The sequence below is a fragment of the Strongylocentrotus purpuratus genome, unplaced genomic scaffold (genome assembly GCF_000002235.5).
Source record: "Strongylocentrotus purpuratus isolate Spur 01 unplaced genomic scaffold, Spur_5.0 spur5_scaffold_1, whole genome shotgun sequence".
In the NCBI taxonomy this organism is placed as follows: Eukaryota; Metazoa; Echinodermata; class Echinoidea; order Camarodonta; family Strongylocentrotidae; genus Strongylocentrotus; species Strongylocentrotus purpuratus.
In genome coordinates, this window is record NW_022145594.1 from 48,144,929 (window position 1) to 48,217,017 (window position 72,089).

Sequence of the window (72,089 nt, forward strand, 5' to 3'; positions counted from 1 at the left end):
GTGATGAATAACAAAATAGAAACATCATGATTTCTTGTACATGTTATGCGCAAGCAATTATTCAGCACCATTAAAACGTGAAAAAAGACAAGTGACATGTCACCACACTAATTTTCCCAAGCAATTTTGTTCACTTTTTACCAAAATATAAACAAAATCTTACTTTTCAAGCGCCTGCAATTCTTAACCATTTATAATCCTTCTAAATGATACCAATATTCCCACTTAAGATTCATGCATGAACATTATTGTATAATGACAAAGAGTTTTCTTACACACATAGTCCTTTACATATTATACGTTCCTCATTTGGTTAATACTGTACTGTTTTATGCTAAAGAGAGAAAAGGCCCAGAAATAATTATTCCAACTAACTCCAAAATCTCTATGGTATCATACAATAAACATTATATATTTATGATGCTTGATTCACCCTCTAAACATTGATAAACATATACTGATCACCATAAGCAATTCTCTTGGAGAGATTACTGTTATGTGTCATTGAAAATATCTCACTTGTTTGTCACATATACAATAACGTGACATCCGCACAGCAAGAATCAAGTCATGAATGGATTGAGAATCTTTAGCTTTCCTGATCATGATTTTGACTTGTTAATGCGAGATGTTGGAAAGATATCAATTATCAAATCTTATAGCGTACTACAATAAAACAAAGGTTTTTATCTTTGCCAACAAATGTATGTATCGATACTATAAAATTGCTTTTCTCTACTCAGAAAAACTGTTTCTCACAAGGTATATTTAGACAATTTATACACACACACCTAGTCCAAATGGAAAATATAAACATGTTCTCAGTAGAACTACCATTACATTCTATCTTTAAAAGACAAAGACATGTACAATCATAAATGCAAAATTAACATCTCACAAAAACCTCACAAATCAGTAAAGCTTAAGTTTTGTAACTGTTGAGTTCAAATTCCGTCTAAATATTCCATACATATATGAAAGACTGACGATCAAGTATAAAACTATGTATACAATATTTAAGCATAATTCTTCTACATACAGAATCCATCTTTCTGGGTTTTTCTTACAATAAGAGTACTTCAATATTCAAGTGACTTTAATGATGCAGTGTAATACATGATAAGTATTTAAATAACAGGGGGGGGGGGGTGGTTGGATATTTAATCTGATGAGGAAAAAAAAACGGCTTTAAGAGCAGAATAAACAAAGGAGGTTAATAAAATAAAGATTTACAATACATACCCCATCAATTGCATGGATCATGTGTGCTACAGGTATGCTTATACAACTTTACAGATACAGATCCTTTGTGAATTTTAGTCTTATACATACCCTTATTAATTATGATGCTAAATACAATCATTATAAAATATTGTACTGAGTTTACATTCATTTATTTGTTAACGCCTAATAATTTGATTGTACATAAGCATATTGTTATCCATATATTTATGTAACAGACTACCGGTATACAGTTTCTTTGACTTTGAGTACATTGTTTCTACCATTGTTATCTATCTGTTTTTGTTTTTTATTTGTATTTTAAATCCAACCTCAAGTTTTGGTTACAATACATAAATATAATAACAATACATGTACAGTCAAACCTGCTTTAGTGACCGCCTGTCTACAAAGACCACCTGTCTACAACAAGCACATTTGTTGTTTCCCTTGAAAATGGTTTCTCATTGAAACATGTACTAAAGGAACCTGTCTACAAAGACCACTTTTTTTGTTTCCCTTGGGTGGTCGCTGTAGACAGGTTTGACTGTATATGAGTTTTTTACACAAATCACATTCACACATTCATGGCAAAGTGAGAAGCAATTTTCAACATCAAGTGTATTTCATCATAGATATCATAACGCTAACAGTTCTGAAATACCCCATGAACTACAGGAATGAGGATAAGATTTTACTTTGACGTCATACATACATGGTATCATAGACAGCTGCTGATGAAGGTAATAACAACATTAAGAAACACAGTTAAAATCTATTGGTATCTCTTATGAGTGCCTTGGGCCTATGAGTATGGCACCCAGTACATGATACAGAATTTCCAAATAACATTGCACTTGTTTTTTTTAGAAGTTCTTTTCTTACTTCATTTTAAAAGAGTGAAATGAATACATGGGAGTATTATCAAGCCTGCCGATTCTGAGAATACAATAACATTGAGTTACCAAGCTTTATCACCCAAAATAAAATCATTTGACAAATATTTCTGTGGAAGGAGGGTCATCATAGTAAAAACAGTCAGTACATGCTGACTTCAATAATTGATGATGACGATGATGACGACGACGACAACGATGATGATGATGATGATTCTGGCCTGCCGTACAAAATAATTACAAACCCTCAGTCCAGAGTGTGTACTATGATAAAACCTAGAGCATTGGTTCAATATCATCGTCATTGTTAATCTGTTGTACTTCACCTAAGTCTGCCTTGTCGTCAAAGCGTATCGTCCCTTCAGCTTTGTGCAGCTCAAAAACTGCGATCTGGATAAAGAAATTGGAGGGCAAAAAGAAAAGAAACATGGATGAGTGTCTATGATGTTATTCAATAATACAAATTTAGAAATAACTAGATTTATATCGGGCGCATATCAATCCCAGATGCTCACAAAGTAATATCATGGAATAAACTCCTACCAGGTACCCATTTACTACACCTGGGTGGAGATCAGCAGGCCTCTAACCACAAATCATGTGATCCATAGTGAATTGACGTATCCACTAGACCATGACACCTCAATGCTTTATAAATTTGTTTTAGAAGCAATGTAAAAGACACAATTATCTTTTGCCTTCCAATAATTATGAACCGTGTGATCTTTCAAGTATTTTCACTATGCAAGCAGTGGTATATTTTTAGCCAGTTCCATTTTGGGAATGGGAGACAGATGTACAACCAGGATCCTGTTGCATAAAAGATTTGTCTCACAGAGCGCTCACCTCATTCTTTCCTTGTTTCAGCAGAGGTCCAGGTAGGTAGTAGTTCTGCTGAGGTCCAACGTTCCAGTAGCGACCGAGATTGAACCCGTTGATGAAGATCACTCCTTTCTCCCAACCCTGGAGGAATAAAACAACATGTGAAGCCATTTAATACATTAGGGCCCCCGTCTTTAACTCTTATCCTGCCACAGGGCTAATCCCCATTGTGCCAAGCCACAAATCCCCCCAGTGCCAAGTTTATTTTGAGATCATCGGATTAACGCGAGATACTATCAATAGCGTGTGCGAAACACTAGGTACAGTACAATGGGCATGAACAATAACTGCTATTACGAATGCTTGCAAACATGCAAGAAGCAGAGAAGCAGTAGCTTGCTCGCTTGTACAAAGCACTATAAACGGTAGCGTGCATGCAGCCTTATGGCAGGATATGAGTTAATACAAAAAGTTACTCTTGATCCAAATCAATCGTAAGTCCTCCAACCGATCGCAAGTTTCCAGTCTCCTATCTCTTATGTACATAGTTGCGATTCATATCAACTCTTGTATCCATCCAACATCAATATGTCCTAATAGATGATCCAACATTTCCTCCAGCAATGGCCCGTCCTATAAAGAACTGCAATTAATCGCAACTTATTTGCATTTGATATGAATCGCAACTATGTACATAAGAGATAGGAGACTGCAAACTTGCGCTTGATTCGGATCAATCTCAACTCTTTGTAATACGGGGCCTGTATAGAGGTAGGGTTCCGGTTGGTTTTTAGGTTAGGTTTAGGGTTGGGTTAAGGGTTGAAAGTAGGAATTCTGTTAGTGTGTCACAGGAACATGTGTGGCACAACCGGTCTAAACATCAGTTTGTTAAATTCTCCAATTCTCCAAGACCAGTATTCACAAATGCATCCTAACTGAAGCCCAGGTTATAGTGGATGAGTTAGTCCACTGACCAATTGTCCTCCTTATCCCATACCAATGACTATATTTCTGCAACTAAATTAGCAAATAAAAACATGACATTTCTCTTTTAAAGATGCAATGTATATAGGGGTATATACATGTAAGTAGTGTAATTGGTCAATTTCATATCAATATTTTGATCAGCTGCCATATTTTACATTCATCTATCCACCATGCATTACAAGTAGATTAATTGTGTGTGTCCAATAACTGTGTCATCATTACAGTTATTACCATCATCATCATATAGACGATTCCACGGGGGCGTTTCACAAAACTTGTCATCAGTGAAAAATGACAGTTTTTGTTATAAGCTACTGAAATCCTTGCTTCTGATTAGTTATCAGCAGATTTGTCACTGATTTTTGTCATTTGTCATTGAAAAAAGGCATTGTGAAACGGGACCACATGTCACTGGACTTTTCCCAACGACTATTTAGAGGAAAAATGTCTGAAATGTTCTGTTCTTCTAATAGTTGTTCAGGGATAGATAAATTTATAAACTGGGCTTAACTTTAGAATACCCCACCGATACTAATAGGGTTAATGTATATAAACGTCAAAGACCTACGGTTAGGGTTAGGGCTAGGATTAGGTTTAGTGTTACTTAGAAAGCTCAAGGTCTTGAGATTTAGCTTTATTGGTGAAGCATTTGGTACCCTAGGAACGTTTGGTCAATTTTTGTGGTGGGGTATTCTAAAGTTGTTCCATAAACTGTTTACTGACCTTCATAACCACAAAAGTGTCTTTAGGCTGGCTATCCTGGATGTCTAACGTTGCCCTATAAAGGGCGGGCTGCTTCTCATGTCCGTCAAACGCAGTCCACTTCTTAGAAGATGAAACACTGTCAAAATGAGATGACACCAAAGAAATGATTTTATGAATATCAAGCTTACATCATAGTGCTGTCAAGAATGGAACCTATGGAAAATGAAAATATCGAGTCATCCATTATTGCAGTAAATACAAATAAAAGTTTAAATCACTTTTAATTGGTGCTGTGACGTTCTGCTAAAAAATGCACATGAGTAAAAAATAAACACATACATAAATAATAGGGCAACATGTACATGAAGACAATATCAAGAATAAATAGCCCTATTAGTTTGCTGACACCAAGCTAACGGATGACTGTTATTAGAACATCGCAAGTTCCCCCCTCCCCCCTCCCTGGCTTATATGCTTGCGAATGTATACCTTTTTTTCTTCAAATGTCATATTAACGCAAACATACTGCCATTTCTACTACCGTAACTGATGCAGCATGTGCATGCAAAGAAGTAGCAGTGTACTTACGCTTCCATGAAATGAGTTTTAAACTCTAGGGGATACATCTCCCATTTCTCTTGTTTCTTGTCATTGATCTTTACATCTCCAAGAATACCTAGATATAAAAAAAAACATGTAACCTCTTTAATTGGGCATACATTGTATATTTAAAGATAAAGGTGAGTTCTGGTAAAAAAAAGAAAATCAATTCTCACAGAATCAAACGAAAATGACACTGAATTTTCAAGATTACAAATAAATGTCATTTGCCGAACAATTTTGGTAGAAAATGTATACTGGCTGAGTAACGAGCATAGAAAGATTAGGAAATCAAGGTTAGTAGCCCCGACACCATTTGTGTAGTCCCATATACATCTTTCTGTGTACAGTGCTTGTTACTTGTTATTGGCTGTGAGCAGATTTGTCATAGATATGTGGCAGTTGTCATTGATATTAAGTTTTATGAAACAGGGTCAGGGTCATGCAACAGCATTGTGAAAGAAACTCAGGAACAACTGGGAATGGTGGATTATGTTGTACGTAAGAATTGATGTATACTGTAAGGACTCGTAATTATAAAAATGATAAGAAAAGGACTCCATCTTCTTGAAATGATTTTCTGAAAACACAAACAAAAATGGGTGTATGAGCCCACTCAAAAGATTAGTTCAATCTCTTCAGCTACTGGTACATGTCTTTTTCGCAATATTTTGAATATGAGAGTATTTGCAATGGACATTCCTTTCATATACAATATTTTCCTTAACTGACACAATAGGGAAAGAAGGAAGGAGAGATGGAGGGAGGTGGGGAGGTGGGGGGGGGGGGGGGAAGGAAGGGAGAGAGATATACAGTGCGTCCCAGAAAAAACGAAACCGAGAACTATCGATGTTTTATCGATAATTCTCGGTTTCGTTTTTTCTGGGACGCACTGTATATGTATAGAGAGAGTGACTGGAGATATGCATGTGATATCAAAAATATTATTTTGATATGGGTTTTCACCGGATTACTGACCTTTTTTCTCATGCTGGAGATGCTTGTCATAGTTGACTCTGCCGAGGTTCTCAACAAGTATGTCCAGTACATTGTCTGTATCCTTCCCAGTCTGTATGGGGGCACAGTAAGGTAATATTTCAGCATGGATTTACACTATGATTACGATTTCAATATCTTAGGATTAATCAAGAAACTCATTTTATTAAATAATTTACCTTACACTAAGTACATATTGTTGCGTATTGTTCAATTTCAATGTTCTTTTTATACAATACATGCAAAGCGAATAATCACACTGTGCCACATTGTATGTACCATGGCACCATGAAGTTGTGTGATCTAATGTTAGTTAAGTTAACATTTAATATTTCATTAATCTTAAGTATGTTGAATATTAATTTAAATTATTTGTATGCGCCTTGAGCATCTCTAGAGATGGATATGTTGCGCTTCATGAATATTGTTATTATTATTATTATTATTACAGCATTCTGTCACTGTTAACATTCAGCATATTCATAACTTGCTTTATGCAATAGACCAGTTTACTAACATATTAACATTTATGGATGTTTCTCTCTTCGGGACCTAGCAACGAGTCATTTCATTCACCTGTAATTAATAAATGAACTACAATACTTGGAATCCAGTCTGCATACATTACTTGTTGCTATGTTGGACAAGCCTCTGGCAAGATTTTGGGTTGTCAAGAACAACCTTTTGTTTAACAATATTTATGCATAATATTTGAATGTGTTAGCAAACCGGTCTATTGGAATAAATTGATGAAATAGACACCAAAGAAGCAACAAGGGGAATGGGAAAAAAGGGCCTAAACTTTGTATCTTCAGGAAAAAGCATTTCAAAATTCAAAATGTCATGATTATCATGACTGGTTATCCTAAAAAATATTTGAAATTAAATGAAATTAGAAAATGATAGTAAATCATTAAAATACCAGCATTTAAAACAAAAATTATCAAAATGATTTTGTAAGGCTGTCTCTTGTATTCTCTTATAGGCTGACATCAAATTCAGGTCAATTCATTCAAGCAAGTTCTACTGTATATTACAAACAAAATTTATTTAAAAATAGTTTGTGGAGATAATTGTTGCCAAGGTAACTTACTGTGATCTTTAAACCCCAGTCTTCCTCTTCAGTCTTTCTCATCAATACACCAACCTCATCACCATTCAAAAGAACCTGCAAATAAATATACAAACCATGTGAATTTATATTGGCTATTTAAAACACCAACCTCATATCCATTCAGAAGAACCTGCAAACAAAAATAAAAACCTAATGAATTTATATTGGCTATTTAAAACACCAACCTCATATCCATTCAGAAGAACCTGCAAACAAAAATGCAAACCTAATGAATTTATATTGGCTATTTAAAACACCAACCTCATCACCATTAAGAAGTACCTGCCATGAAAATGCACAACAATCAGTGATGAAATTCCATGCTCATGCATTAAGATTTCCTAAGATCCTTTATCCCGACACCATTCATCTGTTCAATTCTATTAAAAGCAAGACGTGTTTGATTACTATGAACTTACCATGTCAATGTATTAATATAAATGTCATATATATACATTTCAAACATATGCCATGGATGTTGCATCAAACTATCAATTACCGATTGAGCCAGTAATATGAAATCAATAAAGTTAACAATAATATTGATGTCGGTAATAATTACCGGTATATAACTGAAAATGGTAATCAATAATAATGATAATAATAATACAAAATAATAAAAATAATAATTTTGTGTATTTATTATCATTTTAAGATTTACTCATTTACTCATAATGTGCATCAATTTAAAAAGGAACTTCAAAGGGTCACCAGTCACTAAACTATGTTTATCTTTAGAACTTTGAGCATATCTCAAACGAATCATACATGGCGATCGGATTAACCGCACCTTTTTGCCGCCGAAAAAAATTCAAAGTCGGGGGTGCGGTTTATACACGGTACACCAAAAAAAAAGGCGCTATGCCTGGCAATGTCTCCCAGTTCAGTAATCGGTGTGTTGACTCACCAATCGGAAACTAAAACAACACTCAAATTTGTCTTGGTTTGAAAGTAATCTTTCTGATAGATTTCAATATGTAGTTTATAATAATAATTCCTCCAATTTTTCTTCTATTACACGGCGTACCACAAGGTTCTATCCTAGGTCCTCTACTGTTTTTTAAGTCGGCGAGAAAGAAGGGCGGTTTATACAACGTTAATTACGGTAATCAGTTCATTGGCTCTGCAAGATACATACATGACTCAAGTTTGGCAGGAATCCATTAAATGGGTTCTTGAGATAACGCGATCACAAGAACGGCACGTACGGATGGACGGACAGACAACCCGAAAACATAATGCCTCCGGCTACTCTGTAGCGGAGGCATAACAAAAGAGCGGCCCTAATACAAGTTTTTAGATTTTCACTGTTTTAATGTTCTGGGACCCGTTTCTCAAAGCCTTTTTTCAATGACAAATGACAAATATCAGTGACAAATCTGCTGATAACCAATCAGAAGCAAGGATTTCAGTAGCTTATAACAACAACTCACATTTGTCACTGATGACAAGTTTTGTGAAACACTCCCCAGTACTATACCTGAGCTCTGTCTCTGGGTGATCTTGAGAGGGCAAGTTTGGTTGGTTTGGTATTAACCCTGGTCCTGTACAGCAGGAATCCATAACCCTGACCACCCCCGTTGTTGATTGGAAGCTTCTCCATGGGAAGTATGTCATCATTGTAAATGGGCTTCTGCATTGTTGAAAAAGGGGGGAAAAAAACAGGAGGGATTGAAAACATACTAATATGACTTGTCTAGATCTGAGTAATACCGTATATCTCTGTGTATAAGACGCACTTTTTTACGTCGTCGGAGGTGCGTCTTATAGACAGGTACAGGATATTTTGAGTCCTCAACATGCTACTTTTTAGTGGTTTTTGACCATCTCTGGGTCTCAATATAAATAAAATAATGCTAATAAAGAATAGGATCTACTATTTAAAGATAACCTACATTCCTAATTTGAAGGGAAGAGAGTTTTTAATGCAACTTGCCGGCCGACGCATACCCGTGCCCGGAAGAGCACCGGCATGGTCCCAGCTTACTCACACTGGATGTCCACTCACCATTCAAACTATAGCCTATGTCCGAATTTCTGTATGGACTCGGAGGAAAATTTTTCTGTCATCTTTAGTTTTTGTATTGTCTTCATGTACATGATGCTCTATTAGGCCTTAACTAAAAAGATGTTGTATTGCCCTTTAGGTGCCAAAACATGGGACGGTTGGTCAAGAGTCTTTTTTTTTCCCTCTTTGGGCTGATATTTCTCAGTTTTAAATGCTTAAATATTTTTTTTCTCTAAAAAACATTAAATTTTTTTTTTTTTAAAGCCGACCGTAGATTTCATGATTTTTGGGTCGGTCGCAAAGGGCAATACAACATCTTTTTTTTTAGGCTTTATTTATGCGATTTTTAAATATTTCTATACATGTAGATTTTTAGCAGAATGTCAAAAATTAAACTTGAAATCCTATAGAGTGGTAAAGTGTGACGTCATAAAAATTCTATTTTTAAAATTTCTCAATTTTTTCTTCATTTTCTGGCTCCTAACCATTAGGAGCCGGAGTATATAACACTGAATTCCTATAGGAAATATATTCATTCAGATGGTTATATATCAGCCAATACTTAACATATTCAATCGGTTTTCAACATTTGGACATTATTTTTGATGCTCTTTCGGAAAATGAAGACAAAATTGAGTCATTCTAAAAATAGATTTTGATGACGTCACAGCTTCCGTACTCTATACTGACTTACCCCACTGATCTCTAGTAAAGCAGCCAATGACATCGTCTCGTGAACTTTAACCTCTGTGTAAGCCACTTTACCAATAGCAACAGGAAGCTCTGGCAAGCTACTGGGAACTGAACCAAAACAACAAAAATCACTAAATTGATCGCATGCTCTCCTTCTCATAAAAAGTTTATTATTTACAATTTCATAACTTAAGACTCAATTTCAACCGCGACAACGATCACTGAATATTGTAGGATGGCATACTGTAATTAATGGTGTATTAACCGCACCTTTTTGCCGCTGAAAAAAATTAAAAGTTGGGAGTTCGGTTTATACATGGTACACCCAACAAAATTAAGTTTCAATTTATGGCGCTATGCCTTGCAATGTCTCCCAGCTCAGTAATCGCTGTTGACTCACCACTCGGAAACTAAAACAACACTCAAATTTGTCTGTCATCTTGGTTTGAAATTAATCTTTCTGATTGATCTCAATATGTAGTTTACAATAATAATTCCTCCAATTTTTCTTCTATTACATGGTGTACCACAAGGTCCTATCCATGTCCTCTACTGTTTTTTTAATTTACATTAATGATCTTACACATTCAGCTGGACCTCGCAGTTAAATGAAAGGCCTTCCTGCGTGGGTTTTTTAACACGGACCCGGCAAAAAAAGTCGGCAAAAAAAATAAAAAAATTATAGGGCGAAAAAGAGGGGTACGGTTAATACACAAGGGCGGTTTATACACCTTTAATTACGGTATGCTTCCTATATGTTCATTTGAACCAAATTCATGACCCCATACCAAAACTTTGTATTACCTTTAATGTCTCTGAGAACAATATACATGGGCGGGAACGTTGCTGAAAAATTGATTTTAAAAATCTCAATGTGTTGCCAATTTAAGGATTGTAAAGCTTATTTTCCATTTTAAAATTCCTGGTATCAAACACAAGATAGTCATGAAACAAAAATGGATGCAGTATGTGCAGAAACTTTTGCCCTTTCTACTCATGCATTTGGCATATTTTGTAGGGCTCTGAAGCAAAAGTTATTGAACCAAAGCACAAAATGTGGAATGGCTGTCGCGAAAGGGTTATCCCTGCATGGGTTATTTGAGTAGTTATAATTATATTTGCTTATATGGCGCCTAACACTTACTTTATCAGAAGTCTCTAAGCGTTCTACAATAATACAGCATAATTACCCTGGCTTTAGCAGTGCAGCTGTTACGCGCGCTGCGTTTCAAGGAATAAATTCCTACCAGGTACCCATTTACTTCACCTGGGTGGAGTGTGGCAATTGTAGATCAATGTCTTGACAAAGGACATTTGTGCGGCGACGGGATTCGAACCGCGGACCTTGTGATCGACAGTCCGGCGACGTATCCACTCGACCACAACACCTCTAGTTATACATCTATTGACCTACCTCTTCCTTTAGGCGCATGTTTCTGGATCATTTCTTTGATCTGGAAGAACTTCTCTGTCGGCTCGCCAGACTCTGAGAGAGGAGCATCGTAATCTGAGGGAGGCATATTCAAAACTCTGATTGAATCTACGATCCGCAGCACTGCTTGTTTTTCTTCATGTTGCCCAATAACTTTTCTTCCTGTTGCCCAATAACTTATCATCATCCTATAGTACCCTCATTTTCTTGATTTTCTTAGTAGTACTGGGGATTGTTTCAAAAAGACTAAGATCGGATTTAAGTTGGACTAAACTATGGCAGGCCATTTATGCCGCTGGTTGCTCTCACCATTATGGTCTTTAGATAAGATTTTTTCCTTCAATAATGAACTATCAACAAAACTAAATTCTGTAGATTTGTGACCTTGATTTGTAAGTCTCTTGAGAGACCAATGCCAGTTAATGGTGAAAGAAAACAGTGGCATGAACGGCCTGCCATAGTTAAGTCCAACTTGAAGTCAATCTTAATCTTTGTGAGACGCTCCCCTGGTATTCAATGGGTTAAAATTTCATACAAATACAATATTTTAAAACGAATGTAAGAGATAAAGCTAAGTACACTTTCCAGAAAAACTTTTAAATCGTTTTTTTCTCGATAAGAATATATCAATGAATGTACATGGAAGGGTGGATTCCAACCCATTCCCCCCCCCCTTTCCTCCCAACTATCCCTAATGGATTATTACATTTGACCATGCTACATCTTTTAATGACATTATTACAGTCATGTTGAAGTATCATTTTTCATAATTGTGATCATTTTGTTAATACCCAGGGAAGCCTTATCAGTGCTGTTCTTCCTGAGAGCCCTGCAATTATTATTACCCCAGCAATTGTCAGGTGACCATTTACACCTGGGTGGAGAGCAGCAAATGTGGAGTAATGTGTTGCCAAAGAACCCTTGACCTTTTGATTAAGAGTCAAGTGGATGAACCGCTAAACGACGATTCCTCCACATGATATTATGTACAAATGAGCAGATATAAAACAGGAATAAAATACTATTTTAGAGCATACCATAGCTTGTTATAGTGGGCTTATAGATGCCCTTGTCCACATTCCCTCCGTTCATAAATCCAAAGTTAGTTCCACCGTGGTACATGTAGAAGTTTACAGAGCCTCCGCTGACCAGTATGGCCTTGGTCAATTCAGCAATGCCATCCGCCTTGTAGATGTGATGGTTCTCACCCCAGTGGTCAAACCAGCCTGACCAGAACTCCATGCTCATTAAGGGAAGATTATCACCCTGGATAGAATAAGAGAGAGAGAGGAGGGGCAGGCAGGGAGATAAAGATAGAGAGGTGGAGAGAGGAAGAAAGAAGAGGACGAGGAGGAGAACGAGGAGGGGGAGAACGAGGAGGGGGAGGAGAACGAGGAGGGGAAGGAGAACGAGGAGAAAAGAAGGAGGAAGAGGAGGAGGAGGAGGAGGAAGAAGAGAAAGAAGAAGAAGAAGAAGAAGAAGAAGAAGAAGAAGAAGAAGAAGAAGAAGAAGAAGAAGAAGAAGAAGTAGTAGTACAAGAAAACAAAAAGAAGAAGAAGAAGAAGAAAGGGGTGGGAGAAAGAGTTTACCAGAGAGGGGACAAAGAGAGAAAGTTGGAGGGGAAAAATATGGTTCAATATAAGGTTGAGAAAGATTGATTTATTAAGGCATGAGATATTTATTATTGCTGTCGTTCCGATGCAGGATCCTGCAATGCGCGCTCCAGAACGATCGGCGCAATGATCAGTGACAGGAGTACAAATATTATACAACACTGCGCCAGAACGCGTCGGCGTGATAATCGTCCGACTGCAGTAGGATTAATTGATTTAATAAATATACGCGCAGCGCTGGCAAGCCGGTACACTGTACATGCGCACGACACAAAATTATGTAGCGAGTGTCCCGACATTGACATTTCTATATTATAAACAAGTCGGAGTTAAAATAACTTCTACCACAGCTGTGCGTGTGTTTATAAACATGACATTTACTAATAATTTCTACGTACAATCGTGCGTTTGTTAATAAACATGACGGAGTTAAAATAATTTCTACTACAACTGTTTGGTTGTTTTTAAACATGACGGAGTTTAAAATAATTTCTTCTAAGACCGTGTGTTTGTTTATATTACATGACGGAGTTTAAATAACTTCTACTACAAATTATGTGCGTTTGTTTATGAGCATCACGGAGTTAATATAATTTCTACCACAATTGCATGTGTGTAATTTGTTTATAAACATTACATTTAAAAATGATTTCTACTACAAATATGCGTTTGTTTATAAACATGATTAATCATGGAGTTAAAATAATTTCTACTACAACTACCGGTATTTGGTTGTTTTTAAACATGACAGAGTTTAAACGTATTTGTTCTAATTAAGACCGTGTGTTTGTTTATAAACATGACGGAGTTTAATAACTTCTACTACAAATTCTGCGTTTTTTTATAAGCATGACAGAGTTTAAGTAATTTCTACTGCTACAAGTACAACTGTGCGTAATTTGTTTATAAAAATGACAGAGTGAAATAAATTGTACTACAACCAAGAAGACTGCTACAATTACCAGGGTATGTGAGTTTCTAAGGGTGCGTTTAATCGACACTTTTTCACCCTAGAATCACGGTTTCTAAAGACGTTTAGTTTAAAACGCAATGCGTTCAAGCGATTTTTTCGTCGGTCGTAAAAATAAACGTGTTTGAAAACACAAACATGAAACGCTGAAAAAGATGCGTTTTGTATCATGATTCTGCAGAATCACGGTCGCTAAAATTCGATTGAACGGACGGAGTTCTCAATCATGATTGTATGACGGAGCCTGTTCCGGTTTGGGCAAAAACCGCGCGCCTGCTTTTCATGCAATTTGCGTTTACTATACCATGCTCTTTATCATGGCCTGTTCCGTTATGTTATACCTTGTTTTCCTCTTTTTCTCTTTCTGTCTTTCCTTATGTTATTCTTTGTTTCTTCCTTCTATTCTTATGTTATTGTTTGTTTTTTTCCTTCTATCACCTTCTCTTATGTTATTCTTTATTTTTTATAATTCTATCACTTTCTCTTTCTGTCTTTCCTTATGCTATTCTTTGTTTCTTCCTTCTATTCTTATGTTAATCTTTGTTCTTTTCCTTCTATCACAGTTTCTTATGTTATTCTTTGTTTTAATCATTCTATCACTTTCTCTTTCTGTCTTTCCTTATGTTATTCTTTGTTTCTTCCTTCTATCACCTTCTTTTATGTTATTCTTTGTTTTTTACCTTCACTCACAGTCTCTTATGTTATTCTTTGTTTTAATCATTCTATCACTTTCTCTTTCTGTCTTTCCTTATGTTATTCTTTGTTTCTTCCTTCTATCACCTTCTCTTATGTTATTCTTTGTTTTTATAATTCTATCACTTTCTCTTTTGTTATTCTTTGTTTCTTCCTTCTATTCTTATGTTAATCTTTGTTTTTTTCCTTCTATCAGCTTTTTTAATGTAATTCTTTGTTTTAAGCATTCTATCACTTTCTCTTTCTGTCTTTCCTTATGTTATTCTTTGTTTCTTCCTTCTATTCTTATGTTATTCTTTGTTTTTTCCTTCTATCACCTTCTCTTATGTTATTCTTTATTTTTATAATTCTATCACTTTCTCTTTCTGTCTTTCCTTATGTTATTCTTTGTTTCTTCCTTCTATTCTTATGTTGATCTTTGTTCCTTTCCTTCTATCACAGTTTCTTATGTAATTATTCTTTGTTTTAATCATTCTATCACTTTCTCTTTCTGTCTTTCCTTATGTTATTTTTTTGTTTCTTCCTTCCATCATCTTCTCATTCTTTGTTTTATTATTGCGATCTATGCTCAAAACAGCAGTCGACAGTCGGCCGTAAACAATTCCAAAAAGCGCGCGCCGAAGTTGACCTATACTTCCTGGGTCAAACTGCGAGTGTGATCCGCAGTGGCTGGGCTCGAAATGAACTAGAATCAGCGTTGATGAAAAATCGCTTGAACGCTAACCGCAGTGACCTTGTTTTTTGTAACGGCGTTTTGATTTGTGATTCATGTTTGTGATTCTAGCTTCGAAAATTCGATTGAACGCACACCTCCCTGCTACAACTGTGCGTTGGTTATAAACGCGACAAAATAATTTCTACTAGATCTAAATCTACATCCGAACACACATGACGGAGTTATGATAGAATTTCTAGGTCATCACAACTGAACCCAACGCTATATCCACACACACACAAAAAAACATGTGCTCAGATAATGTCCAACACACTGCTTGGGCGTACGTTGGTGGGCGGTGTTAATTGCAAGCCTGTGCCAATCGATAATCAGCTTTGAGACTAATTTCTTTAAAAGTTTATCGGAGTGCTACTGTATATCCAAATCATAATGAAACTGTCTTCTACTCGAAAAGGGTCTTCTCATTGGCTAAATAATAATTTGCAAGTTTATTTTTTGAAAGCAAATGTTTGCTTGTTTTCAGTTGTCATTTATTCTCCTGAGGTATTCCAAGTGGTATGAAGTCTGAATTGGCAGACTATACAAGCCCTGTAACTTCTTGGTTTCAGCTGGCTGGGGCGTGTCATATATCTTAGATAAGAACTGTCAAAACATGTCTGGGAAATGTAATCACGTACTGTAACCATGGAGATCTCTTCTTATATCTCCATGCTGTAACCCCTCTTACTTTTATGACAATGAGATTGCCATCCAGGGGGGGGGGGGGGGGGGGGGGAGGATTTTGATGTGAAATATTTTCAATCAAAAGTCGCCACCATATTATGTTCTACCTCATTTTCTTTTTCTTTCGCAATTTTGGAATCCTTTCATATAAATATATATTTTAAGTCATGACCTTTTTATACAGGTATGCGAATTTTATATTTTTGACGTAACCTCAAAGGGGCGAGTTAAAAGCACACAGCTATGATGACAATTTGGCAAATCCAAATTCATAATTACTATCGTTTTGTCTACAACTAGTTCATCTAATAAACAAGGAATTACACCCAAGAGTCTGTTGGCCATTGGATAGGCCATGAATTCTTGTCGAACATGGAGACTTTTTGCGATCGGGGGCGGGGGAACTGAATTCAGACAAGGATTATTTTTTAATTTTTTTTGAATTTGTTTTTTATTGGGTGCTCAAACATAACATGAAAGCCAACTTGCTGTTTACAATCATGTACAGGAATGTGAAATGACAAAAACATCATATAGTCCACTACAACTCAAATATAAACTTTTTAAAATGGAGGCTTAACTTGCCATATTTGGCTGCAATTACATATTCAGATTTAGACTTAATTTTTATCCTAAATATAAGACCATGAAAATTTGGTTTCTCTTTCTTAAATTTGCAGCAGTGAATGTATACACAGAAGAAAGAAATTTATATATATTGAATTTTGATAGTCCTTGGGACAACCAAACATTCTTTCAAAGCTTCCGCGCGGGGGAGGGGGGGGGGGGGGTACTAAATTCAGACAAGTATTAAGAGTCGATAAATGTAAACGAATCCTCTTCTTTCTCTAATAATGTAATGAAATGTCAGAGCTTCCACGCTTCGCGCTGGAGTGGGGGGGGGGGACTGCATTCAGACAAGCATTAATAGTCGAGAACGGTACAACGAATCAACTTCTTACTCTAATAATTTAATGAAATGTCAGAGCTTCCACGCTTCGCACTGGAGGGGGGGGGGGGAACTGAATTCAGACAAGGATTAATAATCGAGAACGTTACAACGAATCGTCTGCTTTCTCTAGTAATTTATTGATGTCAAAGCTTCCGCACGGGACGGGGGGGGGGGGGACTAAATTCAAACAAGGATTAAGAGTCAAGAACGGTACAATGAATCGACTTCTTTCTCTTTTAATTTAAGGAAATGTCAAAGCTTCCGCACGGGACTGGGGGGGGGGGGCTGAATTCATACAAGGATTAAGAGTCAAGAACGGTACAACGAATCGTCTTCTTTCTCTAGTAATTTAATGACATGTCAAAGCTTCCACGCTTCGCACTGGAGGGGGGGGGGGGGGGGGGGGAACTGAATTCAGACAAGGATTAATAATCGAGAACGGTACAACGAATCGTCTGCTTTCTCTAGTAATTTAAGGAAGTGTCAAAGCTTCCACGCTTCGCACTGGAGGGGGGGGGGGGGGAACTGAATTCAGACAAGGATTAATAATCGAGAACGGTACAACGAATCGTCTGCTTTCTCTAGTAATTTATTGATGTCAAAGTTTCCGCACGGGACGGGGGGGGGGGGGGGACTAAATTCAAACAAGGATTAAGAGTCAAGAACGGTACAATGAATCGACTTCTTTCTCTAGTAATTTAAGGAAATGTCAAAGCTTCCGCATGGGACGGGGGGGGGGGGGTGGGGGCTGAATTCAGACAAGGATTAAGAGTCAAGAACGGTACAACGAATCGACTTCTTTCTCTAATAATTTAATGACATGTCAAAGCTTCCACGCTTCGCACTGGAAGGGGGGGGGAACTGAATTCAGACAAGGATTAATAATCGAGAACGGTACAACGAATCGTCTGCTTTCTCTAGTAATTTATTGATGTCAAAGTTTCCGCACGGGACGGGGGGGGGGGGGACTAAATTCAAACAAGGATTAAGAGTCAAGAACGGTACAATGAATCGACTTCTTTCTCTTTTAATTTAAGGAAATGTCAAAGCTTCCGCACGGGACTGGGGGGGGGGGGCTGAATTCATACAAGGATTAAGAGTCAAGAACGGTACAACGAATCGTTTTCTTTCTCTAGTAATTTAAGGAAATGTCAAAGCTTCCGCATGGGACGGGGGGGGGGGGGGGGTGGGGGCGGAATTCAGACAAGGATTAAGAGTCAAGAACGGTACAACGAATCGACTTCTTTCTCTAATAATTTAATGACATGTCAAAGCTTCCACGCTTCGCACTGGAGGGGGGGGGGGAACTGAATTCAGACAAGGATTAATAATCGAGAACGGTACAACGAATCGTCTGCTTTCTCTAGTAATTTATTGATGTCAAAGCTTCCGCACGGGACGGGGGGGGGGGGGACTAAATTCAAACAAGGATTAAGAGTCAAGAACGGTACAACGAATCGACTTCTTTCTTTAATAATTTAATGACATGTCAAAGCTTCCACGCTTCGCACTGGAGGGGGGGGGGGGACTGAATTCAGACAAGGATTAATAATCGAGAACGGTTACTACGAATCGTCTTCTTTCTCTAGTAATTTAATGAAATGTCAAAGCTTCCACGCTTCGCGCTGGAGGGGAGTGGGGGACTGAATTTAGATAAGCATTAATAGTCGAGAACGGTACACAAATCGTCTTCTTTCTCTAATAATTTCCGAAATGTCATATTTCCGCCTTGGATGGGGGGGGGGGGGGGGGGGACTGAATTTAGATAAGCATTAATAGTCGAGAAATCGTCTTCTTTCTCTAGTAATTTAATGATTATGTCAAAGCTTCCGCACGGGACGAGAGGGGGGGGGGACTGAATTTAGATAAGCATTAATAGTCGAGAAATCGTCTTCTTTCTCTAATATTGAAGGAAATGTCATATCTTCCGCGCGGGACGGGGGGGGGGGGGGGGGGTGGACTGAATTCAGACAAGGATTAAGAGTCAAGATCGGTACAACGAATCGTCTTCTTCCTCTAATAATTTAAGGAAGTGTCAAAGCTTCCACGCTTCGCACTGGAGGGGGGGGGGGAACTGAATTCAGACAAGGATTAATAATCGAGAACGGTACAACGAATCGTCTGCTTTCTCTAGTAATTTATTGATGTCAAAGCTTCCGCACGGGACGGGGGGGGGGGGGGCTAAATTTAAACAAGGATTAAGAGTCAAGAACGGTACAACGAATCGTCTTCTTTCTCTAGTAATTTAATGAAATGTCAAAGCTTCCACGCTTCGCGCTGGAGGGGAGTGGGGGACTGAATTTAGATAAGCATTAATAGTCGAGAACGGTACACAAATCGTCTTCTTTCTCTAATAATTTCCGAAATGTCATATTTCCGCCTTGGATGGGGGGGGGGGGGGGGGGGACTGAATTTAGATAAGCATTAATAGTCGAGAAATCGTCTTCTTTCTCTAGTAATTTAATGATTATGTCAAAGCTTCCGCACGGGACGAGAGGGGGGGGGGGGGGACTGAATTTAGATAAGCATTAATAGTCGAGAAATCGTCTTCTTTCTCTAATATTGAAGGAAATGTCATCTTCCGCGCGGGACGGGGGGGGGGGGGATGGACTGAATTCAGACAAGGATTAAGAGTCAAGATCGGTACAACGAATCGTCTTCTTTCTCTAATAATTTCATGAAATGTCAAAGCTTCCGCACGGGACGGGGGGGGGGGGGGGGGGTGGGGCTGAATTGATACAAGGATTAATAATCGAGAACGGTATACAACGCCAATCGTCTTCTTTCTCTAGTAATTTAATGTAACGTCAAAGCTTCGCGCAGGAGGAGGGGGGGGGGCTGAATTCAGACAAGGATTAAGAGTCAAGAACGGTGCTACGAATCGTCTTCTTTCTCTAAAAATTTCATGAAACCGCAAAGCTTCCGCACGGGACGGGGGGGGGGGGGGTGGGGCTGAATTCAGACAAGGATTAAGAGTCAAGAACTGTACTACGAATCGTCTTCCTTCTTTAAAAATGTAATGAAATGTCAAAGCTTCCGCACGGGACGGGGGGGGGGGGGGGGGGACTGAATTCAGACAAGGATTAAGAGTCAAGAACGGTACAACGAATCGAGTTCTTTCTCTAATAATTTAATGATATAAAGCTTCCACGCTTCGCACTGGAGGGGGGGGGGGAAACTGAAATCAGACAAGGATTAATAATCGAGAACGGTACAACGAATCGTCTTCTTTCTCTAGTAATTTAATGAAATGTCAAAGCTCCCACGCTGCGGCTGGAGGGGAGGAGGGGGGCCGGGGGGGGGGGGGGTGGACATTAATAGTCGAGAACGGTACAACGAATCGTTTTCTTTGTGTAATAATTTAATGAATATTTATTGTCACTAAACAGAGATCCATATTTGACTATTCATTAAAATACTGCAGAAAAGGGATTTAATTCTAAAATCACCACTGAGATAATTCGCTATCATGAGTCATGACTGGTATCGTGATCTTAGCATTGCGAACTTAAGACTCCTCAATCATATCGATCGTAACAATTTTTAATAAAATTGCTGAATTTTATAATCAAAATTTTGTATCATTGCTTCAATTTTCGAAAAAAATAACCGACATGACATGACAAGTAGGGCCTAATTCAAACAGGCACATCACAACCACACAAACACACAAACAAGCAACAAAATAGGCCTACACCGCGAATAGATCGAGGAGCTCAAAATGACTGTCTAAATAATAGGAACACTAGACAAGATTAGTTTCGCATTATTACGATTAGAATTTTATAAAAAGAATCATGGGTATTAAATAAATAACTTGATACTTTATCGTCTTTATTAACAATTGATTTTCACATCTATCCCGATTTTGACTCTCGTAGACTTAATTTCCCCATCAATCTATTCTCTCGCTCTTTCCCTCCCTCCATCTTCCAAGTGTACCCCTTCCTCTCCCTCTCTCTTGTCTCCATCTTTTCTCATGTTTGTTTATCAACACCCAAGGAATTGCGCGCAGGGCCTTTGTTCAAACAAAGTTCAAGGGTTCAAATGGGCGGCATTTGTCTCCTCGCATTCAAATCTCAAAATAGAACTCCATTCCAGTTCAGAATTGCGCAATATACCTCTCAGCCAAACATAGACAAAGGTTTAGATTTTAATGGGTCAAGATTTACGTGTCGATACGTCTTTTTTACACGAGGTCGTGGACAGAATTGAGGTTAGATTTATCATGGAATGTGTTGATAAAACCCAAGCAATTTATATTTTGCATACTTAGATCTATAGCTTGAAATTAAATTGTTAGCAAACAAACTTCACTATTGTAAAACCCATCGATCTATAGCTTGTAATAAAAACTAATCGCTCTAGCTCGCTCACTCCATTTGGCTTGCGCCTATGCATGCGCGGAGATAGCCAACGTGGCTAGCTAGGCTGAGAGTACGTAGCGGCCGCGCTGTGTCTTCAGCTAGCGCATCCTTATGATTGCTGTGCATGTGCGCACTGAAATTCGTCCTCCTGCGTCGCGATGATTTCAAACTAATAATTAAATTTGGAGACTGCAGTCAGGCAAAGTGCGCGTACCAAATTCGTCCTCTTGCGTCGCGACGATTTCAATTTGATAATTAAATTTGGAGACTGCAGTCAGGCAAAGTGCGCGTACCAAATCGGCGCCGATCGTTCCATGCAGGATCCTGCATCGGAACGACAGCAATAATAAATATCTCATGCCTAAAAATTCATATAATTAAATGGAAACAAAAATGAATACAAAAGGAAGCCCCTAATAAATATACAAAGAGAGAATTAAATAACTTTGTATTACACAAAAAGAAAATTACATATTTTCATTATATATATATATATATATATATATATAATTGCCTCAAACACAGTGGCCCGAACTAGAGGAGCAAAATAGTGACAGAACTATTTGAAATTCTAAAAAAACAAGTGTGAAAGATGAACATAAAGAACAGATAGATAGAATGGTTTATTTAAATCTAGATAGCTCACCTGTAAATCCTTTAAGTCTTTGAAATGTCTGGCCGCATGGTCTTGAAAGTTTGCCGTCATCAAAACTGAAGAAAAAAAGCACAACATAAAATTTTACATGAACACGCCGTTAGAGGAGTTTCCATAGAACATCTACTTGAAGCCAGGAGGGTATTCATAAGTAAATACAAGGGGTGTTTCACAAAGACTAAGATCGAATTTAAGTTGGACTTAACTATGGCAGGCCATTCATGCCACTGGTTGCTATCACCATTGGTCTCTCAATTATGATCTTTAGATAATATTTTTTCCTTCAATAATGAACTATCAAAAAATGTAAATTCTATAGATTTGTGACCATGATTTGTAAGTCCTTGAGAGTTGAGAGACCAATGCCAGTAAATGGTGAGAGCAAACAGTGACATGAATGGCCTGCCATAGTTAAGTCCAACTTAAAGGCAATCTTATTCTTTGTGAAACACTCCCCTGAAGCTGCAGTGTTTAAAGAGGTTTATTACAAACCTCCAACCAAAATCAAATGGGAACTGGAAAAGAATACCTGTATTTATTTTCTATACAAGAAAAATATTTGTATGTAATTCAAAATTAATTTGAACGTTATCTTTCCATTTGAGAATACCCCCTGCAGGGATATGAAAACGAAGCTAGTAGACATTTCTTACAAAGAAGTTTCAGAACATACAGTATGACTTTAAAATTTCACACACGATAAAAAACCACCACTGTATCTTTAGCCATACATTATCACTGCACTAGTTGTAGCGACTTGCGCCCTCTAAATAGTATTACAATGCCTAAGCGTTACCTGTTGAACCATGATCCCCCTTTTTCTTATGTTAATTGAGAGCTGATTTGACGAGATAACCTCCTACCAGTGACCTTGCAGGGAGGTCTAATCCCTCCCGGCCCAACAAGTGCAGGTAGGCTAATAACAGAGTAGGCATGTTAGGAAAGAATAATGCACGGTCACATGGTGTCATTTGACCAATTGAAGTGCCTACTTTCTAGAAGCAGTTTTATAGAATGACTTACAGGGGGGAAAATACACGGGGGCTCTGGGCAAATTAGCCCTGAAATGCCAAAAAGACCCCCTGAAAGTCATAAAAGAGCCCCAAAAATTTGCATAGAGTTCAATGCAAAACAAATTAAAGAGTGTTATTTTCATGCAAGCAAGCTTGAAAAGTAGCCCCCGAAATTGTTAAAGTATTTTTTTCCCCTGATGACTTACCCCCAGGTAGTCTGCCTCTCTCCATAGATTTCTTGGAATTATCAGATGTGACTAGCAGCTCCGTGACACCTCTCGCTACCATTGCCTGTAACAAGCAACAAGCATCAAAATCACAAACGTTAAAGATAAAGACCAGTTATGGTCATGCGATTGCATTGTGAAAGAAACGTTGTGGAATCGATCAGAAAAGGTTGATCATCTAGCATATAAGTATTGGTGTGCACTGCTAGGTTCTGGAATTATCAAAATGATAAGAAATTTGGCCCAGTCTAAAAAGTTACAAGCACTGTACACATAAAGATGTATATGGGACTATGCAACATGTGCATGACACGTGCGTTATATCTATCAGGTCCAAATAGATATAATATTGTACCAAATATATCAATTAGTAGGTGGTTTCTTAGCAAAATTTGTATCATTACGTATTAGTCAAGACATATTCTTTCACAGGATTGGTAATAAAAGCTTCCATTTCATTTTTTGAGAGGGGGGTGTTTTTACCTTTAAGACTGTAAAGGTTTATCGTCGTTCTGCAGCACGGCAAGTGAAAGCTTAACAAAACTTTTTTGACTGTGAATTATTAGACACAGAACACCATTCGTGTTAGGTCGATGAAAACTGCATCAAAAATACATTTAGGTGCTCCAAAATTATTGATCATTTTATAATGAATAAAAGTTACATTTCTATTGGTATACAAATGAAATTCACATTTCTACATAACATTCATTGATATTTTAGAGAAACATTTGAATAATACTGCATCCCGAAACAAACTTCATAAATGACACCCCTCCCCCCCTTCCTCCCAGCAAATTACGGTAATAAGGAATAGTCTCCAAACAACAGTTGAATTAATAAATTCAACTTAATTCAATATTAATATCAAATTCCATTCATTATTCAACATCCAATTCATTATTCAATATCCAATTTCATTCCATATATTTAATATCCAATTTGATTCAATCCAATTTAATCAATAAATACAAATAAAGTGCCCCCTCCTTTCAATAAACCTATGTTTAGCTCATAATTTGTACTTTGGACATACCTGTCACACAAAAAAGTATATGCAAAGATGTTCTTAATCAACATAAAATCAACATAAAATTAAACAAAATCTGTTTTTCATTTATTTTGTTGAAAATATACAATAATGCTGATGTACACATTTACATATTAACTTAACTTTAAAGGGGCAGTGTTATTAATTTGAACATAATATCTAATCTGACATTAATCATTTTATGACAGAACATAACACATCACAAGACACAACATGAGAATGAAAACCGATATTTCTTTCAAATCTTTGAACCAAAAAATTATTTTACATTACAAAACACAGATTTTACAATTATGCTGAAGTAAGTGTGATTTGTACTAATTAAAGAATGCCCAATTCAGACAATGTCTGAGAAGCCTCGTTTGAATAAGAAACAGCTGTTTCCTTTGTTTGCCAATAGAAGGCGATATTTGACTACACGTTCATTAAATGGGTTCTAGAACAATTACCCCCTGGTCAATCAGCCCCCCCCCCCAAGGACAATTACAATTATATAAGGACGAACTATTATTATTATTCCATATTATCTTGGAAATTTTTCAATAAAGCTTTATTAATAGGCAACCTAATGCCAGCTCATAACGGATTATTGCCATTACTGGTTCAGTGCCAATTTGGCTAGACAAATTGGCGTATCCCTTTTATCTCATTTTAGGGATTATCTACAGCAAGCAACCTTTACTATAGATGGGAGGGGGCACTGGAAATATTTGGCTGATGACATGCAAGAGATCAAGGGCATAGAGTAAGGGGTTGTGAGGGGGGTCAAATTAAATTCTCTAATCACTTTTATCAGTGCTTTTACCCCTCTTCCTTTCCCTATCCTCAATTATCTTTTTGTCAATTTGATCTGGAAAGCAACTGGTCCATGATCCTCATATGGCCTTATAAAGGGTAATCCAAACTTGTGTAATAAGTTCATTGGTATAAAAGCAGAAAAAAAAGATGAACAGATAAGGCAAAAAGTTGGAAATAAATTGGTCCAATAATAGGAAGTTATGAATGTTTGAAATATGAGATCACTAAATCTATATGCGAATCAGGAATTGAAGATTCCATACCTAAAGTGATTACAACTTACAAAATTCATAACTTTCTCAATTTTTGTCCAATTTCATTCAAAGTTACCAGTATAATTCTCTGATATTTCTGCTTTCCTCTAGAGTACTTTGCTATTAGGGTTGGATTTCTCTTTAAATGTGTTTAATAAAAGCTATACCGGGCATGGTGGCTCAGTGGTTAGAGCGCCCGCCTCATGAGTCATACCAAAGACTTATAACAATGGGACCTTCTGCCTTCTAGCTAGGTGCTCATCATATTAGATTGGAGAAGGGTAACATATTATGTTATGCAGGGCCCGCTGGAAGAGCAGTTTCATAACTGAATTGGCTACCCTGGGTAAATAAAACGTTATTATTATTATCATTATTATTATTATACAACAACTGAAGAGATTTCCACTCACCTCCTTAACGAACTCCATGTATGCAGTGCTGTCTCCAAACGATCCATACTCGTTCTCGACTTGGAATGATATGATAGGTCCTCCACGGTTGTACTGAGGGATCAAATAATAAGAACAATTAAGAACCAGACTTGTGTTTTCCACTAACCTATCTTCCACTCATACTGCTGCAATGTAAAGTGTAATACTTTCACCAAATCAGTTTTATTACCTTTCAGCATTATTATAGGTAGGTAAATGTAGGTATATAGACATAAATAAAATTCTATTTCTTACTTTCCCTTTTCTCAAATTTGTCCCAATTTTTCTTTTTAACATTTTTATTATTTTTTTTCTCTTTATCTTTCTCTATAGCTCCCTCTCTGTCTATCCCTCTCTCCTCTGTCTCTTCCAATTTCTTATTTCTCTCTCTCTCTCTCTCTCTCTCTCTCTCTCTCTCTTATCCATATCTTTCTTGATTTCTGTCCTTTGCTTCATCTCTCCCTCTTTCACTCTGTTCTCTCCTTTGCCCGTTTTCTCTCTCCCTCTCAATTTCTACACAAATCTATTCCTTGCGCATCTGCATTCCTCGGTCTATCTGTTCATCATATTTTCTCTCTCTCTCTCTCTCTCTCTCTCTCTCTTTATCTCTCTCCATCTTTTCCTTACTACCGGTACTTCTCTCTCTCTCTCTCTCTCTCTGTCCCTCTCTCTCTCTCTCTCTCTCTAACCCGATATCCTGGGTAGTTTTAAACTACATGTAGCTTTAATACACTGTAATTAATGCTTCCACTCTCCACATTGTACAGTGTATTACCTGGAGAGGAACAACCTTTGGAATGAGTTGCTCAAAGAACTTGGTGACAGCTTCAGTAAACAGAGGATAGGTACTTCTTACTTTCATCTCATCATCGGACAGTAGCCAGCTGTGTCAAAGGTCAAACATCATAGCATGGGTGTAAGGTTAAACCAGTTCAAAAATCATGATTTACATACATGTACATACTCTTCTACCTCAATATAAATCACTACAAATCTTCTTCTTTTTTTCTTTTAAAGAAAGAAGAAGAAGAAAAAAAAACAGAAGACAAAAAAATGAGAAAGAAATAAACAGAAAAAAAAGAAAGAAAATGAAGAAGAGATAAAAGGAAGAAGAAAGAAATGATAGAAAAAGAAACAAAAAGGAAGAAATTAAAAAAGAAAGAAAAAGAAAGGAAAAGAAGGAAAAAAAATTAAGAAATATAAATAGAAAGAAAAAGAGAGAAAAAAAGAATAGGAAATTGGATGACATAGCTTACCTTGGTAGTCCGCCCATCTCCCATTCAGCACAGATGTATGGTCCTGGTCTAAAGATGACGTATAGACCAACTTTCTGGGCTACCTTCAAGAACTCTCTGAAAGTTAATAATATTTAAAAAATACCATAAAACACTCTAGTATTAATGACTGTGAGATAAATCCTATCAGTACTAAAACATTAAACAAGATGAAGATGATAAAGATTTTATATCTATGTACACCTTTTAAAAAAAGCTACCATATTAAAGATAAACTTGAGTTAGACTGGTAAAATAGGAAAATGAATTCTCACAGAATCAAACGAAACTTACACTGAATGTTCAAGATTACAAATAAATGTCATTTGCCAAACAATTTTGGTTGAAAATGTATACTGGCTGAGTAATGAGCATAGAAAGATAAGGAAAGCAAGGTAAGTAACCCGACTTTTTTTCGTGTAGTAAGTCCTAATACATCTTTTTGTGTACAGTGCTTGTTACTTTACCAAGACTGGGCCAAATTTATTATGATTTTGATGACTCCAGAACCTTGCAGTACACACCTTTTCTTTCACCATGCAATCGCATGACTAGAACTCAACTTAATCTTTAATTTCCAGGAATAAATAAAGGAACAAAAGTTATATCAGAATGATATAATTTTTCATATTTTCACTTTTTATTAATTCTGATTTTCATTTCCTTTATTCATTTTGTCACAAAATCAACTTTAAACTGTCATTAGTTTGTACTAGGAGCTTTTCCCCCATTATAATTACTTGTTGACAAGTGTCGTGCCTCCTCAATTTCCAGTATTTCCAGAGTGGAAGCCAACAATCAAATCCATAGGGCACAGTATAAGGTGAACAAAATCTATTTACATGTACATATATACAGACCTCCTTTTTTTTAAGGGACATCATTCAAATTGTTGATGATTTTAATAAGATTCTCTGCCAAAAAATAAGAACAAATATACATCTAATTGACGATTCATAAATAAAGCGAGGCTAAAAGTGGTCAATATTTATGGGGGAGGGGGACTTTGCATTGTGTTTTATAATTTGTATTTGATATATTATAAATAAGACCTAATATACATCTAATTGTTGATTCATAAATAAAGCAAGGCTAACAGTGGTCAGTACAAGGTACCTAAGGGGGAAATTTAGCATTGTGTTTTCTAAATTCTATATATATTCTTTTTGCATTTTAAATGAAAATTGGGTTAATTGAAACTCTTTTTTCATTGTTTGCCTGGCAGTAATTGCATGTTTCTGGAGTGAATAGCATTTGGGAACATTGGTTACCCCCCCCCCCCTCCCCCTGCCCCTAACTCATTCTTGCTATCATGACTTTTCCACACAACATACATGTACATGTACATTTCACATACTGTACATACAGTGTACACCATTCTAGTTGCCATTCCTGTGTGCATTTTTTTCCTTCTCTTTCACAAAACTCAATTTTCAATTGTATTGTGGTGAATAATACAAACTTGTTCTTTTGAAAGAACGCAAGCAAGCAACCAATTACAAAGCAGTGTACAATGTAACAACATGCATACTGTACAAATGCCATATCAATCTTCTGCTTCCTCTTCCAGTTAAGTACAGGCCCCTTAGAGGGTGTGGATGCGTAACTGTCCTTCTAATATTTAATAAGTAAAGTGTGGTGGTGCAAGTAAAATGGTCCCCTGTGTACTGTCTACTCTGGCCTTAGCATCATAACTTCTGAACTGTGTAAGGGTGGGGCTGCTCTAGTCTTCTGCAGGGGGGAAAATACACGGGGGCTCGGGGCAAACTAGCCCCCGAAATGCCCAAAAGAGCCCCCGAAAGTCATAAAAGAGCCCCCCAAAATTGCATAGAGTTCAATGAAAAACAAAATAAAGAGTGTTATTTTCATGCAAGCAAGCTTGAAAAGTAGCCCCCGAAATGTTTAAAGTATTTTTTCCCATGGCACTCTTCTGCTCTGATCAAGTCACTTTGAATGTATTTAATGAATGTTGATTTCATCTCAAACTAAAATAAACTAGAGCCTACAGTGTACATGTACAGTACAAGAACATTAGAGAAAACCCTATAATGGCCTTTTGTGGATGCCAGTTAGAATTGATCAGAGGGCTTGAAAAGCACGTACAATTGTAGTATGTATCACGCTATAGGTATATCATATGCACACTCGGCCATTATGATTGATTGCTATCATTCCCATGCACACTCAATGACCTATAACTGCAAACATTATGGGCCAAATTCGTGACAGTGTTTTACCCTAACTCATAGTTATAAAGTTCAAACTTCCATTAGCCTCCAAAGACTTGTCCACATGTCCAATGAACGAGCATTATACACTTCTACATATGCCGTAAAACGCCTCTTCTTAATCCTTACAGGAAAGGATTAATTGATCACATATTGTTCTTCAAATTGGCATTAATAATAGTTTTCTTTTTTCACTACAATGAGAGAATAAAATAAAATGTCTCTGAAAACAATGAACTGTAATTTGTTTGGGAAAAATGGCAAATTTTGAATAAAATAAAAAAAATGATTTTAATCTCTCAACCTGTTGCCAATTTAAAGGTTTTAAAACGTATTTGTTTGTTTTTTGTAATTCTTGACATTAAAATGCAATATAGTGATTATAGTCATGAAGCAAAGATGGATGCAGTGTGTGGCAGAAATTTTTGCCCTTTCTACTTGAGTTTCTGGTGTATTTTTGCAGGGCTTTGTCTGCATCAAAAGTTATTGAGCCAAGCCACAAAATGTGGAATAATTCACAAAGTGGTTAATATATATCAGAGGGGGGGGGGGGGGGGGGGGGGGGGGGGGGTCTAAACTCTAAGCCATGGTTTATGCTGTGGGTTATTAAAATTGTCTAAACTTCTTTTGAATCTGAATTTATATTTATGACTGAATAAGTTTCTACCCTTTTCATGACATTGGAATCATATTGTATCTTCCCAAGAGGTTCCAATTACTGGGAGTAGACTTTACGACTGCTTGTAAGTCTATCATTATCTCTCATTGTTCCTGTCTAGTCGCCCCCCCCCACAACTCTATGCACCGATAGGTACCAAAGATCAAGTACACATTGAAGTATATTCATCGAAGCAAGCAATTCGAATTCAATTTCCCTGTGAATACATATACTGTACAGTTTGCAAGCTTGTCTGGAAAACAAACACATTATGCAAATAAGAGCACAGCTTGGGAATCCTGGAGAATGAAAGCTACACGTGTAGTGTACAGATAGGGTGCATTGCAAATTTGCACATACCGGTACATGTATGCGCCTTACCTTATATCACTTTAGAACAAATTATGAATTGCATTGAATACTTGTGGGCAAAGACAAAGTATTTAAGTTAGTTTAAAATGGATTTCAGTCTGTGAGTAAGATTTTTTTTATTTTTTTTATCAAATGATTTTATTTCTCATGCAAAACATAATACAATGAATAATTATATTACAAAATTATGCAATGAAACAACAAATATAGTAGGGAAAAAGCACAAGAAAAGAGGAACTAACTAGAAGCATAGCTTGTTGAAGTGTTAGTTCCTCAGAAGATGACCAATGAAATGCATCATGATTAATAGCTTTTCTCATCAAATTTTTGTTTATCTTTAGGTACAGTATGTATTTGAAACTTGGTACATCAAGGAAACAAAATTGGATGGCACATTGATGTAAATGTAAGAAAATGGTTTTCACAATAACCGATATCTTTAAGAAATGAAAATCTCATAGTCATTACTTACACAACATTTAATATGCCAGTGAAGTCAAAATCCCCTCTGACTTGTTCATGGAGATTCCAAGGAACATACCTGTGATAACAATGAAAAACATACATTTTATCAAAAGCTTCTATGAATTAAAAAAAAAGATATCAGTTGGATTACTTGGAGAAATTAAAGGTAATACAAAGTTTTGGTATGGGGTCATGAATTTGGTTCAAATGAACATATTGAAAGCATGCGATCCTACAATATTCAGTGATCGTTGTCGTGGTTGAAATCGAGTCTAAGTTATAAATAATAAACTCTTTATGTTGTACATGTATAGCTCCCTCTCAAGGTCACGATATTAATTAAGCTATAAAACAATGTTACTTGACTAAAATCGACCAATTAGCTATTCCGCTAGGAAATTATATCCCAACTACATATTCTGAGATTTTCATGGTCGCAGCTACCATTGTACGGCTGTAGGCGCTACAGTATTTGAAATTTATCAAAATTTACAGGGAGCACCAGTAATCTTTTATATTCAATTTTTCTCGAAAGTGTTTTAGGGGCTAAATTTTCTAGTGCTTACACTGTACATGTACATCTGCAGGGACATCTAAAAATATAAAAATTGTAAAGAATCACTATCCACCCAATTTTGAAAATTTCCCCCAACTTTGAATTACAAGCATTGAAATGAAAGCACTAAATTGAATCTTGTAGGATTACATACACTTCAGTGTAGGTGTCAAGGTATTGGCAAGGCATTAATCTACATGTACATTGCCATTCTATACCCAGTAGAGAATTGGGGACTTGGTAGGATTACAAAGTCTTTGTGTTAGTCAATTAAAGGCTGTCTGTACTAGTTTGGCTAGGAGGGATTTAGAGTTAGACCACCCAGGGTGGTCACTGACAGGTGGCTATCTCGTCAACTCAGCTCTCAATAAGAAAAAGAGGATCATGGGGAATGGTCACCGATTAGGTATTGTTCTCTATATCTACATGTACATGTATGTAGCTACCCGTAGTACAGTGGGGCTTTAATATTCCTTCTCTGTGACCATGTGGTAGGAACACTATGGTGCATATTGTGTGAGTGAATCCGATGGTTAGGGTAATAATATCTGTAAAGCGCTTACATGTAGAAAAAGTATTTCATAAAAGAGCTACACATATGGTACAATTTTATAAATCCAGATTGTCATTATCATTATTATTCATGGTTCATTCTCTTGACTCTTAATCCAAGATTTGAATGCCAGCGTAATGTACACAAACATCTTTTGTTAATCCACAATTGCCTCTCTCCTCCCAGGTGTAAATGGGAACCGGGCATTTGCTAGGATGGGGAAATGATAATTGCAGGGCTCCTAAAAAGAACAGCATCAAATTCAAAGCTGCACCAAATAAATAATAAGAATAACGATAGGCCTAGTCAAACATTTGTGTATAAAAGCGCATAACACATGGAGGCACAATTGCACATGTCTCTAGGCACTTAACAGATCAGAATAAAGAAGGAGTGAAAATGGTGCACAATGGTGAACAATATACCCAGGGGGGTGTTTCACAAAGATCCTAAGTAGAACTTAACACTAAGTTGGACTTAAAAATTATGGACAGCCATTGGAGCCTTAAAATGAAATATATTCAAAAGCAGAAATTCAAGTATTTTAGACTTTTTATAAATTCCACATCCAGAACATGAAACCTCCTTGATGATAGAAAATATGCATGATTTGAATCAACATTTTATGCCTTTCAAAATAACTTTTACAAAATATTTTCAAAGATGCTAACGGCTTTCCATAATTTTTAAGTCCAACTTAGAGATAAGTTCAACTTAAGATCTTTGTGAAACACCCCCCTGGCTTCAGGCAAGCTCCCATATAGCACCCAAGCATGGTCCAAAAAATTTCTTTCTACTAGTACTAGTACTACCTGGGTTGAGAGAGGTTAAAGGTAGATTAATGCTTTGCCAAACGATGTTTCTTTTCAAATAGGTTGAAACTTACGTGGTGACAGTATTGAGCCCGCCACTTTTCATCTTGCGGAGGCGATCCTCCCAGTACTGCGGCATGACCCGGAAGTAATGCATGCTCCCGGAGAGGATAGTGACCTCTTCCCCGTTGAGAACAAACTCTCCATTCTGCAGCTTGACGCTAGATTCCTGCAAAGATTTCACGTAATCAAGCTGTCGAGTCTTGATGCGTTGAAAGTACCACAGTATCATGAGAGCACACATCCCGATCAACACCAGCCATCGCATAAGATGAACACCTCGTATTGACACCGTCATTATGTTATGTATGTACGTACGATCAAACAATGACAAGGGATGATGACAATTCACCAGTCGTACAACATAGATTTTAATTATGGCGTCTGATGATGATCCATGCACGTGCACATTTATTAATGAGGAAAGTTAACTGGTACGGTTGGTAAGACTAAATTTGACTGTCTCCTGTAGGTTGGTAAAGATCAAAATGATCTTGAATGCTTAAATAAGCTTGGCCTGGCACTGGCTTGGGGGGAAAAGTTAACCGGGAAAGTCTGAAAGAGCAGGCAATTAGGATTTAGGCAATCAAAAGACAAAACCCAACATGTCATTTGTTTTAACTCATCTAGATTAACTCACAACAGATTAAACTTGAATCAAAGTCCCGGTAACCATAAAATTGTAGAATAAACACTAGACAAGGGCATTTTACAGGAGATTATATCGTCCAGACGCAGATCTAAACTAATCTGAAACCTGTCTCGTGCCTAAGGGATTTCCACCTTAATCTTCCCCACAACTTACGGGGCACATAACTGTTACAATTCCGATAGGTCTTCGCGTATAAATCCCGGCGGCAAACGAACGATTGTCGGCTAAGTTACAGCACGAAAAATATAAGGAATTGCCTACATTCTCCAAACTGTTGAAGACCAGGAATATTAGCCAAATTGTTCAGTGGATAAGACAATGCTTCATGCAATGTGAAAATTTCACCATAGAGACTAGAGTCGAGCTAGGGTAGATTCTAATCCAACTTGGCCTACCACTTCAGCAACACAACCTTCCAAGTTCCAGATCTGGGCTGGGTCTCACGAACCCGTCATAAGTACAAGTTGAGCGACATCCCATTGAAATGCGTGTCAAACTTAATACACGCATTTCAATGGGATGTCGCTCAACTTGTACTTATAACGGTTTCGCGAGACGCAGCCCAGTATTCTACTAGTTGTTGTTCCAAACCTTAACCAACTTCATAACATAAAGATTATAAACAACATCATCTGCATGCAATGTGTAGGCGTTCAGTTATTTCTTTCATTTTAAAACACAAAAATATAAATTATGTACAATCAAATATCAACTAAACCTGACTAGATGTAATTATTCGATGTTGTTCTGATCCGAGTTCGAATTATTGAATGAATACATCCTGCAAAAGAAGACTAATTAGACAGTTAGTGTGCCACGTTAGGCCGACAGGGGGTCTGATTAGGTGGGGGGGGGGGGGGGGGGGGGGGGGGGGGGGGGGGGGATAGTTCCCAACTAACTTTTCACGTTGGCAAACATTACGTCCCTCTGATCTTGGGTCTATATAGTAGCAGTTTGAAATGTCCAACATGTCTCTCTCCCCCCCCCCCCCCCCCCTCTCTCTCTCTGTCTCTCTCTCTCTATGTCTCTCTCTCCCCCCCTCTCTCTCTCTCTCTCTCTTTTCTCTCTCTCTCTCTCTCTCCCCCCTCTCTCTCTCCCAATCCCAGGGCCGTTGCCTTAGGGGGGGGGGGGGGGGTACATACATGTACACGTCCTGGGGAGGGGTCTAAAAAGTTCAACCGATCTTGGAAAAAATTGGGGGCAGGTGCCCCCCTCCCCCGTGGCTACGTTACGTGCCTGCTCCATCCCACCCCCCCTCTCCCTACTCCCCCCCCCCCCTCTCTCTCTCTCTCTCTCTCTCTAAAAAGGTAAGATAGTTATCTGGATTATTGATAATGCCCTCGAGCCCTTTTTCAAGGCGATGAATATATTGTATTTCATAAATAAAATGCCCTTTCTATAGTGACGATATATAAAATAAATTAATTATGTATTTCTTGATCTGGCTCCCTTGACCACCGTACAACAACCAACTGTTACTTCCGATTGTACTCTTGCACACGTACAGGTCATTAATTTGTCAAGTTGCCAAATTCAAACCACGATTGCCCAATTTTCATTAACAAACTACAAGCTTAATGTATATACAGATATTAGACGATGTCTTCACGGTCGCATACAGGATTTGAGACAATAAAGGCATGATGTTGATGGAACACAACAAAATAAAACACCAACAGACAAACAGACAGATGATTTTGTAACGAGGAAAATATGGCACAGATTATAGTGCATTGATTTTGATTACATTACGAAAATAGCCTAATTTATATTAGTACCCGTAAAATTAATCATGTTCGGATTGATTAATACGTAATACTACGTCATTTTGTCATGTTCCAACATTTCAAATGGTGACACAAAAGGCTAGTGTAATATGTGATCTTATACATTGACTCAATGCTACATGCTATACACACATACACACAGTTAATGTACACTGTGGTGTATGGGCTCTTCTATACACAATATAACCAGTCATGCTGGATTGCAACTTCACTCTGATGTTCTCTATGTGTCTTCATTTGAGTACTAACCATACAGCTAAACAACCCCACATTATATGGTGGCAGCGATATAGAACCTACTGGACAATATTTGTGAACTTTGCATCATTTTGGAGAGATTTTGGAGGCCATCTTATTGACACACTGTCATTGGATCAACAGGTGCTCCTTTCTACAGTCCCATGTGATGGTTTTACTGTAAGTAAAATGTGCATTGACATTTGCATTACTATTGGAGTTTGAGTAGCTGGTATGAACTATGAATGAGTCATTTACACCCCGCATGAATTGGGAAGACCCCGACAGAGCCAATGCTGTTAGGATTTTTCATCAGCAGTGTGACTTATACTTCTCAGTCAAGAATGTTGCGATTAGTAAGCAAGTGGATCATTTTCTTTTGTTCACTGGTGCCACGGGTATCAAGCTTTACAACTCGTGGGGTCTGGAAGGTGAAGATAAGAAGAATCCAGCTGTTGTTTGGGAGAAGTTCGAGACACAACTGAGGCCAAGGGCAAATTTCCGTGTAGCTAGGCTATACCTTCAGAAATATGTGCAGAAGGAGAGGGAAAGTGCAGATGATTATATCTCGCGCCTGAAGCTGCAGGCATATGACTGTGAATTTCGTGATGACACTGAGCTCCAAGAACGCATCATTGAGCAGTTCATCACAGGCACTAGATATCCTGAGCTCCAGAAAGATCTTCTAGGGAAGAACAAGTCCCTCACTCTTACACAGATGCTTGAGCTGAGTAGAACATTTGAAGCATCGCAGATGCACATGGCTCAACTAGCGCAAGTACAGACACATATTCAGCCTGCATCGATTGATGTAGTTCGTCGGAAGACTAACACTAGTAACAAGTGTCCTAATTGTGGTGGTAATCATGCTCGCAGTCCACGGGAAGCATGTCCGGCTTATGGCACCAAGTGTAACAGCTGTGGAAAGCTGAATCACTGGAGGAGTGTTTGTCGGTCTCCAGCTCCAAGTACACAGTGGTCTGGGAGATCTCCAGCTTCAAGTACCCAGAAGTGGAAGCAGAAAGCTAAATACGCTACGCCACATCGTGGAGGCAAGAACGTTCACTCCATTCAAAGCACGAACAATATTGAAGCAGCAGCAGCGGTCCCACTACTGAATGACGCTGTGGATGTCCTGTCATTCAATCGAATTATTGTGTCAGGTATTAGTGCTGTGCAGGTGGATGACAGGGACGACCTAACAATAGCATATGTGGAAGTCAGACGGGATGAGAGAACTATCATGAAACTTCGTTCGAAGGTTGACTCCGGTGCGGAGGGCAACACACTGCCTCTTCGAATGTTTCGAGGGATGTACCCTGGGCATCTCACTAAGGATGGAGTTCCTCACCCTCAATCAGTGCATAATTCAAGTGCACGGTTGTTCGCTTACAACGAAACACCAGTGATGCACTTCGGTTCGGTTCGGCTGCCCTGTCGTTTCAACAACTCAACTTGGCTTTATGCTACATTCTACATTGTAGAGTCCAGGGGTCCAGCGATTATTGGATGTGACACAGGCTTGAAACTGAAGCTGCTTACTCTACACACACGCATCAACGAGATCAAGCATTCAGCACAGATAAGCTCTACTGATGACCTAGTAAGGCAGTATCCAGACCAGTTTGACAAAATTGGCAACTTCCAGGAGAATATCATATTGTTCTTGATCCAGACGTTCAGCCTGTTGTCCATGCTCCTAGACGGTGCCCAATCCACCTACGAGATGAACTGAAGCGTGAGTTTGATGACATGGAAGGTAATGGCGTGATCACTAAAGTCATTGAGCCTTCAGCATGGGTCAGCAGCATCGCTGTTTCAAGGAAGTCGAATGGCAAACTCCGTGTCTGCTTGGATCCCAAGGATCTCAACCGAGCTATTCGACGTTGCCATTATCGCACTATCACGACAGATGAGGTGATACACAAGCTATCAGGTGCTCGACACTTCAGCAAACTCGATGCCAAGAACGGTTATTGGTCTATCAAGCTCGACCATGACAGTTCACTTCTGACTACCTTCAACAGTCCCTTTGGACGGTACAGATATCTCAGGATGCCTTTCGGTCTAGCAATGTCTCAGGATGTATTCCAGCAGCGAATGGACGAAATCCTCGAAGGTTGCCCCGGCACAATAGGGATCGCTGACGATATTGTTGTGTTCGGCAAGAGTGAAGCAGAGCACGATCGGAATCTGCACCACCTCATGTCCAAAGCTGTGAAGTACGGTCTGCAGTTCAACAGTGGCAAGTGCAGCATCAAGGTCAACCAGATTTCCTTCTTCGGTATGATCTACGATGCAGATGGCGTCCATCCGGATCCTCACAAGGTCGAGGCAATCAAGTCAATGTCTCCACCTGAGAACAAGAGCCAGCTTCGTGAGTTCCTTGGTATGATAACCTACCTTAGCCCATTCATACCAAATCTTTCAGCCCAGACTGCAAGCCTACGTGGTCTTTTGAAGCAGGACGCTGAATTCCAATGGACTCCAACGCACCAGTCTGCCTTCAATGATTTACGTGACAAGGTATGTCACGATGCAACTCGGGCGTATTTCGATGTTAACAAGCCTACGGTACTGCAGGTAGATGCTTCTCTGCAGGGCTTGGGAGCGACTCTACTGCAGGATGGAAAGGGTATCGCGTTTGCATCAAAGGCCCTCAGTGATGCAGAGACGAGGTACGCTAACATAGAACGAGAGCTGCTTGCAGTGGTCTTCGGCTGTGAACGATTCCACATCTTCCTGTACGGGAAAAGTTTCATAGTTGAGACGGACCACAAGCCCCTGGAGATGATCCAGCATAAGCACCTGGCAGCGGCTCCACCTAGACTCCAGCGTATGCTCCTTCGTCTACAGCCATACAAGCTGACAATTGTCTACAAGCCTGGTAAGGATGTACCAGTAGCTGACTGCCTATCAAGACGTCCTCTTGGTCCTCCAGAACATATCCACCTTGACCTGCAAATCAACTTTGTACAGTTTGCTCCAGACCGTTTGAGTCAGTTGAAGGAGGAAACAGCCAAGAATGCAGAGTTTGCAGCACTACAGACGGTGATTGTGAAAGGGTGGCCAGAGAAGAGACGTGAGCTACCACGGCAGCTGCAGAGATACTGGGCCTTTCGAGATCAACTTGCAGTTGAGGATGGTCTGATCCTGAATGGTGAACGAATCCTTATTCCACACTCCATGAGGGAGTACATACTGAGCAAGCTCCACGAAGGTCATCAAGGTATCGAGAAGACACGACTTCGGGCTAAGGCTTCTGTGTACTGGGAATCAATCAATGACGATATCGAGGTCCTGGTGAAAGGCTGCTCAGTCTGCCAAGAGTACAAGCCCTCGCAGCCCCATGAGACTCTTCTCCAGCACGAGATACCCACACGATCCTGGCAAGTCTTAGGTACAGACTTATTTCACTTTGAAGGGAACAATTATCTCATCATTGCAGATTACTTCTCAAAGTTCCCTTTCATCCGGAAAATGCCTCAAGAGTGTACCAGTGCTGCAGTAGTCAATGCGACCCGTCAGGTGTTCGCAGAACAAGGAGTTCCAGAAAGAATCGTTAGCGACAACGGAAGACATTTTGACTCCTCAACATACAGAGACTTTGCTACACAGTGGGGATTCAGCCATGTTACATCCTCTCCCCACTACCCCAGGTCAAATGGCTTCATTGAGCGAATGATTCAAACTGTCAAGAATACGCTCAAGAAAGCTAAAGTGAGTGGTATCGACCCCAACATGGCTCTACTATGTATCCGTGCCACTCCAATTGACAGCCGCATTCCAAGCCCAGCTGAGCTTCTTTACGGGAGGAAGATGAAGGACAACTTACCAACTCGAATCCGCAACAACTCCCCTGGTCGTGATGATGTTAACCATCGTATGCAGCTTCGACAGCAGAGCCAGAAGTATCATCACGACAAATCAGCCCATGACCTAGCACCACTCTCACCTGGGCAGCTTGTGAGAGTCCAAGACCAGACATCACGTCACTGGATAACAGCTACTGTTCGTGAGCAATGCCATGAGCCTAGGTCATATCTCGTCGAGACGCCTAATGGAAGGGTGCTACGCAGAAACCGGCAACACCTCGCTGATATTGAGCCCAGGCGTATCCATCATGATGAGGAGGTAACCAAGACACCCGATCCTCATACACGCGAAGAGATGACGCTTGATCCAACGCCCGACATCAGAGGTTCTCCTGCCCCAACCCCTGCCCCAAACCCTGTCCCAATCCCCAACCACCAGCAGACCACCCGCAGTGGCCGGGTAATCAAGAAGCCAGAAAAATTGACTTATTGATAGGACTTCATCTTTGGATACTTCAAGTTTGGACATTATGGACTCAGTTTATTTTTCTGTAAGGGGGATGTAATATGTGATCTTATACATTGACTCAATGCTACATGCTATACACACATACACACAGTTAATGTACACTGTGGTGTATGGGCTCTTCTATACACAATATAACCAGTCATGCTGGATTGCAACTTCACTCTGATGTTCTCTATGTGTCTTCATTTGAGTACTAACCATACAGCTAAACAACCCCACATTATAGCTAGGAATTGAAATTGCCTTAGGTTGGTATTTCGGAAGTATCATGTCTGTAATGGTTTACCTTGAATTAAACCAAACAAACATGAAAAAAAGAAGCAACTTACCGACATGTTTTCCTCAGCTCGTCCTATATCTAAAGATGGAGATATGAATTCAAATTCAGTATATGACGCCTACTATATAATGATTGAACTAGTAGATCTGACTAAACAGCCCTCAAGAAAAGACTCACACGAACCTATTGTATTTTAAGAATTATATTCGATCTTAACCAGTGGAAAGAAGGTCTTCAACAGCATACATAAAGGCTCAAGTAAACAAAGCGATTGATATTCAAGTGTCAAATTTTGGTCCTGAAGATTGAAAGCCGGACGGTGCTGGGAAAATGGGCGGATCGCAAACAATCTTTCTGTCTTTTTTGTTGTCAGTAATATTATTCAAACTCTATTTGATTCAAATATTAGGTCGCCAGTGTAAGATTTTAGCTGTGCAAATGATTATCTTGATATAGAGTGTTTACCCTGGCGAGCCTGAGAGCATGCAGCAAGGGGAGTAAGCTGGGCAAATAATAGATGGTAAAAGCAAGACTAAAGGTCACTTTATATTCAAATCGCTCGGGATTATATCAAGGAGATGTATGAAGAGCAATCTATTGAGGGTTACAGCCAGGGTGGGGGGGGGGGGGGTACGAAATGCGAGGGACGAGGGGGGGGGGGGTAATGAGCACTATTTTTTTTTGGGGGGGGGCATCGAAAATTTGAAAAATCGCACATCTCCCCCAAATAAGGTCAAAATAACGTTCCCCCCCCCCCCCCCCCTCCTGGACCCGCCACTGAGTGAGGCCGCTCCCGGCCAGCTCCGAGTTCTTTTTCCTATTTGTTATACTGTTCAATTTTGATTTTTAAGTCCATGATCGTTGATCGACCTTCTAATTTGTTTTTTTTTGAAGTGCGGAAGCGGAAGCTCCCCGAAAATCCCATTCATGGGCACTTCACCGAGAGATGGCGCTGTGCGCCATTCACTGTGCGTCTTCCTACGGAGGACATACTGTGTATGATCGAATCTCTTTGATTCACTGAGAAAGGGCGGGGATTTCAGTAGTGAAGACCCGCTTTAAAGGTACTATATGTCCCTTTTGCAGCCAACCTCAAATTCTGTAGAACTTTGCAGGAATTATGAATATGTCATGTATGTCCTATCTGTGAAATTTAAATGTTAGCAGTGTCCTCATATTCAAATTATGCAAGGAAACCCGTTTACTTGCTAGACTTCACTGTCAGACACTATTGAGTGACTGACTCGCTTTTTTTCTTCCTTGGTAATAACATACATGAAAAGAGTTGTAAAGGGTACATGAGCATTAATTTGTCTAATTTGTCAAATAACCCACTTCTTGTGATAGCCAAGTTAGATTAAGCTGATTGAATCTTTGTGCAGCATAAAACGTATAACCATTCGGTACAATTGTCTGTTCAAGACTATTACTTTTGGGCTCTATAGCCCTAAAGTCGATTTGACAACAAATAGTCGTTATTTTCCCACTTGAAGAGTATTAACTTTCAAATGCAGTTGGAATTTAACTTTTTCATTTTTTGGTCCTGCAAATGGGACATAGTACCTTTAAAGAGAGAGAGAGAGAGAGAGAGAGAGAGAGAGAGAGAGAGAGAGTTTCCCCTCTGCCACCACGACCTCCGGGAATCTTTTGGAGGAAGAGCAACCAAGTACTTCGTACCAAGAGAGAGAGAGAGAGAGAAAAGAAAAGATATTTCTACGATCTCTCTTTAACAACACTTGGTGACTCTCTGAACTATATAAAAACACCGGATTTTATTAATTAATAAATGTACATCTTTCAAACGCGATCGAAAGCAGAAAGTATGAAGACAAGAAATAGCAGTAGTATACGTGACACTGTGTTGTTGTTGATTTCCACATCGAATCATAACACATGGAACGCTAAACAAATTAGATCTATGTTGGTACTTTTTTTTAATTTTAGGACACCGTATAGTATTCAGCGAGGCCGAGGATATACCGCAAAAATTAAAGGATAAAAATACTGGTTTATTGACTCTTACTTAGCTCACTCTGAAGCCGTTCATGTCATGGTGTTTAAAAGGACAACAAATATGATAGTTCTTCATTTCTAGTTTTAAAAAACGTCAGAACAGGATGTCAAGTGAACACCTACAGCGAACAGATGATGAAAATGGTGAGTGACTACAGCACTAGTAGGCCTAGCAGCTGCACTACCGGTACATGTTGCACAGACCTTTAAATCGCATTACGTAAGCGGAGGGTCGGACAAACAAGGGGTGCGATGTTTACCTTGTGCTCCTGTTTAGTTATATGTCTTTGCGGCCCATGAGATTGCTGATCTCCGAAAAAGCGGAGGAAGAAGAAGAAGAAGAAGAAGAAGGTGCATATAGTCTAGTGATATGACTGGGGCCCGTTCCTAGAAACCGTAATATTATTACTAATAACTTCTTGACGTTATGACTAACCCATTGAAACGCGTGTTATAGACAGCAGTGAGACAAACCTGGACAAAATAATGCGTAACCAGCCCCGGACGGACTGTACTGACAGCACCTAGCAAGTCATGCTGCCCTACAATACATTCTACAATAGTCTACATGTAGCTCTGCATCTGTTGCGTCTAGACTAGAACTATAGAACAATCATGTGCTTGCTTTGAGCCTTTGTTCGACCAGGGAGAGTGTTAGAAAATTCCTGGTTCGACTGGTTCTCTGCTATTAATTGTGCCCTGTGACTAGTACGACTATGAATATTGCACGTTTGCTTTCGCTATTTGAGAGAGAGAGAGCAGGAAGATGAGGGAGTTTCAACCTCAGTACGAGAATACACCCGACGGATTATACACATTTACTTTATTTGGACTCCAGGAATCTCCAAAACAGTGGAGGGATCAACTAAGAAGAAGGTGGCCTGTACTTATAGCGAAGAAGAACCTTCAATGAGATGTGATTTTTCTTTCTTCATAGTCTGTATTTGGTCTTTAAAATTGCTGATTTTTAGGCAAGAATAATGGGAAAGCATTGCTGTTTCGGAATGTGCAATAGCGATTCACGTTATGCAGAACGACCGCACATGGAAGGGGTTTTCTTTTTACCATTTGCCAAACCTAAAACAATGCTTGAGAAATGCAATATATGGTTAAAGGCATGTGGAAGAAAAGACTTTGGTGTGGATAACATAACAAAGCACACATACGTTTGTTCTAAACATTTTGTTGGAGGAAAGGGACCCACCGCAGAACATCCCAATCCACTTCCAGCCGCGGTGACTCGGCTGGAGAAAGAACTTGCAGCGAAACCAGTACGCCCAGGCCAAAGTTTCCGGGACAGGCAGCACACAATACCTCCTCCGAAAAGAAGAAAAACAGACAAAATTCACATTGGCTTGAAAGCCAGTGATGAAATAGAAGGCGAAGAACCAAATTATCAGTTCGCTGATATTGATATTGGTAATTTACTAATTTCCATTTAATTTTGCATTTACTTCAGTGGTATTGTATGCTGATTTGTGCAAAACATTGACCTAAAGGGGGGTGCTTTAGCAATAGAGGAGTTGGGTTAACTTGATCATTTGGTTATTAGTTTGACATATTGTATACATGTATATTCTAAAGTTGAATCAAATTACATTGTTTCCGATAGGAACGGGTAAACAATCCCTGGACTTAGATTTACAGGTGTTTATCTCTGATAAACATGTTAGTCAATGAACTGTTTTTCCGGGGATCGATCTAACATTCTTGCGGGGCTGTGGGCTCCTCCTACTTTCTCCGGCACACATAGCTGCATTCTTCTTCTTCTTCGCTATAAGTACATGTACATTACTATCCTGGCTGTGTATTAAAACCTGTTCTATTGGTTCTCAACATTTCAAACACCAACCTGTACAAAACTCAACTTGATTCACTCAAAATTGGTACAATTGATGACACCTAAATACATGTAGCAGTAAAATGCAATTTTTTCAACTTCATGTGTGCAATTGCTGCCTACTAGCACTATAATCTTTGTTCAAACTACTGGAACTTCGGCTGAGTTTGTAGCAATGTTATCCTTACTATAATTTGGCTAATCTTGTGTGTCTGTCCTTTCTGTCCTTCCGTTTGTTTGACGGCGCTTTTCTCTGTGGTCTTCCACTCTATCGAGTCGGAATTTGGTCCATTCTCAGTTTTAAAAACTCTAGATTGCCATTAAGAGGTTTATTTTAACAAATTTTGTCTATTTTGGGGTTCTAAGTTTAAAATACGTAAGTTTCTAACTTTCTATTCGCTGATCCAACAGGGAATAGGAATGCTTTTACATAGGCACATTGTGAAATGAGGATCATCGCACACGCGGGGATTCGATCTTCGTATGCAATGCATGTACATTTTGTGCTATACTTGCTCCATAAACAGTCACTGTTGGTCGGCACGTCATGTGAGCGGGCAGCTCTTAACAAATCTCTGCATGGAGATTAGGTTAATTTATAGTCCTTTTGAAAGCTGCTCGGGAATCACACGAGTGTATAGGCCTACATGCAATAGTTGTCCGGGCTTTAATATCTGAGAGGAGTTAAATTATACATGATTATATTTTGACATGCTTGGCAAGCGAACCAACCCGTTCAAAGATTTTGCCATGTATTTTGCGTTACTAATTATTTTTGTGTATAAATTGTGTGTCATGTATGAGGGTCGTAGGCAAATTAACCGACACGGTTGAAAATGGTTTTAAAATCTCACTCAATTGAAAAAGATGTATTTTCCTGTTTATACCTATAGGCCCAGGCGCGGATCCAGGATTTCTTAGGGGGGGGGGGGGGGGGGGGGGGGCCCAAATTTGAAATTATGCGAGCCAAATATTGGTACGTTATGGTGACCAACAGTGACGAAATGGGGGGAGGGGGGGGGGGCGAGTTCCCCCCTCCCAGGCTTTGACGTTTCATTATATTATTAGAGAAAGAAGACGATTCGTTGTACCGTTCTCGAAAATAATTTTCGTCTGAATTTAGTTTTCCTCCTCCCGCGCAAAGCGCGGAAAATTTTACGATTTATTAAATTATTCGAGAAAGAAGACGATTCGTTGTACCGTTCTCGAAAATAATTTTCGTCTGAATTTAGTTTTTCTCCTCCCGCGCGAAACGCAGAAAATTTTACGACTTATTAAATTATTAGAGAAAGAAGACGATTTGTTGTCCAGTTCTTGACTCTTAATCCTTGTCTAAATTCAGCCCCCTCCCCCTCCTGCGCAAAGCGCGGAAGCTTTGACGTTTTATTAAACTATTAAAGAAAGAAGACGATTCATTGTACCGTTCTCGAAAATAATTCTCGTCTGAATTTAGTTTTTCCCCTCCCCCCCTCCCAAGCTTTTACATTTCATTAAATCATTAGAGAAAGAAAATGATTAGTTGTACAGTTCTCGACTCTTGATCCTTGTCTAAATTCAGTTCCTCACCCTCCCCCTCCTGCGCGAAGCTTTGACGTTTTATTAAACTATTAAAGAAAGAAGACGATTCGTTGTACCGTTCTCGACTCTTAATCCTCGTCTGAATTATGCCCCCCCCCCCTCCCGCGCGAAGCGCGGAAGCTTTTACATTTCATTAAATTATTAGAGGAAGAAAACGATTCGTTGTAAAGTTCTTGACTCTTAATCCTTGTCTAAAATCAGTCCCCCCCCCCTCCCCCTCCTGCGCGAAGCGGGGAAGCTTCTACGTTTCATTAAATCATTAGAGAAAGAAGACGATTCGTTTTACAGTTCTCGACTCTTAATCCTCGTCTGAATTCAGGTTCCCCCCTCCCGCGCGAGGCGCGGAAGCTTTTCATCTTCATATAATCATTAGAGAAGAAGACGATTCGTTGTACAGTTCTCGACTCTTAATCCTTGTCTAAATTCAGTTCCTCCCCCTCCCCCTCCTGCGCGAAGCGCGGAAGCTTCTACGTTTCATTAAATCATTAGAGAAAGAAGACGATTTGTTGTACAGTTCTCGACTCTTAATCCTCGTCTGAATTCAGGTTCCCCCCTCCCGCGCAAAGCGCGGAAGCTTTTAATCTTCATATAATCATTAGAGAAGAAGACGATTCATTGTACCGTTCTCGAAAATAATCCTCATCGGAATTTAGTTCGCCCTCCATCCCGCGCGAAGCGTATACGCTTTTACGTTTCATTAAATAATTAAAGATTCGTATTACCGTTCTCGCCTCTGAATCTGAATCCTCGTCTCAATTCAGCCCCCCCCCCCTCCTCCCCTCCTGCGCGAGAAAGAAAACGATGCGTTGTACCGTTCTCTATACTCTTAATCCTTGTCTGAATTTCAAAGAGGTGGGGTCGAGGCGGCGGAGCCGGCCCCCGGAAGACCAGCGGTTTTAGGCTTTTAATTAAGGTCAGATGAGCATATTTTTGTGTATACCTTATTATTTTGTGACACTGGCAAGTCACTATTTGGCGTGGGGTCCAGGGGGCGGAGCCCAAAAAAATCAGGGGTTTTAGGCATTAAATTACCGTCAGATGATCATCTAAGAGGCCGCCGTAGGGCCCTAGATGGAATCCAGGGGGCAAAGCCCCCGGAAGCTTAGGGGTTTTAGGCATTTAATCACGGTCAGATGAGCATATTTTGATGCCTCGAGGCTCTTGATCCCCGCCGTACCTCGGGCCCTGACATGTAGGAATCTCAAGAATCATATTTTTTGCCTGGTTGTAAATTTAGGAATTTTTTTTATTTTCCAACAAACACATACAAACGTATATTTACTAAAACGTGAGGAAAAATTTCGGAAATTATGTCATTTCAGCATTATTTGTAATACACCGATGTGGAATCAGAAATAAACCACGTTTGAATTTGATTTCCCCCAAGCCCCCCCCCCCCTCTATCAGTACGCCAGTATCTCCTCTTTTCCTTTTTTTTTCTTTCCCTTTCCTTCCTTCTCTCTTATTTTTTTTTTTTTTTGGGGGGGGGGGGGGGGGGGGTTTAACAGCCTGGGAGGCAAGGCCCTTTCGGCCCCCCCCCCCCATTTTCCTCTTCCCCTTTACTTTTCTTCTTCCTCTTCTTTCTTTCCCTTTCTCCCTTCTTTTCCTTCTTCTCTCTTTTTTTTGGATCCGCGCCTGTATAGGCCTACAGGTTGTGTATCTGGACACTTGATTTTAACCGGCTTTATAGGTACAAATAATACTAGGCCTTCATACTAATGTCGATACACGTCTGTAAAAAACCAATTACACACACACACATACTGTAAGGAGCGATTTTCGAACGATTTTCTTTTGAGCTTTAAATGTAAACGAAGATGTGCCGCTCTAATGTGTGACTTTTTCGCCAAACACATCCCCAAATCATGGGGTATGATTTTGGGCCGAAAAATCTTTTAAAGGTAAATGAAAGGGCTTGAAAATGGCTTTTAGTGGGAAAATAACGACCATTAGTTGGCGAATCGACTTAAGTGATTGCAATCGCCTAAGTAGTATTCTGATTTTCAGACCCTTTTACCGAATGGTCGTAGGCCTATGTTTTGTGCTGCAAAAAAAATTCAATCAGTTTAATTTTGGCCATGGGTTAGTGATGTAGACAAATGCGCATCGTTACCTGTTACAGCTCATTTGTTGAATGATATTACCAAAGAAGAAAAAAGATGCCGGTCAGCCACTCAATGGTGTCTGACAGTCAAGTCTAGCAAGTAAACAGGTTTCCTAGCAAAATTTGAATACTACTAGGACACTGCTAATGTTTACATTTCACACTTATTCACAGATAGGACATATATATGACATATTCATAATACCTCCAAAGTTCTACAGAATTTGATGTTGGCTGCAAAAGGGACATAGTATCTTTAACATGGGATATGGTTTTGAAATGTTACTGTATAGACTTGATACCAATTGTGTCGCTAAGGTACACATTTGTTTTGTGGATAAGCCCCCCCCCCCCCCCCCCTGATAATAGGTACCCTCTTCCGCAAAAATGACCCTTAAAATTGGGTACAGGTTGGGTGGCTTCTCAACGGCATAGCAACGTCGTAACCAAATCTGCCGAGTGCCCCCCCCCCCCCCCCCCCAAAAAAAAAAAAAAAAAAAAAAAAAAACTTGCTCATTCATCCCTTTGATCATTCCCGGATCATTTCTTTGATGAAAGGTCAGTTTGTTATGGGTAAAATCTGCTACATGTACATGTAGTAAATAATAAATTAGGCAATTGTATTTCTGAGCCTGTTTCATATTTATTTTGACTTTGAACATTAGCTTGAAACGGAATACAAATTTAGACGTAGAACTAGAAATAAGAGGAGAGATACATATTTCTCAACCGTTCGCAAACACTATCATGTTTTACCGGTACTTGCACAATTGCCATCAAGTTAACCAGGCCAGGGCCCTGTTTCATAAAACTTGTTATCAATAACAAGTCACGTCACAATACATGTAACTGTTATAAGCTAATGAAATAGAGGCATTTGATTGGCTGAGAGCAGATTTGTCATAGAAATTGAGCATTTGTCATCGATAACAAGTTTTATGAAACATGGCCCAGGTGTAGTCTGTTGTACTCTCTTTGTATCTTATTATGAATAGGCCTATACAATTTCTGACAGAAACATAAAATAATACTCCACTCCTGACGACGGATACCGTAGTCAACCTGTTCGAAACGTCGAGCCACTCCCGCCACTCATCCTCTCCAAGCGCTGTAGTTCTCCTTAGAACTACAAGCTAAGAAAGATAACCAACAGTCTTTTTCAAGACTATACACCAACAGACCTTTTCAGGACTACCGGTATGCACCCTCAAGAAAGATTACCAAGAGTCCTTTTCAGGACTCCTCAATCCTCCCTCTCTCTCACATGGTGCACCCGCAAGCCTACTGTATATCTACATCACCATGCAAGCCGATACCTACAAGCAGCATCTAAAAAATAATAACTCTGTGAATTTTGCTTATCCTCACAGAGTTTAGAGGACACATTACATGTATGTATGTGTACTTGTTTGCTATAAAATTATGTATTTTTTTCTCCATTATGTTAATAATTTATTTTTAAGCACAATGCATTTAATTTTCATGTAATTTTATTTATACTCTTTAGTCCGGGAATTACCAATACGCATTATAGCATCGACTACTATCCTTTGCTGGAGTGGGAATTACTTTGATTGCTTGATAGGGTCGTTGCATGGCCTTTGTTATTCCCACCACATTATGAGAAGTACATCCAGGGCAGATACTGAAGACTGAAAGCCATGGAGAAGAGCTGTAAAGGGAATGAAACGTCAAACCCCTCAGCGCTGGAAAGTGGAAACACAGATGCTTAACAATGATTGCTTTTTTTGTATCATGTTTGTTCTTTATCACAGATACCCGCCATATCAAAGAGGAGGTAATGGAGGACGAATATTATGATGGCATTTCTGGGACATCAGCACAACAAAGGGGTAAGTCTCTTCAGAGTCAGGCTAACTCAGCCCAAAGACAACTCAGCCCAAAGACAACTCGGCCCAGCTGCAAAAACGGTCAGTTTTTTGCAGGTTTACGATTAGGTTTAGGGTTAGGTTTAGGGTTAGGTTTAGGTTTAGGGTTAGAGTTAGGGTTAGGGTAAATTGACAAAAACTGACCGTTTTTGCAGCTGGGCCGAGTTGTCTTTGGGCCGAGTTGGCCCGGATTCCTCTCTTCCACCTACACATGTTCTTCTTTGCTTGGCTTCCTCAAGTTTGGAGAACTGCAGTTGGTGCAGGTGTTGGTATAGACCGAATTTTCCGTCTCTTTCGTTCGTTAGCCTCTTATTGGGGTAGGGTCGGCTCTCTCTTTAGAGACGGAAACCGTCTATACACATTCCCTTGATAACGCCACGGCCATTTCAGGTCGTAGCGTTTTGCCCCTAAAATCCCCCAAAATGTCATTTTACCTCGTGCATGTTATATTGTAAATTAGGCCTAGGCTATAATAAATCAGTTCCACTTACCAACTTGACTGAAATAATCAGTTTAATAGTCCCTTTTTAGGAATTTATGGGTCAAAATCGAAATCCATGTTGAAAAAGATTTTCAAAATGGATTTCGTTTTTGACCCATAATTTCCTAAAAAGGGACTATTAAACTGATTATTTCAGTCAAGTTGTTAAAGCTACAGTCCCATATACGTCCCGGACCGTCCCGGACCATCCCGGACCCCATCCGGGGTGATCCGGGATTCGGTCCGTGTTGACACCGTGTTGGCACCGGGGTGGTCCTGGATGGTCCTGGATGGTCCTGGGCGGTCCGGGAGTCGACCCCGGATGTTTTTGACGGTCAAAAACTGCCGGGGTGGTCCGGGACGGTCCGGGACAATAGTTTGATCCGGGGTGATCCGTGTAGCCACCGTGCTGGGTCCGGGATCATCCGTAGTGGCGCCGGGGCGGTCCGTGTTGATCCGTGGCAGTCCGGGAGTGAGTTATTGACCGCCCAGGACCATCCAGGACCATCCAGGACCACCCCGGTGCCAACACGGTGTCAACACGGACCGAATCCCGGATCACCCCGGATGGAGTCCGGGATGGTCCGGGACGGTCCGGGACGTATATGGGACTGTAGCTTAAAAGCATCACACTTTTTTGAACAAAACATCCCGGACCATCCCGGATCACCCCAGACCATGGTCCGGGATGGTCCGGAGTGGTCCGTGCTCGTCGGTGCTGGTCCGGCTTTATATGGGACTGGGGCTTAAGTGGAACCGATGTTTCATAGCCTAGGCCTAATTTACATGTGGATATGCACGAGGTAAAATGACATTTTGGGGGATTTTGGGGGCAAAACGCTACGACCTGAAATGGCCGTGGCGTTATCAAGGGAATGTGTATTGACGGTTTCCGTCTCTAAAGAGAGAGCCGGCCGACCCTACCCCAATAAGAGGCTAACGAACGAAAGAGACGGAAAATTCGGTCTAGTGTTGGTATAGTCAGTACATTTATACAGTATAGCTTGGAATAAAGTAAACACTCTCACACTGTGTCACGCATCACTGCATGTATAATCCCATAGACTAGCTTTGGTGTGACCTGGTGTTAATGTGTCCACTTTATTTCAAGCAATACAGTACAAAGAAATAGTGAGTTTACAGTGACATCACATACATGTACATGTAGTGGCAGTAGAAAGTTTAACGTGGAGGCCAAGTAACAAACTGAGAGGAAAATTGTGACAAACTGAGGGATTGATCCAGTCGGAAAGCGAGGTGTGAGAGCAGGAGCCAAGTAACGTTAGTTTTGGGAAGCATTCACCCTTTGTTTAGGGACATTGAGCTCTCAATACATTGACTATGTCTCTAAGTGCTTTACATGTACATGCACATTCTTCACTCCCTTGGGAGCATTCCAGCCATGCTTAACACATGAAAATGACTTTCTTACCCTACTGAGTACTAATTGAACACCTGGGTGGAGAGAAGCAATGTTGATAAAATGCCTTGCGTAATGACATAAGTGCTGTAAGTAGACATGTATCCCATCGCCTTTTATCTTGTAGATGCTGTTCCCATCTCGTACCAGGCTGCATCAACAACTTCTGACAACGCACCAATGGAGAGGAAAGATCTTCAAGCCAACATCAAGCAAGAAAATGATGCAGAGGTATTTGGAGCGGAAGGTCTTTCTGATGGGGTACAATCCTTGAGGACATCATCCGTCACGTCAGAAGGTACTTCTTTTCTTCTTAATCGAACAATTCAATGTGAAACAATTTGGTTACTGTTAATCACGTATACTCATGTGGTTCCGAGAGTTGTACACACAGGGAGGAAATTTAGTTCAGTATAGGGGATCTTATACCAAGACTCTTCCCAAACTTCTGATGAGTCTTCCCTAGATTCTAGTCATCTTCTACCACTCCTACCACCAGTCAGGCTGTAATCTTCCCGTCCTTCCGTGCGTGCGTCCGTTCGTAACAAATTTGGTTTCCGATTGATAACTTCAGTAATGTTTGACGGATTTTAATGAAATTTGATATGAAGGTACATGATATCAAAATACAGGCTATAAAGTTCGATTTCGGAGTATGTAGGTCAAAGGTCATAGCTCATTAAATATGCTTAAAAATACCCATTTGGTTTCTGATCGATAACTTTAGTAATGTTTGACAGATTTTAATGAAATTCGATATGAAGGTACATGTACATGATATCAAAATACAGGCTAAGTTCGATTTCGGATTATGTAGGTCAAAGGCCAAAGGTCATAGCTCATTAAATATGCGAAAAGATACCCATCTGGTTTCCGATCCATAACTTTAGTAATGTTTGACAGATTTTAATGAAATTTGAAATGAAGGTACATGGTATCAAAACACAGCCTAAGTTCAATTTCCGAGCAGTAGGTCAAAGGTCATAGCTCATTAAATATGCGAATCTGGTTTCTGAACCATAATTTTAGTATTGTTTGACAGATTTTAATAAAATTTGATATGAAGGTACATGGTATCAAAACACAGCCTAAGTTCGATTTCGGAGTATGTAGGTCAAAGGTCCTAGCTCATTGAATATGCAAATCTGGTTTCCATTGGATAACTTGAGTAATGTTTGACAAATTTTAATGAAATTTAATATGAGGGTACATGGTATCAAAATCCATGTACAGCCTAAGTTCAATTTCTGAGTATGTAGGTCAAAGGTGAAAGGGCATAGCTCATTAAATATGCAAAACACCTAATTATATACATGTATGTGAAAAGGTGGTTAACTTCCTTGCCTAGTAATATAATATTATAGTCAAATGGAGGTAACTTGTTCTGATGTATATCGGCCATTTGTACCCTGTGAGGGGATGCTGCTCTTTGCGTTGACTTGTTACTACCGGCGACCACACCCCTGGAATTACCACTCTAGACCCCTACTTTCAACCCATGTAAACAGAAAAAAAACATCTGCAATACAAAGATCGGTCAAACAACATAGCAATATATAGAGAGAAAGAGGGAGAAAGAAAGAGAGGTAGAGAAGGAGAATGCGAAAGAGCTAGATGGAGTGAGAGAGAGAGAGGAGAGAGAGGGAGGAGACATACCGTAATTAACGTTGTATAAACCGCCCTCGTGTATTAACCGCATCCCTCTTTTTCGCCCTAAAAAAAAAAACACACAGGAAGGCCTTTCATTTAACTGTGAGGTGCAGCTGAATGTGTATGATCATTAATGTAAATTAAAAAACAGTAGAGGACCTAGGATAGAACCTTGTTGTACGCCGTGTGTAGGAATTATTATTATAAACTACAAATTGAGATGACAGACAAATTTGAGTTTCAAACCAAGATGACAGACAAATTTGAGTGTTGTTCTAGTTTCCTAGTGGTGAGTCAACACACCGATTACTGATCTGGGAGACATTGCCAGGCATAGCGCACCCCCGACTTTGAATTTTTTTCGGCGGCAAAAAGGTGCGGTTTATACACCGTTAATTACGGTAATTTTAAGCACTTTAGGAGCTCTCGCATTGTTAAAGAATATATTTTGCATAGTGTCTGCACTTTACCAATGTACATTATAATTGTTATTTCCTTTCACAGATCTGTGCAGACCAAACAACCTTCCAGTCGGACATAAGACGCCAATCGATCCACCATCAGAACTCAGGAAACTTTTATTGAGAGACGTGAAGCAAGAAAATGGAGAATACAGAGCAAATACTGTACAGAGCATTGAGCATTCATTGCCAAATTATGGTCGTACATCAAGATCTGCTGCTATATCTCAATTTGCAAGAGTTCTTAGGAATCAGAGGGAAGAAGAAGAAGTAGCTCGCTGCTCCACTTGTTTTGCAGGATTACCCTCCAAAGCTCTCCTTTTTAAACATTTGAGAATCCATAACGATGAAAAATATCACAAATATTTTGAGAGTGAAGAGAAATTCTACCCCCATTCTCTTTTGAAGAGGCATCAAGATAAACACAGAGAAAAAGATAAACACAGAGAAAAAGATCAACATTGTTGTTCTACTTCGCGTACTCAAGCTCAAGAGCATGCCCATAAAAGAAATCTGTCTGTTCATGGATCAGTCGTGGCGGAACATCCTCGCCAGAATTCTAAGGGTAAGGAAGAGTTGTCTTCTAAATCTGATGAGGAAGGAGAAAGGCCCCCAAGAATAGAAATCCGCAATGGCAGGCCCATGTTCATATGTCCGATATGTGCGAAAGGATACACTCGTACGTATAACCTTAACAAACACAAGGTATTAAAACACACTGGTCTATATCCACATTCTTGCCCTTCCTGCGACAGAGGTTTCATTTCAGAATGTGGACTTTCAAGACATATGTCGATGCATATAGTTGGAAAGCGTTTCAAATGCCCAGAGTGCAATAAAAGATTCACACGCAAGAGAGACCTACGGCGACACCTCAAACATCACGCTGGTCTAAGGCGTTATGACTGCCCACAGTGTAATAGAGGATATTGGAAAAGAGAATATTTGGTGAGGCATATGGAGGAATACAACCACGGAAAGCGATGGCAGTGTACGACATGTGACAAGTCATACGAGTCTGAAATAGCATTTAAAGTGCATATGAACAGCCACTCTAGGGTAAAGCAGTACGACTGTTCTGTGTGCTATCAGGCATTCATGTATAAGGAGTCTCGCGATAAGCACATGAAGAAACACCAAAAACATCACAAATGTGGCGAGTGTGATGAGGAATTTCTGTATGAAAAGAATCTGGAGAAGCACAGGAGGAGACACAGTGGTTTCAAGTGTTCTGAATGTCAGAAGGAATTCATGTTTCATAACGATCTTCAGAAACACATGGAAAGACACACTGCCCCTAGGCCTCACCCATGTCCAAAGTGTGACAGAGGATTCTACTTCAAGACTAATCTGAATAAGCACGTGCGAAAACACACTGCCCCAAAGCCCTTCCAGTGCTCTTTCTGTAATAAGGGATTCAATTTCAAGCGAGATCTGAGGAGTCATACCAAGTCGGCACACCCTGAGGAAGATGATCTTCAATGTTCTGAGTGTTACAAGTCATTTACTAGCTCTACATCCATGTATACCCACATGAAAACACATTTTGACGAGAATTCTTATGCGTGTCCCAAGTGTATGAAGAAACATCCCTCTAAATTTGCCCTCTTTGTACACATGCGTAAACACGTTGGGATCGCTCGCCATAAATGCGGGCAATGCAAGAAGATGCTGTCTACCAGGCGTAAACCCGTTGGGAGTAAGCTTCCCACGTGCTCCCAGTGCGAGAAGAGGTACAGAACCAATGATGAGCTGATCCGACGTGAAAACACACGCAGCAAAGAAGAGCCTTCGGAATCGGGTGGGCGAGTTCAAGACATCCTTCCCCAGTGAACCGAAAATTAAAACTCTGTAAAATATTGCAAATTGTGTGTATGTCATTTCAAAGCTGAAACCGTAACTGTTATGATCCTTTCATTCTCCTTTTTCTTCTGGTAATCTTCAAAGGGCTATGCAGCCTATTTTTTGAAGAAATTGTGTGATTATGGAATCCTATGCTAATTATTCAAAATAAATATTAATTAGTGTGACGTACGTGATATTTTCATGTATGAAAAGGCAGATGAAAATAAGAAATGCATGTTGAATGTTATAATTGATCAATTGCAAAATAACTACTTTCTTTTGATTACTACAAAAAATTTCTTGATGAGACATTTGTTTGCTGTGTGCGAGACATGTACACCCATTAATAGTATTTCCACCAAGTCTGGTGTCAGCGAATTATGACCTACTACACATGGAAACTGACGACCTTTAAGTTCTTAGTGGATGAAATGTGCTGCCACAGTAGATATAAACTTTAACTAATTTGACTTTAGTAGTAATGTATTTATAATACTTGTTCTTATTATAGTTAGACGTGTACATACATAGCATGTATACTGCAGAAAAAGTAATTGCCTGAGAATATAATCTGATTGACAACATAACTTTCTAAGTGATTGTGTTAATAAAATTAAACCTTGCAGATTTATAAGAAGGGATACAAAGTTGTTAATGTACATGTACAGGTATACATATATTCAACTCTGATAATACAAATGTATACAACCCTTTTCAAATCATTGAAATTCAACTTTTACTCTTATTCATATTTAATTAGAGTCATTTTTTCTCCCTACAATTCCAAACCATTTATATATATGTATTATGAATAAATATTCATATTCTGTTTTTAATTAATTTTAGTTCCATATTAAATGACTTATTATATGTACATACTGTAAGTACACTTTTTATTGATATTTCGTTCATCAATTAGTATATATTTTCTCTGTATGCCTTATTATTTTCAATGTTAACTCACTGGACTGTATGATATGTTACAGGACCACAATGCAAAACAGCCATGTGTTGATTATATTGTCTTGTTGAAATATGTTATTATAAATGAATAGTTTAAGAAATAATGTTTTGCAGTTGTTAAGAATTTAAATAATAATAATTCCTCTTGGTGATCAAACATGTGAAGTGTAGAGGCTGACAAGATATTCATATAAAAAACTTCAATCTGAAATGATTGATGTATTATTATTATTATTTCATTATTATAGTGTTGTTGTTGTTGTTTTTTTTTGTTTTTTGTTTTGGGGGGGGGGGGGGTTGTTGTTTACATTTTATAGCTGGGGCTCTCATTTGAAATTATGTTGTTCAATTATTTTGTCCATGGAGGATAATTGTTCATATTTACATTTACAATCTTGCTTCACAGTAATTTCACAAGTACAACATATAATTGACAGTAACTAAATACATGTGAATTGTATTTTTTTCTTCACAATAAACACACAGTTCATGTTTGTCTGAAATCTGTTCAACCTCGCTTCTGATTTAGTCTCAAGGCCCTGTTTTGAGTATACACTCAATATACATGATCATGATAAATATACTTTTTACTTTCTTTCTTCTTTTTCTTCTTTTTTTTTTCTTCTTCTTTTTCTTCTTCTTCTTCTTCTTCTTCTTCTTCTTCCTCTCTCTCTCTTCTTATATACCCTCCATTTTCTTTTATTCTTATATTCTCTAATCTGAAGTAGGTATTTTAACTTTTTCTAATTATTCCTTGATATGGTAAAACAGTAAGGGGTACAACAGTATAACTAAGTACGGTATACTAAAAAATCACGTTCGTGTAACATGTCTACAAGGTATTTTACCGGTACATAGTTTTCACATTCTCTACCGTTCTTGTCTTCGTTTAGAACTCTTCTCTCTACTGGATTTCATTAATAACTCTTATGGAAAGTAGAATGAATGAATTAATTTGGCGACTAGTTCTTGCTTTTACAGATCTCAATCTTCGTCCGCTTCTCGGGTGTATGTACTGGTCATTAAGGGGGTGGGTTGGATCAGACATAATGGATAGGGCCTTAGATACTACTCTTTCCTCACAGACTTCATCTATCTATCTTCATCTTTTCATATTCATATTCATATTCATATTCATATTTATTTCATTTCCAACAGAAAGGTAAACAAAGATATTACATTTGATTTCATACATAATTCATTTTTTCAAGAAACTATACAAATACACTTTGCACATAATAAAATTATCTTCAGCAGTATGGTTCATTATTTTGCTGGCTTGTTTTACAATTCTTCTCAGCTTTTGTTTGTCTCTTCGCTTTGCATTATTAAACCAGATAATGTAATCAAATGTGATAGTACTCTGAATGATCGACTGGTAAAAGAGAAACATAATTCTATTGTTCACATGAAAGTACTTTAACTTTCTAAGAAAATACATACGCTGGTTGCATTTTGTTAGAGTGTACTTTGACTTGTCTTCCCAAGACAGCTTTTGTCGATTTATGTGCCTATGTATATATACAACTTTCAACCTTCTCAATGATATCATCATTTAAGTATGCAGGTCTGTCAATGGGTTGAACAAAAACATTTCTTTTGCCTTACGTCAACAACGATTTGAGCAGTAAATGGGTGTTCCCTACACCAATTTTCGAACATGGAAATGGAAGCTCTGTAATCAAATTCATTTTCATTTTCGATCAATCCTATTACTGTATCATCTGCATATTTAATTATAGGAACAGATGGTGTATTTGACATAGAGTCATTGGTGTAAAGGGTAAACAGGGTCGTAGAGAGGACACACCCTTGTGGGGGTACCAATTGTTGTAATAAGTTCGTCAGAGAGAACACCGTTGACTTTGACCTTCTGTGTCCTTTCATGGAGGAGGTCTTTGCAGCCACAATAGAGATAGCCTTTGGACAAGGCCTCGCGCGCTGCTTGTCTGCCGAACAGGGTCTGAAATTAGACTAACGCAGTGTGGCTTTACACAGTGATCGCTGGACCGAGCCGCTTCATGCTGACGCACCTCGTCCCACGGGTCACAGTCGTCGCGCGATTAGTTTATGTATTCAGGCGCGTTTAGGGAAATAACAGCACGAGTGCCTTGACTAAAGGCTACACTAGAGAGGGCTGAACTTTTAGATGTTGAAGTTTCTGTAGTAGGATAAGGGGTTCTATAGTGTTAAATGCCGATGAGAAGACAATGCAAGTTGCTCTGGCATAAACACCTTATCTAAGTGTTCGTACAGCATGTTTGTCAAGGTGAGAACTGCGTCAGTTCCGGAATGCTTCGCTATTTATATACAAACTGGTTAACATCAAATAGTGGGAGAACTGAGCTTGTCAGCATTGCAAGTACCAGTCATTCCAGGCTTTTCAAAACAACTGATGTCAGCGCGATAGGGCGAAAATCCCCCTTTGCGTTGGGGCGATTGTTCTTGTCATATTGTCATACCGTCGTAATATATTATTTTGGCGGTTTGAGTGTGAGAGAGACAGAGAAAGGAAGAAAGAGGGAGCAGACGGAAAGAATGAGAGAGGGAGAGAAGAGAGAGCGATGAAAGAGTGAGGGACAGAGAGATGGAAAAGAGCGAGACCGATGCATTAAGAATGGGAGAGAGATCGAGAGAGAAAGAGGAAGTTTTAACAATATGCCATTAAAGGGCCGGGCACTTCAATACTAGCAAATCCAGGCGCGGATCCAGGATTTCTTAGGGGGGGGGGGGGGGCCCAAATTAGAAATTATGCGAGCCAAATATTGATACGTAATGGTGACCAACAGTGACGAGATGCGGGGGGGGGGGGGGCGGTGCAGGGAGGGGCGAATTTCCCCCTCCCTCCTCCGCGAAACGCGGAAGCTTTGACGTTTCATTTCATTATTAGGAAAAGAAGACGGCGCGTTGTACGGTTCTCGAAAATAAATCTCGTCTGAATTTAGTTTTTCCCCTCTCGCGCGAAGCGCGGAAAATTTTAGGATTTATTAAATCATTAGAGAAAGAAGACGATTCGTTGTAGAGTTCTCGACTCTAAATTCTCGTCTGAATTCAGGTCCCACCCCCTCCCTACCGCGCGAAGCGCGGAAGCTTTTAAGTTTCCTTAAATCATTAGAGAAAAAAGACGATTCGTTGTACCGTTTTCGAAAATAATCCTCGTCTGAATTTAGATTCTCCCCCCCCCTCCCCCCTCCGCGCGAAGCGCGGAAGCTTTTACGTTTCATTAAATCATTAGAGAAACAAAACGATTCGTTGTACAGTTCTCGACTCTTAATCCTCGTCTGAATTCAGTTTCCCCCCTCCCCCCTACGCGCGAAGCGCGGAAGCTTTTACGTTTCATTAAATCATTAGAGAAAGAAGACAATTCGCTGTACAGTTCTCGACTCTTAATCCTCGTCTGAATTCAGACCCCTATCGCGCGAAGCGCGAAAGCTTTTAAGTTTCATAAGATTTTGAGAGAAAGAAGACGATTGGCTGAACAGTTCTCGACTCTTAATCCTCGTCTGAATTCAGGATCCCCCCCCCTCCCGCGCGAAGCGCGGAAGCTTTTAAGTTTCCGTAAATCATTAGAAAAAAAAGACGATTCGTTGTACCGTTTTCGAAAATAATCCTCGTCTGAATTTAGATTCTCCCCCCTCCCGCGCGAAGCGCGGAAGCTTTTGCGTTTCATTAAATCATTACAGAAACAAGACAATTCTTTGTACAGTTTTCGACTCTTAATCCTCGTCTGAATTTAGTTTACCCCCTCCCCCTCCTGCGCGAAGCGCGGAAGCTTTGACGTTTCATTAAACTATTGAAGAAAGAAGGTGATTCGTTGTACCGTTCTCGACTCTTAATCCTCGTCCGAATTCAGGCCCCCCCCCCCCCTCCCGCGCGAAGCGCTGAAGCTTTAAAGTTTCATAAGATTATGAGAGAAAAAAGACGATTTGCTATTCAGTTCTCGACTCTTAATCCTCGTCTGAATTCAGGTTCATTTTCATAAAATCATTAGAGAAAGAAGACGATTCGTTGTACCGCTCTCGAAAATAATCCTCGTCGGAATTAAGTTTCCCCCCCCCCCCTCCATCCCGCGCAAAGCGCGGAAGCTTTTACGTTTTATTAAATCATAAATGATTGGTATTACCGTTCTCGCCTCTGAATCCTCGTCTGAATTCAGGTTCCCCCTCCTGCGCAAGGCGCGGAAGCTTCACGTTTCATAAGATTATGAGAGAAAGAAGACATGATTCGCTGTACCGTTCTCGATTGTTAATCCTTGTCTGGGGCGGCGGCGAAGCCGGCCCCTGAAGCTCAGAGGTTTTAGGCGTTTAATTAAGGTCATTATGAGCATTTTTTTTGTATACCTTATTATTTCGTGACACTGGCAGGTAACTATTTGGCGTTGGGTCCAGGGGGCGGAGCCCCCCCCCCAAAAAAAAAAAAAAAAAAATCAGGGGTTTTAGACATTAAATTACCGTCAGATGAGCATCTAAGGGCCCGCCGTAGGGCCCTTGGTGGGATCCAAGGGGCAGAACCCACGGAAGCTTAGGGGTTTTAGGCATTTAATCACGGTCAGATGAGCACATTTTGATGCCTTATTATTTGTTAACACTGGCAGTTAACTATTCTTTCTTTCTTGCTCTCATTCTATTTTGTTTCTCTTTAATATACTTTTTCAAAAAAAGTGTGGGGGGGGGGGGGGAGAGCTCGAGGCTCCCGATCCCCGCCGTACCTCGGGCCCTGACATGTAGGAATCTCGAGAATCATATTTCTTGCCTGGCTGCAAATTTAGGAATTTGTCATTTTCCAACAAACACATACAAACGTATAATTTACTAAAAAGTGAGAACAAATCTCGGAAATGATGTCATTTCAGCATTATTTGTAATCCACCGTTCTGGAATTAGAAATAAACCACGTTTGAATTTGATTTCCACTAAGGCCCCCCCCCCCTATCAGTACGCCAGTATCTCCTCTTTTCCTTTCCTTTCCCTTTCCTTCCTTCTCTCTTATTTGTTTTATGGAAGGGGGGGGGGGGGTCAGCAGCCTGGGAGGCAAAGCCCTTTTGGCCCCCCGATCTCCTTCTTCCCCCTTTTCTTTTCTTCTTCCTCTTCTTTCTTTCCCTTTCTCTCCTCTTTCCCTTTCGCTTCTTTTCCTTTTTTCTCTTTTTTTTTTTTTTTTTTTTTTTTTGCGGGGGGGGGGCCAAGGCCCGCTCGCCCCCCCCCCTGGATCCGCGCCTGAGCAAATCCACATTAAAAAGAGACACATATTCAATTTCTTTTGAGATTATACATCACAATTAGATTTTCGATATATAAACATGCACGGTCCATGGTTGAAACATTAATAAGCCAAAAGAATCATTGTAAGTTTGTTCCACATTTAGTAAAGAGAAAAAGTACTAGTTGCACAAAATATTGATCATTAAGACGAGTATAGCCGTGCATTGGGCTATATCTGAGTGCTTGCGTTTATTTTGCAAATTAAAGCCCCACTGCACCACTTGTAGCTACTTGCTCCCTCTATAAAGAAAACAATGCCTAAGCGGTGCCCGTTGGTCCCCCATGATCCTCTTTTTCTTAAGTTAATTGAGAGCTGAGTTGATGAAATTTGGAATTCTCTAGATTCGCTAGTGTAGTAGATTTTAAATAATGATTGAATTGTGGCAAAAGTACTCAGATACAATGGCAGTTGATATATTGAAGTTCCCTCCCCCCATTGTCATTCAAAGTAGTTTCTGGCAACAGACTAGGGTTTCTACTTGTTGAGCGGAATGCCCTACATTTGCATCACAATGTCCATCAGGACCGACTCACGGATGAGCGAAATCGAAATATGTTTTCTTTTGTTTGATTCGTTAGTTCTACTTATATGTATTTTGCTCTGGTTTCGTTTTTGGACCATAATAATTATGATCCAACTGAATTGCATCATCCGCTCAAAGTGTCACGTCATCAGACGGGGAATCACAGACTTACGCAGCCTTTAATGTCTTTTATTTCATTCTGGTTCTACATGGAATCCGATTGAACGAAGCACATGACTTGTGCAAAGGAAATTTGCATTAAATTGATTTCTAGATCATTTTCTTCGACACACTGCATGTTTTCACATCTGTCAACCCGGATTCATGACCCAGAGACAAACTCTCCTCATATTGCGAAAGAAACATTGTAAACGCCTTTATAACACGTTCTAGAAGAGACCTCTTATGTCACTTGTTGCCAGTTACTTTTAGTTGAACTGTGTAAGATTATATGTGAATCCTTTCAGCTCGGCTATAATTGGATAACTATTTCTGAGGAGAGGACTCGACGCCTCATTCCACGATTCATTTCGCATTTAGCAGGATCTAGGCAAACAGTGAGTATGATATATAATTTTTCACTCGTTACTTCTAAATTTTGTTGATCCCAGCAACAGCCACTGTATAAGCTCATCAGAAATAGAGTTACATTTAATCCATGTATATAATGCAAAAACCCTAATTCTTAGTACATATCATACACAATTTGACTAAATGATATTTGTATTTTGAGAACGATGAGAAGGTGGAGAGAGAAAGAGGAAGATATAGAAAGGGAGAGGGAGTAAGGGACAGATGAAGATAGAGAAAGAGAGGGGGAAGTTTGATAGAGAGAGGGAGAGAGAAAGACGGACAGAGAGAGAGAGAGAGAAAGAGGGGGGAGAGGGAGAAAGAGAGGATAAAATAGGAATAATTGAACGTGAGAGAAGAATTTCTCAAGCAGCGATATGATAGCAAGAGTAAAAGAGGGAGGTAGAAAATAAAGGAAATTGAAAGAAAGAAGAGGAAGAAAACAAAGAAGAAGAACTCATTTTGGAAGAAAAATACTATTAGGGAAAAACTAAGAACCAAGAGTGACAAAAACCAGAAATAAGGCTTTAGGTATGTTTTTTAAAATGTTTCATCGTCAGATGAGAGAGCATAACCAGGTACAACGATTACATGATAGGCCTATATTGATATGGGAATATTGTAAAATGTACATGATCTATTGATATGAGGATATTGTAAAATAAAATTTAGTTCGTCATTACAAAGGTTATGCTTAAAATACTACCAAAAAAGGTGAAGGTAGATGAATTATACACTAAATACAGATTCCTTAACAACAAAAAAGAGGATATTATTTACATTTAAAACATTAAATATGTAAAATGTTGAATGCCAGGAAGTGGGCATTATCAAATGCATAGGCAGATGTATATATTATAGGATGTTGATGAAATGGGAGAGCGAGAGAGAGAGAGAGAAAGAAAGCGAGAGAGAGAGAGAGAGAGAGAGAGAGAGACAAAGCGAGAGAGAGAGAGAGAGAGAGAGAGAGAGGGGGGGGGGGGAATAAGATAGAAAAGTAGTATGTGAGAGAGCCAAGAACAGAAGGGAGGAATGAGTAATATAGTAAAAGAGAGAAAATGGAAGGAGGTGAAAGAGAAAGTCCAAATTCATCAATATCCAAATCTAAGATATGGGTAAACGGAACATCACTCCTAGATTATAACTACATTGATACCAATATTCACGTACATGATATCATCAAAGGCAATCATATTATTACTATTATCAGTCTTATTAGACTTTTCATGAGGTATTGTTAAGTATGTCAATAAGGAAGGGATAGGGCCTTTTCTGTAACTTTCTGTCCTACAGCGCATTTGTTGGTAGTGGGTTTTATTTCTAAGTGATCGGGAACCTTCATGTTGTCTCCTACAGCTATTAAAGTGGCTAGATTTCGTGAGGGCCTGGGCAAATTCCTTACAAAGATGAATCCTTCTAACTTAAAGTTTTTCAACTTGTGTGTATTCCAGCGCTCCGCCGTAAGATGAAAAGCAGAACCCATGATCAAACGATGTCTAAAGTTTCTTAAGTCTAAACCTGGGCAAGAATAAGGCATTTTGACACTGGTAACGTATGGAACATCATCTTGTTCGAAGCGATTCCCTAAAGATCCCCGGTAGGATAGTGGACTTTGCATTTAAAGAACCTAGAAAAGGTCCTTCCGGCGTCGGCGTCGGAGCTTCCTGGAGTTGGTGTATTACAAGCTTCAGAAGGGAGTAGGACTCACTTCTGATGTTTATTTTGTAATTTAATGCCATGTATAGGTACAAAAGTTCAAGTAAAGATCGGAGTAGTTATCAGGCATATTGACAAAATATTAATTACCTTCAATTATAGGTTCACATTATGTGATTATTGCATGGTAATTTCAGGTCAGTCACGTGCAACTAAAGTATCTTTAAAAAACAAAGAAAATGCAATAAATTATCATTAATTCATTGCATTTTAGCCCGGTCCCCCTACAGAAAAACAATCATCTGAAGGACCATGCATTATGGTTCAAGGCATGCCCACACAGATGATTTTTTTTATGTTGGGGGTCGGGGCAAAATGCAATGAATTATTGATAATTTTTTGCATTTTCTTTTTTCCTTTTTTATTTGTGGGAACTGCCCCCTACCCTAGCCCCCGCTGCGTACAGTCATTGCTCAGTGGCAAAGCAATGGCCTCGTATCTGTGAGGCCCCAGGGTCAAAACCGTGTCGATGTTCTATATTAGTGCCCTTTTGTGGGGCATTAATCCTCTTTACTGTCATTTATGACTTAAGGGCGTAGGTCTCCTAGTTGATGAACATAATAGCATACACATGTTTTAGCAATCACGCGAAACAAACACTGGCAAATTATTATTCAATAAAATCTGAGAATGTATGCTATTATCTAGATCTTTTAGGAATAAATCATATGTCAAAATAATTCCATAAATTGGGGTAAAACATAAATATTTCAAATTTATGAGCAACAGTGTATTTCGTATCGAGGCCGGAAGAATGTAATCTGACCATTTCAAATGGCAACAAGGGAAGTATTGAAATATGGACCCATGTGTTTTTCACCATATACATGGTATTTATGCCTAGATATACTTTGTCTACTTTGTTATTCTTTTACTTATGTACAACGCTGCATAAAGAAATGTTTCTGTAAAATTCAAGTTTTCTCAATCTATTCAACATCAGCTTAACGGTTAAAAGCCCTCTTAGGTTAGGGTATAGCATGCCATACATAATATACATGAATGTAGTTCTGTATTTACGTTTTAGGGTTTTCACTTATTTCCTGAATTACATTATGATACATAATGCGAAATCTTGTTAAAGGTGGTGGTCCTGAACATTAAGGTACTATGTCCCATGTACAGGCCAAAAAAATGAAAAGGTTAAATTACAACGGCACTTAAAAGATACTTCTAATTTAGAACTTCCCTAAAAAAGGGGGGCTTGAAAATGTCTTTAAGTGGGAAAATAACGACTATAGAGCTATAGAGCCAGTTAGTAATAGTCTGATTTTCAGACCATTGGTACCGAATCGTCGTACGTTTTATGCTGCGCAAAGATTTTGGCCATTAGAAGAAGTGGGTTATTGATGTAGACAAATACTCGTGTACGCTTTACAACTCTTTTCATGTATGTCATTACCAAATAAGAAACAAGCCAGTCAGTCACTCAATAGTCAGTCAACCACTCAATAGTGTCTGACAGTGTAGGCTAGCAAGTAAACAGGTTTCCTTGCATAGTATGAATATTAGGACACTGCAAACATTTAAATTTCACAGATAGGACATAGATGTAGATCTACATGACATATTCATAATTCCTGCAAAGTTCTACATAATTTCATGTTGGCTGCAAAAGGGACATAGTATCTTTAAGGATGGTGATCCTGAACATAATGGTACTATGTCCCATTTGCAGGCCAACAAAATGAAATGGTTAAAATCTAACGACTTTTGAAAGACAATACTAATTTAGAACTTCCCTCAAAATGAAAGGACTTGAAAATGGCTATTAGTGGGAAAATAACGGCCCTTAGTTGTCGAATCGACTTAAGTGATTGCAATCACCTGAGTAATAATCTGATTTGTAGACTTTTTTACCGAATAGTCGTAAGTTTTGTGCTGCACACAGATTCAATCAGTTTAATGTTTACCATTACAAGTAGTTGGTTATTGGCAAATGCTCATGTACCTGTTACAGCTCTTTTTATATATGTTATTACCAAAGAAAAAAATATGTCAGTCAGTCACTCAATAGTGTCTGACAGTGAAGTCTAGAAGGTAAACGGGTTTCCTTGCATAATTTGAATACTAGGACAATTGTAATGTTTAAATTTCACAGACATACATGACATATTCATAATTCCTGCAAAGTTCTACAGAATTTGACGTTGGCTACAAAAGGGACAAAGTACCTTTAAATGTCATACGATTAAGAAGCCAAAATATTGTTTCCATTTTCCAGTATTTGTTTTAGTTTTCTCGTATATTATTTAGCGAGGAATGTTTGTATAAAATCGGAACGAGGTAATACCAAATTTGGACATGTTTATACTTCAAATAGTTTTCCATTGTAATTTGATTCTAAAGAAACTATTCGACAAACCTGTTTTGAGCTTCTAGGCACCCACGCGGTTCAGGACACAATCAGTGATCATAATTTTTTTTTTTAATGCAAAACCAGCGTGAACATCATTACAAATGATTTCAATCGAGGTACGTTTCCTTTCAGAATATTCCTTTCAAATGCGGTTTTCTTTCTTCTTTTACCCTTGTTGCAAGCCCAGCCGTGTGAAATATCTTAGTCTCCTACGATTCTGTGACATGATATAAAGAGTGTGCCAGTCCGTATATCATGGGTATGACTATAATGGGGATCGGACATAATTTGTGTGGGTTCCAGGCAAAGTCACTCTTTTCTCTCTCTCTCTCTCTCTCTTTGAAAAAAGAATCCAGGGTCCATGAGCAAATCTATATCCTTTACAAAATATAAACAAAGAAGAAGGAAAAAAAGACCTACACTCAAAAGCAGTATTAACAGAACACAATGGCCCGAATTCACAAAGGAGGTGTGTCGACAAACCTTGGTTTTCGTGCGTCATATGACGCGTTTCGACGCATTTTTACAAACCAGGTTTGTAAAAAAATGCGTAAAAACGCGTCATATGACGTACGAAAACCAAGGTTTGTCGACAAACCTCCTTTGTGAATTCGGGCCACTGTTTCTAATTTAGGGAAGAAAATTCGTTACGCTGCGAGCAAGGTTACTTGTAGAAACGTCAAATGTCGGGTGATGATCTTGTCTTGACATTAACATAGAGAGCCTCCTTCCTACATGGTGTTATAATTTAATAATTATTACATGGCTATAGTAATTTTAAATAATATTAAAATCATCCCTCTTACACGTCAACAAGGTCAATCGCCCCATGTTGTTCATACCAATGATCTACTTTATGCACAATCTTAAGTTGATTAACCCTCCCGCTACAAGTCAGGAAGTAATCGCACACAATGTCATTGACAGACTACAATATAATAATAAGTCTTGCGGGAATTTCCATCTTGAAAAGAATGTCAAAACACTATGAACATGACAGACAATGAAAGCGGACAAAATATACAGTTCCTCAGGTAAACAAAGGAACATCCCTTCACTGCTATTATGTAAAAATGTGTAGAACAGGTGAATATGCATGTGACACCTGTCCTACACATTTTTACATAATAGCAGTGAAGGGATGTCCATTTTTACCTGAGGAACTGTATATTTTGTCCGCTTTCATTGTCTGTCATGTTCATAGTGAAAGGACGTCTGGATTCGCTGATTGTTGGCTTGGTGTGTTTAGAACAGCAAACATAATACATTTCCAGTATAAACTTCACACACACACACACACGCACCCACCCACACATTCTCCTCTTTGCTTTTCGGTAATTTCTATTCATGTTTTTATTGAATATTAAAACAATACAAATAATTCTTCAAAATATAATTCTTTTTCATTATAATAAAAAGACTTGATTAACTTAATACATGTACAATCACAAATTACTGTCGATTATTTTTGGAATGAAGTATGTTATATAATGAAACGAATTATTATCCCTGCCCTTACTACCCAACCCCAACCATGCAAAAGAACACACACAGACACACACACACCACACCAATGCGTTTCCCTTCATGCACACTCACAACCAACATGGAGGGGGACAAACATGACAAAGAAGAGACAAAGTAAGGATTTCATTAATGTATTTTCGATTATTGTGGGGCAATTATCGTTGAGTTTAAGTTACTAATTTTTGTAAAAATTTCTTTAGATTTAAATAAAGATAAATAACACATCTGTAAAACAATTATATTAAAGCGAAACTCGAATGTTAATATTCTAAACATAATCAAATAATGACTGGGAACCCCCCCCCCAAAAAAAAAAAAAAAAAAAAAAAAAAAAATATATATATATATATATATATATATATATTTCTACATTTGCAACAGAAAATTTGGAATTGTCTAAATTCGCTAGCGTAGGACTGGTAGATTTAAATGATTGAATTTTGGGGGAAATACTCAGATCAGATACAATGGCAGTTGGTAGTTTCTTTTTCTGTAAGGTTTCTTCTTGTTGAGCGGAATGCCGTACCACTTAATCACATGATATTATTTGCATGATGTTACATGTATTTGCATCACAATGCCCATCAGGATCAACTCACGGATGAGCGAGATCGAAATATGTTTTCTTTTGTTTGGTTGGTTAGCTCTTGACTTATTTGACTTATGCCGTCCACGCAGGCCAGGGGCCTCGTGATGGCTTCTGTATGGCGATGGTATGCCAAGTCTTTCTGTCTGCAGCCAATCTTGATGCATCTGTCAGCCTTGGTATGGATCTTGCTTTGCAGTCCTCTGAGATGCAGTCAGCCATCTTTTGTTTCCTTCAACAGCAATTTTGGGGTATCTTGTGGGTTTCATTCGTAGGACGTGACCAAAATATTTGAGTCATTTAGTCGAGACTTTGTCCATGACATCTTGTTCGAGGTTGAGGGATTCTTTGATGTGCGTGTTTCGGAGCTTGTCTAGCCTTGTCACCCCATCATGCGACGGAGGCATGCCACTTCGAATGCTTGAAGCCTGTTGCTATCTTCTTTCCTTACTGTCCAGGATTCTGCCCCATACAGCAGTATAGAGAGGATAAGTGTTTGGTACAGTTGCATCTTTGTATGGCTACTGATGCTTTCTGATGTCCAGATGTTGTTTAATCTTTGGAAAGCTGCTCCTGCTTTCTTGATACGGTTTTTGATGTCACTTGAACTTGAGCCGTTTTCAGCTATTCCCCCCCCCCCCAGGTACACAAAATCTTCCATCTGTTTCAGTCTGTCGTTGGCTATGTCAATGTTAAGGTTACACTTTCTTTTGCTGATAACTTGCACTTCTGTCTTGGCTATGTTTACCTTGAGTCCAAGGTCACATCTTGCCTTGTAGACTTTGTCCACAAGTGTCTGTAGTTCCTCTGGTGTTTCTGCTATTTGGACGATGTCGTCTGCAAAACGTAGATTGTTTATGCAGGTTCCTTGGATTTTAGCTCCTATTTGGACTTCGTCCATTGCCATGATCATTACTAGCTCGAGGAGTATATTGAAAAGTTGTGGGGAGATGGCACACCCCTGCCTGACTCCAACGGTTGTCTTGAACCACTCTGTCAGCTCTCCATTTACTCTGACCGCACCCTGGGATTGTTCGTACAGTGCTTGTAGCAGTCGTATCAGCTTGCTAGGATAGCCAAAACATCCCATCGCCTTCCACAGACCCTTCTGCCATACCGAATCAAAAGCCTTCTGAAAGTCGATATAGCAGCAGTACAGGCTTCTATTCTTTTCCAGGTATTTTTCAGATATTTATCTTAGCGTGAATATTTGGTCCGTCGTAGCCCTGCCTGGTCTGAATCCTGCCTGGGATTCAGAGAGGATTTCTTCTGTTCCTTTGAGGATTCTCCTTTGTAGAATTCACGACTTGCCTTCTTCTGCTTGAAAATGGCATTTGCGATAGCTAGATTGTTGGCCATGCAAAAGTTCAAAAGCTTTTCTCCTCTGTTGTTAATTTCTCCATATCCATGATGTCCTATGACGTTCTTCCAGCTGTCCCAGTCGCTCTTTTGCGTTTAGATCACCTTGCACTATCAGTATGTCCTTGTTAGGAGTGTCATCTATTTTTTGTTGGAGCAGGTCATAAAATGTGTCTATCATTTCCTCTCTGTCTGCCGTGTTTGGTGCATACACCTGGATTATTGTTAAGGCTCCAGCCTTTGTTTGGAATCTGGCTGATATCAGTCTAGGGGATATGGTGTTATATCCCAGGAGTGCTTTTTGTGCTTGTTTGTTGAGGATCAGAGCAACCCCTCTCCTGTGTACATCTTCCTCGCTAGCACACAGTACTTTGTATCCTCCTTCAGCGAAATCTCCTGATTCTTTCCAGTGGGTCTCCGAGACTCCAATAACTTCCCATTTGATTTTTTCAAGTTGGTTCAGTAGAAGGTCTAGTTTTCCATCTTGATTTAGAGTACGCACATTCCGTGTGCCAATACCTATCAGTTTTTTTGCTGTTAGTAGAGCCGTTCTTTCTTTTGGATTATCAACATGATCGTCGTCGGCCCGTCGGTCGAAATGGCTGGTTAGTGTTATCAGGGGCTTTAACCCTGGTGCTATTTAGGCTTTCCATCATTCATACAGTTTCGCTCATTTGGTTACACTAGGCGGATGAGACACTCCTCTCCTAGCCACCCTGGTCTGTCCGCCACCAAATGAACAAGTCAGATGGCTCACAACCCCTACCGGCTTGAAGGTAGACCAGGACGTTTACCTTGATCCTCACAAGTTGGTCCTTCCCTCACACTGCATGCGTAGTGCTACCGGGAAGGGTCTCCCCCTTGTGCTCCATAATAAAATGGGAGGGTCAAGATTTATAGGGGGTATTATGGTTAGCTCTAGTTATATGTATTTTCCTTGGTTTCGTTTTTGGACCATAGTATGATCCAACTGAATTGAATCAGGTACCTGCTCAATGTCACGTCACCAGACGGTGAATTACAGATTTACGCAGCCTATGTCTTTCATTTCATTCTGGTTATCCGTCACTTCAACATGAACATATGTTTGGTTCGTTAGTGTATTTTGCTCTGGTTTCGTTTTTGGACCATAATATGATCCAACTGACTTGCATCAGGTACCTGCTCAATGTCAAGTGACCAGACGGTGAATTACAGACTTACGCAGCCTTTATATTTCAATTCATACGGTTTAACAATCCGTCACTTCTACAAGGAATCCGATTGAACGAAGCACATGACTTGTGCAAAGGAAATGTGCATTAGATTGATTTCTAGATCATTTTCTTCGACACACTTCATGTTTTGGCATCTGTCGATCAACCCGGATACATGGCCTGGAGTCAAACTCTCCTCTTATCTTGCGAAAGAAACATTTTAAACGCCTTTATTACACCTTCTAGAAGAGACATCTCATGTCACTTGTTGCCAGTTACTTTTATTTGATTATATGATTATGATTAAGATTATATGTGAATCCTTTTAGCTCGGCTTTAATTAATTAACTAATTCTAAGGAGAGGACTCGACGCCTCATTCCACGATTAATTTCGCATTTGGATCTATGCAACCAGTGAGTATGATAATTTTGACTGGTACGTTGCCTCTAAATTTTGTTGATCCCAGCAACAGCCACTGTATAAGCTCATCTGAATAGAGTTACATTTAAATCCATGTATATAATGCAAAACCCTAATTCTTAGTAAATATCATACACAAATAGTATTTTA

At 39.2% G+C, this 72,089-nt stretch overlaps 2 protein-coding genes across 5 annotated transcripts; one reads left to right on the forward strand and one right to left on the reverse strand.

The window, feature by feature from the left end:
- Positions 1–1,707: 1,707 nt before the first annotated feature.
- Positions 1,708–40,422, reverse strand: LOC585613 (beta-galactosidase-1-like protein 2). Of its 3 annotated transcripts, none has more exons than XM_030978395.1 (18): positions 40,228–40,422; positions 32,893–33,047; positions 30,905–30,973; positions 27,157–27,252; positions 26,676–26,784; positions 25,880–25,972; positions 23,343–23,427; positions 22,115–22,179; positions 12,512–12,740; positions 11,457–11,549; positions 10,044–10,150; positions 8,822–8,974; positions 7,321–7,395; positions 6,210–6,300; positions 5,220–5,307; positions 4,650–4,767; positions 2,964–3,080; positions 1,708–2,507 (listed from the first exon to the last, which is right to left on the reverse strand). In XM_030978395.1, exons 1-18 carry the CDS (start codon positions 40,231–40,233, stop codon positions 2,394–2,396), a joined length of 1,863 nt encoding a protein of 620 aa, XP_030834255.1. In that variant the 5' UTR covers positions 40,234–40,422; the 3' UTR covers positions 1,708–2,393. The 3 variants fall into 3 exon arrangements, with proteins under 3 accessions (XP_030834255.1, XP_030834254.1, XP_030834252.1); XM_030978394.1 differs by lacking the exon at positions 40,228–40,422 and adding an exon at positions 33,684–33,985; XM_030978392.1 differs by lacking the exon at positions 40,228–40,422 and having other exon boundaries at positions 32,893–33,985.
- Positions 40,423–42,134: 1,712 nt separating this feature from the next.
- Positions 42,135–56,567, forward strand: LOC754096 (zinc finger protein 883). Of its 2 annotated transcripts, none has more exons than XM_011675175.2 (4): positions 42,135–42,335; positions 49,489–49,566; positions 51,631–51,801; positions 53,658–56,566. In XM_011675175.2, the coding sequence occupies exons 1-4, from the start codon at positions 42,296–42,298 to the stop codon at positions 55,445–55,447; spliced, it is 2,079 nt and encodes a 692-aa protein (XP_011673477.2). In that variant the 5' UTR covers positions 42,135–42,295; the 3' UTR covers positions 55,448–56,566. The 2 variants fall into 2 exon arrangements, with proteins under 2 accessions (XP_011673477.2, XP_030834256.1); XM_030978396.1 differs by lacking the exon at positions 42,135–42,335 and adding an exon at positions 43,070–43,610 and having other exon boundaries at positions 53,658–56,567.
- Positions 56,568–72,089: the final 15,522 nt, after the last annotated feature.

What these genes read in the sequence shown, in the direction of transcription:
- LOC585613 (XM_030978392.1), bottom strand. Translation starts at nt 33,176, where the DNA reads ATGACGGTGTCAATACGAGGTGTTCATCTTATGCGATGGCTGGTGTTG. An exon ending in GAGATGGGCGGACTACCAAG is followed by an intron (nt 26,785 to 27,156) that starts GTAAGCTATGTC and finishes CCTTTGACACAG; the next exon opens with CTGGCTACTGTCCGATGATG. An exon ending in ACACTTTTGTGGTTATGAAG is followed by an intron (nt 3,081 to 4,649) that starts GTCAGTAAACAG and finishes TTATTCCTCCAG; the next exon opens with GGTTGGGAGAAAGGAGTGAT.
- LOC754096 (XM_030978396.1), top strand. Translation starts at nt 43,172, where the DNA reads ATGGGAAAGCATTGCTGTTTCGGAATGTGCAATAGCGATTCACGTTAT. An exon ending in GTTCGCTGATATTGATATTG is followed by an intron (nt 43,611 to 49,488) that starts GTAATTTACTAA and finishes TCTTTATCACAG; the next exon opens with ATACCCGCCATATCAAAGAG. An exon ending in GACATCAGCACAACAAAGGG is followed by an intron (nt 49,567 to 51,630) that starts GTAAGTCTCTTC and finishes TTTATCTTGTAG; the next exon opens with ATGCTGTTCCCATCTCGTAC.